At 46.6% G+C, this 60,948-nt stretch overlaps 2 long non-coding RNA genes across 2 annotated transcripts; one reads left to right on the top strand and one right to left on the bottom strand.

Moving 5' to 3' along the window:
• Positions 1-4,120: 4,120 nt before the first annotated feature.
• On the bottom strand, positions 4,121-11,303 carry LOC146194431 (uncharacterized). The gene is made up of 3 exons (XR_014705880.1): positions 11,011-11,303; positions 9,480-9,722; positions 4,121-4,244 (listed from the first exon to the last, which is right to left on the bottom strand). It is a non-coding gene; the product is annotated as an uncharacterized LOC146194431 (long non-coding RNA).
• Positions 11,304-14,740: 3,437 nt separating this feature from the next.
• On the top strand, positions 14,741-26,296 carry LOC146194430 (uncharacterized). Its single transcript, XR_014705879.1, has 3 exons — positions 14,741-14,982; positions 16,114-16,188; positions 25,204-26,296. It is a non-coding gene; the product is annotated as an uncharacterized LOC146194430 (long non-coding RNA).
• The last annotated feature ends 34,652 nt before the right edge of the window (positions 26,297-60,948 follow it).

The following is a 60,948-nucleotide window of genomic DNA, read 5'->3' as shown; positions in this document are numbered from 1 at the left end:
GCAACCAGACTTCAGGCCCAGCAGATACCAAACACTTTGCTCGGCTCATTTCTTAGCAAGCGATTTTAGAGCAGGGCGTCAACAATGTGTGCTTCATGAAGGAGCAGTGCCATCGCAATTTCAACACAACACTGGATGCACACAGGTAGTTATGCACACATGCATGTACTTTTGGGGGGTTTCAACAATTAACAAGCACGTATCTTAAAAAAGAATAGCTTGTAGAGGCCAAATGAAATTTATCTTCTTTGCCAAGATGATGCAGTACAGGCACAGCACTAATCAGGAAGTGATGCAACTTACTGTAGTTGCCATGGAGGATGGTACCATTAATATTACCATTAATATTTAAAAACATTGAGCACATTCAGCAGGTACCTATAAAGTTGTGTGGGATAATGTGACACTACAACTTGAGACAACCTCTTGGCCTGATTTATTACAAGTGGCAATGGTCCTACACCACAGATTTTAAAGACGTATGGCAATTGCAGACAAGTAAGTTTAACATGGACGCCTTTTGCTCCCAGGAAGTACCACAGCACAGTGGATGTGCTGACACGGCTTCACAGGAACAACCAACACCACCACCAGGCTCAGGAGACATACCATGTGCTGCAATCTCCCTGCCAACAGTTCAACAGCCATCAACCAGTCGCCAAAACTCAGCAGTAAAACATGACCACACATACAGCCGCGAAATAACCGAGGACAGGGTGAAGCTGCTGGAATAAGGTCTTACGTCTGCCCGAAAGAAATTGAAAGTGCTGCACGAAAAAACAACAAGATATGAGAAAAAAAGTGGAACATTACTGAATGTCATTGAGGAGATGAAGGTGAAAAATTTGATTTCCCAAGAAGCTGAAAAAAAGCTTGAAGAGTTTCAGAACCTCCCACAAGAAATTCTAAAAGGATGGGGAGAAAATGCAGCTGCTGAGCATTCCTGTCGCAGGAGGTATAATGACGAGATGAAAAAATTTTCTTCCACACTTTACTACTATTCGCCACGGGCTTATGAATACTTGGGCAGGCTGTTTCCTATGCCTAGTGCACAGGCGATCAGGAAATGGCTACAAGTTGTAAGTGGCTGGCCAGGCTTCACTGCTGAAGTACTCAATGATCTAAAGGTCAAACATGGGCAAGATTCACCACGGGAGCGACTGTGCTCTATACTACTTGACGGGATGAGCATAAGGAAGGCATGTGAGCTTGATGCTTCCAGTGGCCGTCTCATCGGTTATGTAGACCTGGGGCACTTGCCAGAAAATGAAGATGTCAATGATGCACCACTAGCAACAGAGGCACTAGTGTTCATGGTCGTTGGCATAGCAGCACCGTGGAAGATGCCATTTGGTTATTTTCTCAATGCTGGCCTCTCCGGGGAAGTGCTCAAGAACTTGCTCCTTGATGCCATCCACTGCATAACTGAGTGTGGACTGACAGTAGTGGCCGTCGTATGTGACTGCCTCAGCGCGAATGTGTCAATGGCAAAGCTGCTTGGATGCCAGGTTCACGAGCATTCATACAAAGACCTGAAGACCTTCTTTCCCCACCCAGAAAATCAGCATCAAAAAATCTTCATGCTATTTGATGCCTGCCATGGCATAAAGCTGCTCAGGAATCTCCTTGGCGACAAAGGTGTCCTAGTCAGCAGCTTCTATGGGGTAAGAAATACTATATTTTAGCAATGAGAACTGATAAGTGTATTCAGCTGTCAACAAAAAGAGAAATTTGAAGGGCACTTAAGCTACGTCTTTAAGAGTATGCTGCGACAGCATTAATGACTCTTGTCTGCAGCTGCTCTTGTGGATGCACACATTTTGTTACTCGCTCAATCACTAATTCTGTAATTTATGCCTCTATAATATCACATACACTCATTAGCATATAGTTGTAAGTTACCATACTGTACGGGTGACCAAGGGACAAAAATATAAAGCACCAATTCAACAAAGCCATATGATGTGCCTGTGTGGCCTAAGGACAGCACATTTGATTGGGAATCCAAGGGCGGTGGGTTAGATTTTCATCTCCTCCCAACATGTGGTCTTGTGATGTCACATAACCCTATCGGTGGCCCATTGTTTCACCTACGAACTCGCATAGTTGTGGCCATGACTTTTCAGCTCGCAATGCTGGCAGCAGCAATGCTAGAAATATTTGCTGCAGAATGGGACCTTTAATGGTGTTGTGTTAAAACAGCTTATGCACTGCCTCTATAAAATATATTAAATAGCCTGCTGTTCATAGTTTCCCACACAAGCTAAAGCCACTAACACAGCTGCACTTACAAATGTGAAGACTAAGGGAAGTGAAAAGAAGTTTAAATGACTGTAAATGACTAAGCTATAAGGAATAACATTCACATCAGGCTTGTATGTCTGAAAGACAATGCCCTTGCCCGTGCCAAAGCTTTGTTCATATAGCATGACTAGGCTACCGAAGCAAATAGCATAAATACAGTGGCTGCGTTTAAAATATGTAAAAGTATGTAGCTGACGAACATTTTGCTTTTATGTCAAGCAAAAATTTCCTTTTGCTTGAATTTAAATCTTGAGTGACATTATGGAAAATAATATAAAACAAACCATTAAAGAGGCTGTGCTCACTGCAATCACTTTTCATAATAATGAACGGCCTAAGGGAAGATAGGTACAACTGTTTTGCCGACAACAAAATTATATTTGGATCCAAAAGTTGTAGTTGATAGTAGTATTGCATCTTGTTTAAAAATGATTTGTTGGTTTATAGGGTTTAACATCCCAAAGCAAATGAAGCTATGAAAGATGAAATAAGGGGGCTCCAGAAATATTGACCATTTGGGTTCTTTAACATGCACAGACTGTAATCGCACACCGGCGCCTTTCTTTTCGCCCCCATCGAAAAGCTGCCACCACCACCAGGAGTCAATCTCACATCATTGGGTAGTCGTGCACCCTAACCACTGAGCTACCACGACAAGACGTTTACAGAAAAAAAGATGGCCTTCAGCAAATGTACTAACATTTGAAAATTTGCTCCCATCTAGCTTATAACCTGGTCTGCAGTGAAAGTAACCTCTTCAACATAACTATGCGGAAAGCAATAGCATAAGGCAAGTGCAATTATACTGCTGTGCTCCTTTAACGAAATCATTCATGCAATGTTTTTCTACTCAACTCTCCCTGTTCAAGGATATCCTTCACTCTGCCGCTTAACTCATGCTTTATGGTGCTTAATGTCCCAAAGTGAAGCCACTGTAGCAGAGTTCCAGATAATTTCGACCAGATAGATTTATTTATTATGCACCAACAATGCACAGCACAAGGCTGTCTTGCATTTCACCTCCACCAAAACATGACCACAATAACTGGGGTCAGTCACTGGCCGCCCAACTCAGTGATTAAGCACTGAAACCCCCGAGCCACTGCAGCATGATATGCTTAACTCAGTAATGAAAAATTATATGGTGGTAGAAGATTAGTCAAGATTTCAACTGTGCTTTGCGGTGAATATTACCTTAGGATACTGCAGAAGTAAAACGACATGGATGTCATTTTAACACTGCAGAAACTAAAGAAAGGCAAACAAGCTGTTTAGTGTTCAAGAAACTGTAAATGCCAAGGCAGTTAAGATGGCTTTGCAATTAACCCAAAATCCTGTGCCCCTTTACTTCACAGACTATCCAGTGGGAACACATTGTGCGCTTCCATGAGCTGCAGGATAAGGAAGGGCTACGTGCAGCCAACAAACTTTCAAGAGCCCACATTGAGTACTATCGACAGGTGAGGTAACCTCTGTAAGGTCGCCAGCAGAAGTTTAATATCCTGCTTTTTTCTTCCTTTAATAGGTGATGAAAGTTAAGCTAGCCGCACAGGTATTCAGCAGCTCTGTCAGCAAGGCCCTAGAGTTTGCCTCACGGCTGCAACTCCCAGACTTTGAAGACTGCAGTGGAACAGCCAAGTTTATTGCCATGGTTGATCGGTAAGACCTACGATAGGTTGCTTTGCATGTATTTTGTAAGGTACTGTAAACAATGGCATATGATTAGGTTAACGCAAAAACAATTTTCAGGACATAAGGTATGCAAAACCTCTAACTGTCCCACTTTAAACAAGGAGACATCAATCAATAAGACAATGTTTTATTTACCTTAAGGCTAATTCTTAATGCTACAAGGGTCACAACTCGGACAGGTCTAGCAATGCTGAACATGTTTAAATTTCTCTGCCTGTATCCACAGATTGTGATGATTAAGGAAGCGGCTGAAATGAAAATAATCAGGATCTAAAAATAGCAATTCAAGGGAAAACAAGCCACAGTAAAATAAGAAAACGACCAACAAAATTTTATGGAGTAATGATTTCACACTAAATGGCAACCTTAAGAAGTAGTAAGCAGCAACTAACTCCAGTTACAGTCAGAGATGAAGCCTGTTCTCTGCACAAGTCCTTCATTTGTATTTGTGTTATATCACACAAAGTGGGCAAGGCACTATTGGCATGACAGTGCGCTATTACAGCTCCGATGTCTCAACATAGTGAACACCTTGCCTTTAGCCCACCTTGTCTATTTATAGTAAGCGCTCGTTTTTTGGCTAACAAATTGTGCAGACGAAACGTTCAGACAAAAATGCTTACACAGCCAGGCAACTGGCAGATACCCTGTAAATAGCTTTCTGTTGTTCAAAACCCCTATGGCTAGCTTTGGGGTATCTCTTAATGACCTATTTACATGTACAAGCAATATCCTATTGAGCTCGGGCCTATAGTATAAGCCTGTAAAGGGTAATATTTGTAATATAACAATGTATAAAATACATGCATGTGCACAGTTTACATTTGCACAGGTATCATTAAAGGATATGTGCCTGAAACTAGACATATCTCAACTATGCTCACTTCAGAAAACCCTCTTTTGGGCCGCCTGCACAAGGACTGAATGCCTATGACATGATGCCGCAGGTGCCGTCATCTACAAAGGCACCAGTTTCTGGGTGATGCACCTCTGGTGACAGCACTCCACAAACCTTGTGTCACTGAGAGATTGAGAATATGCCTGTATTAGGTTAATGGCAGTAATGTGAAAATATTTAAGCAGAACTTAGGTCTTGCTTATACATAAATTCTTAGAAAATGAGATGCCTATCATAGCATATGAAAATAAAAATTCATATATCATATTATGCTTTATGAACATGAATAATTCATTCAGCTTGCACTGGTGTACAAGAATATGCAGAAAGCTAACCATTTAGCATTATCTTTCAGGACATTTGACCACTTAAACTCCTGCAACCCAACAGCCAAAGGGTTCAAGGCACCACTGCGGCCGTCAACACTCCAGTATCAAGGAGAGGTGATGGAGGTTGCAGGGAAGCAACTAATGGACCTTCGGCTACCAGATGGAACACCGGTAGCTCAAGATGGCAGGCGCATGTCTGTGATTGCACTAGCATTCACGCTGAAGAGTGTGTCACAGCTGGCAAAGACACTCTTTGATGCTGAACTATGCAGGTGAGTGCGCATCTATGCTACAGTCACATGCTGCATATCCCTAAACAGTTCACTGACAACATTAACTCAGTTCATGACGCAAAATGTCATGTGCGCACATTGAGTTTTTGTGCATTTTGGCATGCTCATTTTTTGTGTTTCATATAATTGTCAGCAACTAGATTGTTAACACTGGTGTTATGATGTGATACTCGTAATAATTAATAGAAAAGACAAAGAAATAGCCTACACTAGGATACTCAACACTGTGTGTGTGATTCTGGCAGTGAACAAGCAGCGCGTATATATTGCTTGATTATTCCAACTACAGCTATTGAGACGGCAGGGGTAAAAGACAAATTAAGACACAAGCACACCAGCCCTTTTCCCTTTAGCAGAGACGAAAGTCTTTACCATGGAGTGGGAAATAGGGCAACACTCAATGTTAACGCTTCACATGCGCTGACAAATCACAAAAAGAAACATTAAAAAAAAGTGATTACTGTTAAATGCCATAACCTGACCTTTTTCATAGCACTTATAGAATCCTTTATGCAGTATATTGTTCGTCTAGTTGGTTTATGCTTCATTAGTGACCTTCATTCATACAAAATAATAAACAATTTCAACTTAATTTCTTGAACCCATCCCGTATTCAGTTCGAGCTCTATTTAAGCAAATGAGTACAATTGCAAGCAAATGAGTACAAGTACATAAAGAAACAAGGCAGGTTATAGTTACACCGACATGCTTTTTCACACTGCAAATATAGTATGCAGCAAGGTTTGCCTCCAAACACACAGGAGTGCTGTAATAGCCAAAATGAGTGTACTGGTATGCGTTTCACTGCTGTGGTAAGTTAGATAAGAGTAGATAAGAGTTAGCAAAATTTTTCATGCCAAAGCTGCAAATCAAGCTGGAGACGGTGTTGCTTCAAATACGCTTCCTCTATCCAGTAAAAGGGCACAAAACCTGATGCCGTGCTTTGGTTGTAAAAACATTTTTAGGCTTTTGCATAACTTAAGTAATGATATATCTAAATTCATGCCGCCAATTGTATGCAGCCATAGGGGTGCGCAGGGTTCAGCATTAGGGCGAGCCAAGTTTCAACACAGTGCCCCTCGCACTGTGTTGAAACCAAAATGCAGCGCAAAGATGAAGACTGGTTACAAAACATTTATCTTCATCATCATCAGCCTGACTATACCCACTGCAGGGCGAAGGCCTCTCCCATATTCCTCCAATTTACCCAGTCCTGCGCTAGCTGCATCCACTTGACGCCTCCTAACTTCTTAAACTCATCCGTCCACCTACCTTTCTGCCGCCCCCTGCTGCGCTTTCCTTCTCTGGGTACCCTGTTTGTTACCCTAAGCGACCATTGGTTATCCTCTCTTTGCACTACATGTCCTGCCCATGCTCATTTCTTCTTGATTCTTCTTCTTGACATTTATCTTATAGTGATGGAATACAACAAGCACTTAAACATGTATAAAAAACAAAGCACCTTTTGCCATGGATGCAGAAGATAGATGACATTGATGGTAGTACACCGCGGGTAAATTGGAGGAATATGGAAGAGGAGTTCGCCCTGCAGTGCGTATAGCCCGGCTGATGATAATGATGCAGAACTAAAAATGATGCAACGAAACGCTTCCTGAAACAGTTTCTTGAATCCTTGGCTTTCCAGAGGCAAGGGTGGCAAGTAAGCAGTTCTTGAAACACATCACGGGTCCTCTGCTGTAAGTATCGACAAAAAACTTGCACGGCCAATAACTCTCCAAATGATGACAGAGGTCCGAGATAATAAACGTACAGAGCAGATCTGGCAACCACCTTAGAGGATTAGGGGGCAGCCGCTCCTGGTGCACATGTCTATGCTTGCAATCTCTTGCCTCTTGCTTTATCACATGCACCAAGCAGAGATAAACAGTGCTAAATGTGATTCCTAATACTGTTAGTGCTGTACAGACAGAGCAAACTCAATAATAGGAGAATCAGCACAGCACAATAAATGTTTACTTAGCCTCTGCAATGGTGGCAATCTAATGTATGCAGTGCTCACCAGTACTTTTGACATTCTTTTATGCAAGAAATTCAACTTCTCATTTTTCTCGGCGCATACTCAGTGGGCAGAAATTTTCCCATAGTAGATCAAATCTTCCATTCTGCACTTAATGATGTCACACAAAAAAATGAGAACTATTTATTTTACCACAGAATTTTCATACTTTCATTGATAACGGCAATATCTTAAACTTCATTACACATCTGGTTGCTACAGAAAAAGAACTAGAGGGATTCAACACAGCTGTACCGGATGTTGAATTGTTGATATAAGAAACACGGCTGGTTTCAAATTGTTTATTTCAGTGATTTCTTTAATGCTGTAATGAATAATAACATAGCCACTGTAGTAAACTGTTGCAGTTTCTTTTATAAGCAAAAATTAAAAATGGTCTAGAAGAAAGGAAAGGTGCAGTCCATGTCACACTTCTCGGTGGACACGTGAACCATGCCATAAAAGAATGAAGGAGGCATTGAAAGAAGAAAAGAAAGAGCTTCAATATCAAAGGGCTGTAGAAAATAGCGGCAGCCAGCTAAATTTAACAACCACTGCTTATGTAATGTGCCTGGCCCACCAAATCTGGTGCATTTGGTCACAGCGCACACATATAGGACAAAAGACAAAGGTTGCATGTGTGTGGAACCACTGTCTTTTGTCCCATTCACGTGCGCTGGGACCACATCATTCCGTACCAACTCGCCAAGATTTCCACTTCACTCTAACCTGTCATCCACTCATGCCACTCATGTTTGAATTGGCACCACCTTAAGAATAGTGTTCCTATGGAGGCTCCCTAGTTCGAATGCGGTTACTGATGATGTGATGTCACTGCAGGTTGTAAAGATCTGTAGGTGTCTGATGTCATTGCAGAGCCATCTACTATGGCAGCTCTTTTTCTTCCTCCTTTAACTCCCTTCTTCTTTCTGTTACAATGTGGTTCAGGTGTTCACCAGGAAGTGTGACAGATACTGTGTCTTTCCTTTGCAACACCCTAAGAATGGTGTCCATATGGAGGCTCCCTGGACTACCCCTCCTCTCCATGGCAGCAGGCATGTGGCACAGCATACGTGCCCAGCAACACTTGAAATTGCGGCATCAAATGATCATAACGAACGTGGGCAGCGGAGCATAAAAGCTGTAGGCAAAGCTACCCGTTCCTCTGCCACCTTCACTGAGTCACTCTATGAGTGAATGTTTTTTATGCTCCCTTTAATCTGCCTACACCTGAAAATAATCCTTCTACCATGCATCCAGAAAGCAAGCAATGAACCAGTATCTGCAATCCAAATAAAGAGCTTAAGGATACCGTGCCATGCCTTCACTGTTCAGTTACTGTCATGACTATGCACACAATGGATACACTTTACCGAAAGCCACATTTTTTTATCATGATTCGGGGGGGGGGGGGGGGGGGGGGCGGTTCACCTTTACACAATATGCGGTCCCATGCGTAGAAGTCAAATTACTTGCAACTTTCAAACTACTAGGAGAGTGTAGGGACACCACACTGAAAGCTGTTTCAAATGGCACATTGTTGCAGAACAGTGTGTGCTGGAAAACAATGCTCATGGTAACAGGCCGCTGTTATCACCTGGCAACCCCTAGAGGAGAGTGCTGCACAAGACAATGTGTGGATATGAGAACCACACTGATTTTTTGTTAATGTTTCATATTATCTGCTCTCAAGTTAGGGGAGCAGCCCTAAGCAGCCCTGGAGCAGCCCAACATCAGTCACAACTTGTCTCCCACACATACAGAAATACCGAGAAAGCAATAAAGAGGAAGGGGACAGATACCAATTACAGGTACACATTGGTACCCAACAGAGGAAAGCTGGAAGGATAGAAAAAGATTAGCCAACAGAACAATATTGGGAGTTCAAAAAGGGACACATGAGCTCATAAATAAATTCACAAAACCACTGCGCTCCTCACACATACCATCCACCATGTTGCTTGCAGGTACATTTGCACGAGGAGGCTCACACAGGATCCCCTGGAGATGTATTTCAGCTGCATCAGGCAGCGCGGTGGCTGGAACAACAATCCGTCGCCTGCCCAGTTCCGGCATGCCTACCGAAGCACAATTGTGCATGCAGCTGTGGTTGCTTCAAGGAACTGCAACGTCTCCACAGAGCTGGAAGGCATTTCCTTATCCAGGAGCCAGCGACAGCAGATCAGGCCCTGCATGGAAGACAGCTGCTATGGATTTCAACTGCCAACATCTACACTGCCACAGTTGCTGCTTGACCACGACTACTTTGCTCTAAGCGAATTCAAAAGCAAAGTGGTTGAGTATATAGGTGGCTACGTCGTCAAGGCAATTAGCAGCACCCTTCATTGCGCTGAATGTGCTGCTCTCCTTGTGTCCGACAGCATAAGTAGTCTGTTAACATTGATTAAGAACCAGGGCGGCCTCATTGAGCCATCACGCTTTGTCCACGCTGCAATGCATGCTGCTGAAAGAATGCTCCAGCAAACACCAGCTGTTGAAAAGCATAATGTGACTGAACTCACACTAAAAGCGTTTAGAGAATTTGTGCAGCAACACAAAGCCATACTGGAGGAATGTGCACACTACAATGAAGATCCACACCATGTCATCACCCTGACACGAGTGGTGCAAAAAAAGTACATTCGATTACGGCTCCGAGAGATTGCCCGCCGTGTCACCGAGAAAAACCGTGGTGCTTATGTCAGGCATCAGTTCACAAAACGTGTCCTTTTTGCACACCAGTGAACAGTTTGCCCATGTCCTTTCTGCAACAGTGTTTTTTTTTAATTTTCTTCAACGATTTACGTTCAACACGTTAACTATTACAGTGTGCAGCATTCATCCTTAAAGGACCAGCTTTTAGGTTTGGGAATCACTTTTTTAAGCACATTGTTTTTGCTTAGTGAACAACTGCCAGCTAGCATTTCTGCCCAGGCACGCATGTGGATTGAAAGAGTGAATGCTAAAACTGACAAATGGCACTTCTGGCCAGGCATCTGTGTGGACTGGGAGAATGAATGTTAAAACTGACAACTGGCATTTCTGCCAAGGCACTTGTGTGGATTGAGACAGTGAATGTTAAAACTGATAACTGGCATTTCTGCCCAGGCACTTGTGTATACTGAGAGAGTGGATGCAAAACTGACAACTGGCATTTATGCCCACACACTTGTGCATACTGTGTACTAAGAGAATGGATGTAAAAACTGACAACTGGCATTTATGCTTAGCTACTTGTGTGTACGCAATAGTGGATGCTGTGAAGTGGTCCCTGTAAACACTGAAACCACTCATGTGGGCTCCAAGTAGACGCTGTGGAGTGGTCCCTGCTTGTGACATCTGCGGGTTGTGCACCGACAGTGCAAAGTTACAAGAGTGGAATGTGTGTGGTGTTCGTTCAAAGTGAAGTGAGTGTGTGAAGTGTTTCTGCTGCATGACAGCGTGCCCGTGTTTTAACGTTTTTGCCTTGACACTCACCTAGAAGTGGCCACTCAGGTCACAGCAAAAAACTTTTGGGGGGAAGGGCAGGAGAAGTCGAGCCCTGGGGTCGTAGCTGTGCCCCGCCGCTCTCGCCTCCTCGTGGTTCCCCCTGGGAAACGCTGGGGCATTGGCAAAAGCCTTATTGGCATCAGCCTTTGCCTCAGTAGGCCAAAGAGAGCGGAAATCAGTGCCTGATCAAGCATTCTTAGAGGTCGTATAGCCCACAAGCCGTCTAAATTCAAGGATGAAGCAAACGACTGTAGGCAATATTAAAACAGCTATGCATAGGAATAAACGTAACAGTGAGCGAAACATGCAAAATATTGAAAAAGAGATGGTAAAGGCCTAAATGTGCATACGAATACCAAGGTTACCACGATTAAGAAGTTAGGAAAATAGGGGTTTGAATGCACGACGAGCACCACTTTGCGTGCGCTGCCTCAGCTTGTTCATGCGCAACAGGAATTTTATCGGTGTCGCCGAATTCAAGCAAGCGCTCGGATTTTATCGAATCGAGCAATAGTACGCAGCGGTGAATTGGTCATTCGGCAGGTAAGCCCAGCCAGGCTTGATGTCAAATTCGCGTTCGCAAGTTTCAATTATGTATAGAAAAAAAAAAAGGGGGCGGCTAGTTGGATGAAAGTAAAGTTTTGACTATCCAGAAGGGCACCTTTAAGACAGATGGGCCTTTGGCGCATATGTCACACTACAAATTGGAGTGCTTACTCGGCGCCTATATTGAAAAATGAACAAAGTGCTAGCGAAAACAAGCAAAGGTTTGCGTAGGTGCTGCGTCCGCTATCAGCTGCGATGGGGAGTAAAACAGGTCAAATCGCTTTACTTGGACGAACCTGGACGAACTGACGCGTTTTGTCGCTCTTGCAGGCCACAGCGTGCGTAGTACAAACACCCGTTTGCCGAGCAAACCTTCGGCTACTTTAGACCTATGATAAAAAATATACGCCTTTATTCATGCATAAAATACGACCATGATGCATGCAAATCGTTCAGAAACAAATCGAGGACTTGCGCTTAGCGTCCGCTTTCTTTCTTTTAACCACAATGCCACAATTAAGGTGTTTCCAACACGGATCCACCCTCCTCTTTTCTATCAAGCAGCACGTCCCGAAAAACCATGCAAAAAACAGCTCCGTGTGACAGTGTGCGTGAGGGATACCACAGTAACACCACTCCGCGCACCCGAGAAAAACCGACTGTCCCGCAACAAGTAGCTCACCGGCCCATGATTCTTAGCGCGCCCATGGTGGCTGAAGTGTAGCGCCCTCAGCTTTCCCTCTAGTTAGTGTAAGGAACTCTATGTCTCATAGACGCTAGACATGATGAAACTGACGTCAGGCACACAGCGCCATCTGGTAGTTTTTAAACAAGACGCAGACCAGACAAAGATATCTTGAGAGAAAGAAGGAAACACCTGAAAAGAGAGAGGAGGATGCAATACAAGGCGCCACTTAGAGGGTGTTGACTGTTGAGACTCGCTGCCTCTGCCTCCATGAAGCACAGTGTTGCCATGGAGCTTCCTCCATGTCTGCATCAGCGGGAAAAAGAACAAAATGCTCAAAAGTAAAGAGGCGAGGCGATGCGGCTGATGCGCCGGCGCAGCTTCTGACTGTGTCGCCTGTCGCGCAGCGCTCCGATGAGCATCGAAGTCGCATGTGTGTACACATTCCTATTAAAACTCTTAACGTTCCCTGCGCGGCGAACATACGGCGCCTGGAATCGACTCTCTGATTCGACTCTCTTTGCGGATCATGCGCGGTCGGCGCCGAGCGGATGAAAGAGACCAAGAGGCCCACCGGTCCGAATTACGCCGAGTCGCGGACTGAAGATATCGCCTGGACAGTCATTAAACCTTTCATAACGCTCCGTTCATAGGCCTCTGTGTACGCGTAAAAAGTAGATAAAAGTCCAGTCTTTGAGTGTTTACAGAGGAGTGATGCATTCGCAGCTCGTCTTTTCTTAGCGCGCAAGCCTTAACGCTTTGTGAAAGCTAGGTCTGCCTAAATTATCAGAATCGAAACCTGGGCACATTTATCATTCGTTACTCGTTAGTTAGCACTCATGCGTAGCCGCCTGCAGGAGCTGTGTTTAATTTTTACAATAATAGGGATACCAATAAATGTGTTATATATCCAAAATATAAAATAAAAATTCCTGTGAAAAAATCTAGCTACTTTTAGTTCCTTGCTAGATTTTTTAGCTACTTTTAGCTTCTTTCACGTTGCCATCTAGCTACTTTTGCTCACCGACATTTGGCAACACTGTTGGAGAGGCCGTAAGAGAAGAGAAGCGCTCTCCCTCGAGACCGGCCGTACCCTCATGCTGCTACAACTCATGTAGCAGAAAAGAGGGGGCGAACGTTTCTGGCAGAAGGTTTGAGTTGTTTGAGGGTTCCTTTGTCCGTGTATACAACTAAGCAGCGCAGCATTTACGAGAAGATGCTCCAACTAGCCCTGTCCCAAGCACCAATCCCAGGCAAGTACCCCAAACAAATTTGGTATTAAAAAATGCTAGCAATAAAATACCATTTCTGTGCAAAATTTGAACTGCCAGAATTCCGCGGTTTAGCTGGGAGAAGCATTCTACATCGCGCCTCTAATTGTGCAACACGCTATAATATTATAAGTACTGAGCAATTTTCTCCCCGGCCATTTCTGCTGAATCCAAGTTTCTTGAACTACGGCCAGTGCTTACCAATCAGCTGTCGATGGTCTCGTTGCCTGGCTAAGCCGTCACCATTAGTAGTTGTAAGATTTATACAATTATTGTGTATACATTGTTGTGCAAACAATTATGGTCTGATCTAAGTCTAGATAACGAAACATGCTTTCACCAGCGAAGCAATCAGCGTGAGCACGCAAAAATTACGGAGAAATACAAGCATTTTGAAAGCCTGCTTGTGCAGACCTACTATACATGGGGCTGTGGTGTTTATTATTGTCTTGTGTAGAAAGAGAGACAGTGAAAGGCTGTTGCAGGGACACAAATTAACAGCATTTTTCTATACTCTGGGTCAGAGTCATGAAATATTCACTTCAGGACAGCTGTTTTTCATCTTTCATTGTATATATGCATGCCAAGTAGAAAAGCTGGCAGCTGAGATACATGGCGTAAAACCAAATTTTGCTGTTCAGCAAAGCAGTTTTATAATGTCCCAGGTGATGCTAAATGTGTTCATTCAAAAATTAAATGAATGCATCTACATAAGCTACTTGTGATGCAATGCAAGGTGCTGCATACATGAAGTTTGTGTTATTTTCATTCGCTGTGTGGCCTTCAGTTGGAAAACAAGGTGCTGGTGGCCATTGGCTATTTCAAGAAGTGCAGAATTCTGCAACATAGGCAAAGGCTGTCTTAGCTATAACAGCTTTAATGTCTAAGGGTAAGAAGTATGAATCTTGTCGAGGCAATTGATTTCTGTGCTCTGTACTATGCATTTTCTTACAGCTTGCTATTACTCACCCACAGGTCTATTGAAGCTCATTTCTACAGCCTGTACTAGGCATTTTTGTCACAATTTACTATTCCTCACTCCCAGCCATGCTTGGAGGTCATTAATCACATGCTGTAAAAAATTGCTACAAATGTTCGGCTGATGAAAGTAATATGAGGTGTAATTACAGTATGAGAACGGTTTCCCATTTCCAAGAATCTTTGCTCTTTCATGGCTGTATAATAAAGACGTCAATTTTACCTTTGCAGGAGGAGGAGGAGGAGGAAAAACTTTATTCTGCGAAGCATTCGAGGCACGCAGGCCTCCTGGGTCTCCGCACGACCCCACTCCCGATCTAAACGTTCATGTAATGCTGATCTGTGACGTATGCGGCCCGGCTGATGACAATCTTCTGCCTAACCGGGTCCGCTGACCGAAGTGAGGTCTCCCAGTTCTCCCAGGTTCGGAGAGGCACCGGCCCGGGGGGGGGGAGGAGACACCGGGCAGGATAAAAAAATGTGAGTAAGGTTGGCCTTGGGGTGGGAACACAAAGTGCATGTGGGGGATACCGGTTTTAATTTGGAAAGTAGAGCTGGTGTCGGCAGCGTTCATGTCTGCAGGCGACGCCAGATTGACTCTTCTCTGGTATTGAGGGATGGGTGGGGTAATGGATAGATGAGGCGCTCAGCAGGAGAGTTTGCAGTGAACTCAGCAAACGAGTGCATACGCTCCTTTGAGAAATCCCCCACGAGGTCCACCTGTGCCCGGTTTCTAGACCCTCGGGCTAAGGAGTCGGCGGCCTCGTTGCCGGGATTTCCCGAGTGCGCAGGCACCCAGATGAGCTCAACACGTCGGGAGAGGTAGGGGGGTGTTCATGTGCAGCAGGCGGTGCGCCGGAGGATGAACCCGGTCCCTGGCATAATTTAGAATGGCAGTTCTTGAATCACTAAGTACATAACTGGCATCTGTGTATGCCAGAGCAATAGCTATAGCGGTATCCTCGGCTTCCTCAGGGGTGGTGCTTGAAGGAAGCTCGAAAGTTAGGGGGGAAATGTGGGGGTTATGTACAACCGCAGTGGCTCCGTTCTCATTGCAGGCGGCATCCACCCAAACTGCATCGGGCTCATTCCCGTACCATTTGTGGAGCGCTGCCGCGCGCGCCTTCCTGCGACCTTGGTCATGGCGGGGGTGCATGTTCCGTGGTAATGGCTTGGCATAGATTGAGGTGTAAATATGCATTGTTTGCGGGAATAGTGATGCCTAGCTTACAGAGTATGCGTCGTCCGGTAGTTGTAGCGGCCAATCTGAGGTATTGTGCTTGTAAGTGGGCCTCTCGAACTCATGTATTGTGTTATGGACTCCGAGTTCGAGTAGTCTCTCGTTGCTAGCGCTTTTCGGTAATTTAAGTGCTGCCTTTGTCGCTTGCCGAATTAAGGAGTCTATTTGCTGGACCTCATTGCATGCATGATAGTTTGAGGTATGACGTAGCATAAAGAATTCGGCTAAGGGTATAGGCGTGCACTACGCGCAGCGTGTCCGCCTCTCGGAGCCCATGTGCGCGCCCTGTCACCCTTTTTATGAGTTGCGTGGTGTTTGCAATAGCTTTTTTGAGCCGCCTAATTGTGTCTGTTTTTTCCATCCTGTTGCAGGTATAATCCTAGAATGCGGATGGTACGGACCTGTGGTACCTGTCTTCCCTGAATTCGGATTTCTATGGTGCTTTGGTAGGTCTGTCCTTTAGGAGGTATAATTAGTAATTCCGATTTTTCTGGCGAGCACTCTAGTCCGATTGTTGCAGTCAGCTTAATTATCGTACCTGCTGCCGTTTGTAACGTGTCTTCGATTTGACCGTCTGATCCGTATGTTGTCCAGAGTGTGATGCCATCGGCGTATAGAGTGTGACCGAGGGGAGGGATTTTCTGTAGTTCTGTGGTTAAGGGGATAAGGGTGGATGGATGGGAAAACATTTATTATGCCATCGGCGTATAGAGTGTGACCGAGGGGAGGGATTTTCTGTAGTTCTGTGGTTAAGGGGATAAGGGTGGATGGATGGGAAAACATTTATTTCGTCGGCTTTAAGAGGTTCAGTTTGATTGCTGGCCGCGCCAGATGGCCGCCAGTTGCGTCCTGTCGGCGATCTCTTCGGCCCACTCAGTGACCCGAGCCTGGATGGCCGGGTCCGAGCAGCGCAGCACGGCCTCCCACTCCTCCAGAGATGGAGCTGGCAGCAAATCGGCGGGTGGCGGATAGGCCGCGCACCCCCCATGTAATGTGGTCTAAAGTAGCGTCGATGCCACACTCTTTGCATTCAGGGTCAACCTGCTCTTTGAATATATATGAATAAACTTTGGGGCAGGGGAAGGAGCGGATTTGTAGCTGGCGCCAGAGTATCTCCTGGGCCTTGCTTAATGAATTGTGTGGTGGAGGGAAGATGCGCCTTCCCAGGCTAAAATGGCGAGTTATATCATGGAACGAGAGCAAGCCCTCCCTCGCGCCCGCGTGAAACGAGGTGCTCACTGCCCGGCCGACGAAACCTCGGGCATATTCGTGAGCCTTCTCGTTCCCGGGATTGCCCGAGTGAGCCGAAACCCATACCAGTTCTATCGTCCTACCAGGGACTGGACAGTAGCTTTTAAGGATACTCCTGGCGGCAGCCGACAGATGGCCCCTCCCGAAATTCCGTACGGCTGTTTTGGAATCACTGACTATAACATCTACTTCGGTAGAAGCGATAGCCAGCGCGATGGCTGCTTCCTCTGCAGCCTCGGAGGTTCTGGTGCGTACAGTAGCTGAAGCTAAGATTTTGGTAGGCGTGGACTCCCAGGCCCCAGTCACCGCACAAATCGCGAAACCGCGGTCCGTCTCTTCATATTCGGCCGCATCTACGTAAGCAACCGAATGGTTTCCTTTGTATTTGGTGTGTAGTGCACGTGCGCGTGCTAGTCACCTGCCTTCGTGGTGAATGGGGTGCATATTCTTAGGGAGGGGCTTGATAACAAGCTCCTTCCTGATTGCTGTGAGTATTTGCCTGGGATCGTCCGCCATGGGTTCGGCATTGATGCCTAGCCTCAGCAAAACAAGCCTCCCGGCTTTGGTGCGCGCCAGTCTGGAGTACTGCGCTATTAAATGCGCTTCCTTGAGTTCATCAAGTGTGTTGTGCATTCCAAGAGCTAAGAGCCTATCGGTCGAGGTGTTTCTCGATAGTCCTAGTGCTGTCTTGTAAGATTGCCGGATAAGACATTCAACCTTTTGCTTTTCGTCTTGGTAAAGGTGCAGATAGGGCAGGGTGTAGACTAGCCTGGTGATGACGAAAGCCTGAATGAGTCGACAGGTGTCGCGTTCTTTCATGCCCCTCCTCTTGTTGGCTATTCGCTTGATTAGTCTGGCTGTTTGGGTTTGGGTGACTGTTATGGTCAGTTTATCTAATGTTCCTAAATTTCTGTGGTTACTCTGAATGCACATGCCTAAGATTCTGATGGTGTCTACTTGTTTGATTGGCAGTCCTTTGAGCTCTACCCTGATTGCAGGAGGCGGAGATCTGTTCTTTCGATTGGGGCCTTCTCGAACTACAAGGAGTTCGGAGTTCGGAGTGTGAACATTCAAGACCCGCCCTTAGAGCGTAAGTCTCAATGGTGTCTACTGCTTCCTGAAGCACACTTTCTATTTGGGCATCACTTCCCCTGTTCACCCACGGGTAATGTCGTCCGCGTAAAACGTATGCTGTAGCCCCTCGATGGCGGCGAGTCTGGGGGGCAGTGTTATCAGTGCAATGTTGAAAAGGAACGGCGACATCACAGAGCCTGGTGGTGATCCCTTTCCGCCCAGAGATATGGGGTCTGATTTGATCGCGCCGAGAGTGAGCTCGGCCGTCCTGTTCGTAAGGAAGGACCGGACGTACCCGAAGACTCTCTCTTCAGGATTCAAAAGCAAGAGGTCTTCTAATATCGCCTCGTGCGAGACGTTATCGAAGGCTTTACAGAGATCAAGCCCAAGTATTGCCCTCGTTCCATGACAGTACCTGCGATCCATAACATCCCTCGACAGCTGGATCATGACATCCTGCGTGGAGAGGTTGGGTCTGAATCCTATCATGGTTGAGGGGATGAGGTCGTTGTCCTCTGCATAACCCTGCAGCCTGTTGAGAACAATGTGTTCCATTAATTTGCCAAGGCACGACGTTAACGAAATGGGTCTTAGGTTTTCTATGTTAAGCTTCTTCCCTGTTTTCGGTATGAATGTCACTTTGGCATGTTTCCATCCTTGCGGTACCTCTCCTTTCCTCCAGTAGGTGTTCATGAGGTCAGTTAAGGCCGAAACTGAGCCGATATCTATGTTCCTGAGGATTTTGTTTGAGACGCCGTCTGGTCCCGCCGCCGAGGTCGTCCTGAGTTGTCCTATCGCGTACAACATCTCCGCTTCCGTAAAGTCCTCGTCCAACTGTTCATTGGGGAGTCCTCCATACATAGGGAGTGGGCTAGTGCTAGGTGTCGTGTTCAGGTACATTTGACATAGTGCATTTAGTAGCTCCGCGTCCGTACCTTCATACTTTTGTATAATTTGTGTGAGGTGATCCCGCGCAGCAGATTTTGTTTGCGTTGGGTCGAGCAAGTGTCGGAGCAAGAGCCAGGTTTTCTTACTGCCGAGCTGTCCGTTCATTCCATCGCAGATTTGCCCCCACTGTTGTTTCTCCAGGTCGCTGGCATGTGCCTCGATCTGCCTCTCTAGTTGTGCAATGCGCCGTCGCAGCGTTCTGTTGAAACGCTGCTTTTTCCAACGGCAAAGTAAACTAGCGTGAGCCTCCCACATGTGCAGTAGCCGTGCGTCCGTGGTTGGGTTATCCTGACCTGCGGATTGTATTTCGGCTGTGGTGCTGTGAACGTCATTAATAAGTGCGCTGGTCCAGTCTTTAAGGTCGGTTATGTTGGAGGGGGCGGTTTGTTCCCTCAGTTTTCTAAATTTGTCCCAGTCCGTAATTGTGGCTTTTGCGGTTAGGCGTTTATGTGGCGTTGTGTTGAACTTGACGGAGATAATGTAGTGGTCACTGCCTAGCGAGTGTTGCGTGTTGTTCCAGCGAGCGTCCTGAATGTTTTTGCTTAGTGTTAGATCAGGAGAGGTGTCTGCACTTACGCTGTTGCCTATTCTAGTGACTTCCTGTGGATCGTTAAGAATGGAGAAACCAAAATCTTGGGCTTCTTCCCAGATTCTGATGCCTTTGGGCGGGGTTTTATTGTAACCCCATGCCGTGTGACGTGCGTTAAAATCGCCTACCACCAGTAACTGCGCCCTGGCTGCGAGCTTTAGTACCTTCTCTAGTAGACGCGGTATTCCTGAGCCCGCGTCTTTGGGTGAGCTGTACAAGTTTAGGATGAAGAGCGTTGTATCTCCTTTTTTCCTAGGGACAATTTCTATCAAAGTGTAATTGACGTCGGTGTCATCGAATGTGTGCTGTATGGCGGTGATGTTTCGCTGAATGAAAGTCGCGGTGAGCTGGTCCCACTTGTTCGACACGCCTGTTTGTACAAAAGCTTTGTAGCCTGGTAAATTGATTGGTCCCCTATTTTCTTGGAGCGCTATTACATTTGGTTTGCGAGCTGAGCTTTGAATGTGGAGCAGCAGGTTGCCCCGCTTGCCGCGGAACGTCCTGCAGTTCCACTGCCATACCTCAATTTCTTGGCGAGGGGCCATCTTTGTGCTGAAGATTTGGCAAGGTTGTCGGAGTTTCCGACAACCTGTCGATAATTATATCTAGTCTGGCGGATTGACTGGCAATTGCTGTTTCTATGGCTGCTACTTTGGTTTCCATGGCTGCCACTCTAGTTTGTAGGTCGCCTAAAATTTTATCCTGTGTGTCCATACGGGCGTTGCTAATTGCATCCCTATCAGTGAAACTTTTGTTTAAGGCATTGAGTCTGGCGTGATGGTCAGTTGTGTTGGCATTAATTTTGGCTTCAAGTTTCCTGATGTCCTCGTCCCTGGTTGGTTCTAAAGGGGTTCCCAGATTTCTGCAGGTTTTTTTAGGTATGACTTCCAGCTCACTGTCTGAGGGTACCGACGTTTTAAGCTATTGGATGATTCAACCTCCATATCTTGTGGCACAGTCGCATTTACGACACACGTGCTAAGAACGTCACTAGGTAGGGGAGGTTTAGGACTTGCCGTTTGTTTTGATGTAGGAACTGACGCTTTCGTGATTCTTTCGAGGGTTTCTATTCTTTTCACCATGTAAGCCAACTGCTCTCTTAGAAGTTTGTTTTCTGCTGAGAGCTGCTTTTCTAGAGGAGTGGTAGGCACCATAATGACTGCACTGCTCACCTGTGCGTACGTGCCTTGGCTTAGAAGCGGGGGGAATGCTTGGTCCATTCCTTCCTTTGTCCACGCTGCGAGCTTTAGGCTGGTCGGTCCGGCCGAGATCGTGGTGTCTGGTTTCAAGGTTTGGTGTCCAGGTTTCACAGTCATGCCACTGCTCGGCTGTCGCTCGAAGCAGAGTTCACACTTCCTAGAGCCCGTGAGGTGTTGGCCTCTGCATACGATGCACCTTGGCGTGCAGTCAGGTTGCTCTTTCGTTGGATACTGCATTCCGCACCTCCTGCAGAGGCTTTCCCTCTCCTTTATGCAGACGTCTGCACGGTGTCCAGGCTTCCAGCAATTGAAGCACGTTTCCACCTTGTTCCTAAATGGTTCGCACCGGTAAAGTCCCGAAGCGAACCGCATTCCTGTGGGTACCTGCGTGATGCCTGTGAAGGTCACCACGACAGACCTTGACTTTCCTATACGTCTGGCGTCGGCGATCTCGTATTGGGGGTTCAATTTCTGGATGTTCTCAACAATCTGCTGGTGCGTCTGTCCATCGAGCGCTCCACGTAGGACGCCTTTAATGGAGTTGTCTGGTGCCGCGATGTACGCATTAACGCGTAGCGTCTGGTCTTCGATTTGCACGTATTGCAGGGCTACGTACGCTTCGGTCCTTTTAGTGCAAGGCGAGCTTACGGTGAAGGAGTTATTGGGGGGATTGATCCTCACCTGATCGAGGTACTGGGCTTCCTCGAAGTTTTGCTCGGCTGCTTTACACACGGCGCGCAGGAGCGTCTCTGCAGTGGTTGCACGGAGGTTAAAACCACCTTGAGGCCTAAATACCACTTTATAGTGTTCTATCGATAGTCTAGGTAGCGGCTTCCTTCTCGGTAGCTGCCTCTTGGCCGGGAGCTTAGGAGCTGCATTGGCGTCCGTGACCGGAATCGGCGGTGTGTTGCCAGGCTTCGGATGGGCCCTGTCGTGGGCTTTGACGGCCAATGTCCACAATGCAGGATTGTTATATTCCTCCTCGGTGATCTCGTCCCCCTCCACCGTGTACACCATGGTGTCGGATCGCGGTGGAACTTGATGTGAAACTCAGTCGGAACGCGGTGGCCTAGCTCGCCCGCGTAGCCGATGATCACAAAAATGCCCGAAAATGGGCCACAGGGCGGTACTTGTCAACTGACAGTCACTCTACGTGGTCACTACCAGCGTTCTTGAGTCTTGTAGAACCAAACTCGCGAACAGAAAAGTTCTCGTCGCAGGAGCCCATGTGAGGCACGTCCTCACAGTCCAAGCAAACGGGCAAAAATCTCCCGGGATAAGGGTGATGTTGAACAGAAAGGGGGAAATAACGGAGCCTTGTGGAGTGCCCATATTGGCAAGTGTGTACGGTGAGGTGTGGAGATTGTCGATGTGAAGCGTGGCTGTCCTATGCTGGAGGAAGGCTGTTATGTAGTTGTAGACCCTAGGGCCGCTTTGAATGTTCGTGAGTGCCTGTAGAATTGCTGTGTGTTGTACATTATCGAAAGCCTTTCTGAGATCTATAGCTATGATCGCCTTAGTATGCGTTGGTATATGTGGGTCAAGCACCGCTGTTGTTAGCTGCAGCATAGCGTCCTGCGTAGATAAACGGGGCCTGAAACCGACCGTGAAGTGCGGGTATTGGTCTGTGTCATCCATGTACGCAGTTAGCTGAGCTTGTATAACCTGTTCAAAGAGTTTTCCTAAATTGGAGGTGAGCGATATTGGGCGCATATTTGCCGGGAAAATTGGCTTGTTGGGTTTTGGTATTAGAATTACTTTCCTATGTGTTCATTCTGCTGGGAGTGTCCCTTCTTCCCAGTGATTGTTATAGAGGTCCGTTAGTTGCTCCAATGATTTATCATCTAGATTTCTTAGCGCCGCATTTGAAACCTGGTCTTCGCCTGGCATTGTGTTCTTGAGCTTGCAAAGTGCTGCCCATATTTCTGATGTCGTTCTTGCAGCATCTAATTCATCATTTGGCTCTCCTGCATAGGGGGGAAGGGATTGAGGGTTTCCCAAAGTGGTGTGCATGTGCTTCAGAGTAGCTAGAAGGGCATCTGTGTCATGTTTGTGTTGATGGGTTAGCCTTGCTATTATGTTTCATGTGTATGTCTTGCTCTGGGTTGGGTCCAGAAGGTGCTGAAGTAGGTGCCATGCACGCTTTGGGGTAAGATTTCCTTTTAGCCCTTCACATATTTGTGTCCAATTCTGCTGGAACAGTTGCGCACCATGGTCTTCAATTTGGGTGGCCAGATCACTAATCTTCTGCTTAAGCTTGCAGTTGTGTTTCTGTGTGGCATATCGGTTAGTTAAACTGCGGTGGGCTTCAAGTAAATGGGCCAGTTCTGGCACCTAACATTGGCACCTTTTCGTTTGTATCAAAGATCCACGTATTATTCTCCTGGTCCTGAAGTTTTTCTCACCCATAGCCCTAATTCTATGTGGTCTTCAGCAGGGGTGTTTTGACATCGGAATTTTTCCCAGTTGACCAAATGATGCTTATATGACTTTGGCGTGCAGTGTGGTCCCTCAAAGGTTACGGCGATGATAAAATGATCGCTGCCTAATGTGTGTCCGGTTCGTTCCCATCTCAGGTGCGGGATGTTTCTGCCGAGTGTGAGATCCGGTCTAGTATCCATCATTCCAACCGTGCCCTGTCTGGTGGGCATGCCGAAATCATTATATATGGATAGCTGGGATTGCTGTATCTGATTGGACAGAACCTTTCCTCTGCTGTTTGTACGGCTGTATCCCCAATCAGCGTGTGCGCAGTTTAGGTCTCCCACTATTAATAAAGGTGTTTTCTTGGCCTCCTGTGCTATTGTCCTAATTAGATTCGCGCAATGGGATGCGGGACTACTAGGGGGATTGTATATATTAGAGACTATTAATGACTCTTTAGTAACATCATTCGGTATGATTTCTACGGTAACGTGTGCTACATTGTGTGTGTAGTCGTGTATTGTGTGTCGGAGTGTGCGCCTGATGTAGGTTGTAACCACGGGCTTGTCCCACGCTCGGTGCATGGTATGCTGTATATCCTGGTATGTTGAGGGCTGTACGAGTTCCTTGTAGTAGTATAAGGTCTGGGGGTGATGAATTGCTAGTTATGAGTTGTACCAGAGGATCCCGCTTTCGCTTAATGCTCCGACAGTTCCAGTGCCAGATTATTAGTGGATTGTTGCTGTTATGAATGGGAGGATGAGCTGCCATCATGCTGCACTTGGGGTGCTACGGAGGGGGGTATTGGTGGTTGGATAGGGGGATGGCTTGGGAAGAGAGAAGTGGGGGATGGTTGGGGGGGGGGGGGGGGGGGGGAGTGTAGCCAATTTGGCGTCAACCACGTGCATTATACGTGTAATTGCCGCCTCTACCATCATTTATACTTTATTAGATAGATGGTCACAGAATGTGCTTAGCTGCGCCTCTAGCTGGGCCGTTAGGGTTTGGAATTGTTCTTCCATTCTTTGCTAGAAGAGTTCAAATTTTGCCTGAAATTTCGCCTCTATTCGGGCTTCCAATTCAGCTAGGGGGTCGGTGTCGCTGTTTGACTCTATGCGTTTCTTTTTTTGCCGGCGGGGTAGGAGGAGGGGATGGAGTTTGGGTGGTTGGAGGGATGGTGGGAAAAGGAGCATTTGAATTGGTATCTGGTTGAAATGATGGAGATAAGGTCGAGGATGATTGGGAGAGGTGTTGCTGTAGGCGTCTTACCTCCTCCCTGAGCCGGGCCATCTCCTCTGCCTGACGGTCTGGAGTGCGGGCGGCCCTCTCTGCCCACGTGAGTCCTGTGCGCTTGTCGTCAATCACGTTGTCTTTACGCGTCTGTCGTGAAGAGGGTTCTATCAAGGCGCTTCCGCTGCGGCGAGGCTGTCCATCGGAATCTCTGTGTTGGGGTCATGTCACTCCTTGTTTCGCCTCCTTGCCCTGTTCCAGTTAAGTGTTCACCACCGCACATTGTACACTGGGGTATACACAGTCCCTCGTGGTCCGCTCCATGGTCGACGCCACACCTTGGGCATTTCGATTGTTTCGGATGCGGGCAAACATTGTAACAATGACCCGGTTGGCGGCAGTTGGTGCAGCCCTCTGGTCTTGAATGGAATGCGGTACACAGGTGTACACCTCCGCAGTAAATTAGTTTGCGGGGAACTGGGCCTTGTGCGAAAATCACTAGGATAGATTTAGTGCGTCCCATACAGCGAGCAGCCACAATGTCCGCGTCTGGATTTCGTCTTTGAAGGTCCTGAACAATTTCTTGGTCTGTTTCATTCCAAAAGGTGTTCGTAATGACGCCTCGAATAGCGTCTGATGCTGGCGCTATGTATGCGGTGACTGTGTATTCCTTGCTAGCGAGCGTGATGCTCTTCACCTGGGCCAGTTCGAGTTCCGTCTCTTTGCTTGTTGTTGCCATCATGCAGGTGTTATTGCTTGGATGGATGCATAGCTGGACGTGATCTCCCAGTGGTGTGTTGGCTGCTGCGCAAATGCTTCGGATCAGTTGGTGTGGCTGCACTTGCGGGAAATACAGCCCTCCTTGTGAGCAAAAAATCACCTTATATGCTTCATGAGGAAGTGGTGCTGTTTGTCTGTTGCGGCGTTTAACATATCTTGTGGCGCGCAGCTGCATTCCGTTAGGCTTGTACGTCGGTCTCCAGGCGGACGCCGACTGCGATGCGGGTACTGCGTTGTACGCTTGGCTTCCTGATGTTTCCTTTGTCCGGTAGGTATTGAGCACATTAGTCCATTCTCAAGGATTGAAGTCTCGTGCTTTTAAGGGTCTCACCCTCAACCTGCACCTGCATTGCGCATGGCGATACGGTTGCTATGCCGAGCGCTAGACTTAGCGCGGCGGCAGTGCCTCTTGATCATTTTCGGGTGATCCTTAGTATTCTGACTGCAGCTAGGAGAACCAAAATTGGTGGGGGTAACCCACTCACCTTCTGCTCGCAGTGGTGCTGATTCAGGTGCATACTTGGTCTTTCAATTCCGTAGCAGGCAAGGTTTTGCCTTTTCAGTTCAGTTCAGTTCAGTCGTTCAGTCGTGTCCGACTCTTCGTGACCCTATGGACCATGTCACGCCACGCTTTCCGGTCTCTCACTATCTTCCTAACATCACATAACTTCATCTGCAGTGCCTCGAGGATGCCATCTAACCATCGCGTTCGCTGCCTGCCCCTTCTTCGGCGACCCTCAACCTTTCCCAACATCAAATCTTTCTCCAGCGACTCCTCTCTTCCCATCAGATGACCAAAGTAGCTGAGCTTTAACTTTAGAATTTGACCCTCCAATGAGCAGTCAGGGTTTATGGTCGACAATATCGACAGATTTGATCTTCTGGCAGTCCAAGGAACTCTCAAGAGTCTTCGCCAGCACCACAATTCAAGCACGTCAATTCTTCGGCGGTCAGCCTTTTTCAAAGTCCAACTCTCGCATCCATACATCACAACTGGAAAGACCGTAGCACGAGTTATACGGATCTTTGTTGGCAGACTAATGTATCTGCTCTTTACTAGGCGGTCAAGGCTAACCATTGCTCTCTTTCCCAGAAGCAGGCTTCTCCTAATTTCATGACTGCAGTCTCCTTCCAAGGTAATCTTGGAGCCCAAGAAGAGAAAATCTGTCAGAGCTTCCACTTCTTGTCCATTGATGCTCCAGGACTTGATAGGGCAAGACACCATGATCTTTGTCTTTTTTAATGTTCAGTTTAAGCCCAAACTTCTCTCTCTCTTCTTGTACGCACATCAGAAGTCTCGAGTTTCATTTCACTTTCTGCCATTAAAGTGGTATCATCCGCATATCTAAGGTTGTTATGTTTTCCAGCAACCTTCACTGCAGCTGAAGACTCGTCCAGACCGGCCTTCCTCATGATGCACTCCGCATATAGGTTAAATAGGCAGGGCGACAGTATGCAGCCTTGCCTCACTCCTTTCTCAATCGGAAACCTTGCCTTTTACCTTTCGCTATTTTCTTGTGCCTGACTGTTTCTCTTGGTGCCCATAACAAAGCTGTGCTAAGTGCTGATACCTTGCTTTTAACTGATGCTTTCATTGTGAAGAACCACAAGACAAGTTTGCTTTATGCCTGGCTTTTCGTGCTTGGCTCCTTTACCTTGAACACATTGCATATAGTGCAGAAGTTATACATTCCCACATTTCAGTATGCATGCATTATCAGCCTATATGTGCCTACTGGAAACATTGAAAGTATCCAAAATCTGGTTTTTCTGTCCGACCAGACCCCAAGCACAAAGTACACAACGGCAAAATAGTTACAGGCTCTTCCCATCTTTGATTGGAAGAAATAATGCATGCAGTGCAGCCTCGGCAAGTGGATATGTCTCTCTGACTGCTGGAATATAGCTATGTTACTAACCGACCCAGGCCATCAGCAAGCATTAGTAAAAGTTCTTGGCCATGTAGTCTTGGCTACATACACGTTGGGGTATTATGCATGCAGAATGAATACAGCAGTAGTAAAAATGTATCTCATATCATGCAGTTGCATTTTCGTAGTACAAATCAATAAAAATCAAATGCGTGAGAGAGATTTTCTTTATTTCATGATCCTCCTAATGTTTTCATTGATTGACAGTATGATATTAGCCGTGATATAGTTCTTTGGCATTCTACCTCCTACAGTTTCCAGAAAAAAAACAAAAACGCACACACAAAAAAAAATGGCACATGTGTAAACAAAATCAGTTGAGCTGTCAAGAGCATATGTAGCTTAAAATAGCGAAGATTGTGCACACTTCTAAGGTTTCAAAGCACTGGTAATTAAATCTAGATCTTCTGAAGGAATAGCACAACACACTGTTAGATTCGCACGTCACAATTTTAGCTGAGCAACTATATAACGTGTTGTACCGGCCGTTCTTGCAGGCAGCTGCAATACACAGAAATGCAGAAATACCCGGAAGTCGGAATTACCCAGTTTTTTTTTGGTGTCCAAACTGAAAGAGCCGCAAAGCACGCTGGGTAATTCTGACTTCCGGGTCGATCGGCGAGACGCGCGTATGCTGCACTGTGCTTGAAACTCTGCATCAACAAGCTTAAATTTGACTTTTCACGTGTTCTATAAGCGCGAATGAAGTCGCAGAAAAGGTCATAATGATCTGCACACATGTGATAACCCTATTTAACGTTTCGTATTTGAAGAAAACTGGTGAAAAATCATTGCAAGTGCAACCATTACAATGTGTGTCGTCTGTTCGTGCTGAAGTTTAGCATGCATCATTCATTTGGCAAACGTTCGTTTTTCGTTGATGTTATCATGTAGTCACTATATATATCTCTAAAATATACTAGAGTGAGCATTCTTTAGAGGTATTTCGCTAGCAGAAGCCGGGTAATTAGACTGCCGGCAGCCGCAATTTAGCGATACGGAGGAGCAGACTGTCGCGCAAGTTGTAGCTGCGACGGCAGAGAGCTGAAAGCATGCAAATACCAGGAGGACATTGTGCACTTTTTTTGCAGCTTTACAAAGCTTTATCAGTTCATGCTGCACTGCCCGAGAGAGTCAGACCAGCTAGGGTTCCTTGTCTTGCGGTGTACTGCAGCGCTGTGTGCAAGCATGGCCGGTACACAGTATTTTAGTTTCTCAGCTAAAATTGTGACATGCGATTCTAACAGCTATTGTGCTATTCTTTCAGAAGATCTAGATTTACTTACCAGTGCTTCGAAACCTTAGAAGTATGCACAATTTTCGCTATTTTAAGGTAAATGCTCTTGACAGCCTGATTTTGTTTACATGTGTGCCAGTTTTTTTTTTTTCTTTTTTTCTGAAAACTGTAGGAGGTATACAATGCCAAAGAACTGTATCATGATTAACATCATACTGTCAATCAATGAAATCATTAGGAGGATCACAAAAAAAAAAAAACATTCTCTCTCAAGCATATTTGATTTTTACTTCAGTTGTATTACAAAAATGCAACTGCTGTATTCATTTTGCATGCGTCATACCCCAACATGTATGTAGCCAAGACTATATGGTCAAAAACCTCTACTAATGCTTGTTGAGGGCCTGGGTCGGCTAGAGACATCCAATTGCCGAGGCTGCAGTGCATGCGAGAAAACCCCACTCATAAACAAAATTAACTAGCATAGTGTGTGGGGCATTTTACGCTATTCACATACAACTGTGGAAGCTCTCCATGTTTGAAATTTCCATGCTTGATTCCCCAATACTGATTGCTGCATTATGTCGGTCAAAAAAAGGGAAGTACTAAAACAAAAGCTTTGTTTTAATGGCGTCTTGAAACCTCTAGAAACTTCAGAATGTGAAACCGTTATTTCTTCTAATCAAAGCTGGGAAGAGCCTGTAACTATTTTGCTGTTCTGTAGTTCATGCTTGGGGTCTGGTTGGACAGAAAAAATTAGATTGTGTACATTAAGATGTTTGCAGTAGGCACATAGGCTGTTAATGCATAAAGGTTGAACTAAAATGCTTGAATAACTATTATAACACTGTTTTCTTTAATGCTTTACGACAATACAGGTGAAAATCACGTTTTTAACGGTTCGCCGATTTTTTGCAGCAACCATATTGCACGTGTAATCACCACAACGTGGATAGATATTAATAGGTTAACTTGTAGCAGACCGACTTCTCACGTAATGGGCCTGCTCACGAATTGACGGAAGAGAATGTTATTCCGTTTTTACTTTTTTATTACTGATGCTGAAGTTTACATGCTTCTCAGATGTCTCATTCACACAGCTGTAAGAATGATAACATGCAAAATATTGTAAACTTGAGAGGATTATGGACGAAAGGTGATAACCGGCTACAGGAAACGAAAAACTTTGTGCCGTTACTCCTGTTGTCTGTAGTCACTAGACGAGGAAACCAAGGACGGCAACTCGTTTTAATAATATACAGGCACAAAAAATCAATGCGCAACAAGCCGGCATCGTCAGGCGAGTCCGTTCTTCCGAGATTAACTGAAAATCCATGGAAGAGTTTGCCACGGTTACTACAGCAAGATAGAAACACATGCGTGCGCCGTACAGCAGCTGTCCTGACTCCCGGCGAGGTGCCCTGAAAGCGACGAGTTCATCGATAACATCAAGACTGAAGAAACTCGTTGTCAAGTTAAAAAAGAAAAAGACCAACAGCATCCAACACATGCTTTCCTCTTAAAGCGCAATACAAGAATCTGCAGTGCTATGAATCTCACGACCATAAAAACAGATAAATTAGCCTCTAGCTAGCGCACACATTGACGTAACAACTCACGTTTTAAAGATCGTTCATATGCATACTCCGGTGTTCGCAAAGAACACGGCCACCATACAGCTACTGCAACCACCGCACGCACGACTCGCTCAGCGCGAACCGCGCACTGTCTGCCATGTTCAGACAGCAAAGTAGTCTGCATCGATGTTGATTTCGGCGAAGCCGTCTTCGCGAGACTGTTTCACGAGAATTGGAACCCTTCCTAAGATGGCGGCTGCCCGGTAGACGTCTACGGATGGATGGATGTTGTGGCCTTCCCTTTGTAACGGGTGGATATTACATTGGAACAGTATCCTGACCTGGCTCACTTTCACCTACTGCACACGAACACTTACAAGTACATAGGTACAAGTTAACAATTTCTGCTACTATTTTGGTCGCATTAGCTTCCACCACTCTCTCAAGCGACACTCGGTCTTGGCCACCTCTTTGAATTGTTCACTGTCGGAAGCGTCACGTATACTGAAGCCAAGCGCTTGTGGGAGTGTAGTGCCCTCTGTTGGCGCTGGTGTGAGGCCAGCACAGTTGAGAACCAAGTGGTCGATAGTCTCCTCGCACACTCTGCACACCGTACTTCCATGGAGGAAGATGCGTACTTTGCACACCAGCATCGTAGCGCTGGCAATAGGTCAGAGTTCGGAGGGCTCCGGCTCGTGCCTTGAAGAGGAGGCTGCTAGAGATATCATTGTCATAGAGGGGTTCCGCACAAACCTCTTGTTTGTGTTCTCTATGGGGCTTAAGTGTGGACTTTCCTACCATGGCTTCATTCCAGCGCTCGGTTTCCACCTTTCGCACCTGAGCCTCAACAGCTTTCGCTTCGTCTCCTTTTGTACGAGCTGAGAAAAAAAGCCGTACTTCCTGCGGAGTTGCTGCACTCGCTTCGTCTATCTGGTGCGGACCCCATTACAGTGCACATAATCGAACACTTGTCGCGCTAATCGGTGTGGCTGCATGAGTCTCAGCCACGGGATGGCGGACTCGAGAACTGCTGCAAGGCTTCTAAGTGTATTATAAAAATAGCGGCTCATAGTAGATTTACTTTTCCCAATCAATGGGACAAAACACGTCAGTGGGACGTCAGTCTTCAAGCGCATCAATACTAATGCAACACGTTCTAAGATTGATGCTTCTGCCACAGTCTCATCAACTACTGCCACCTCCTCAGAAATAGCAGTCAAGGCATTCATTGATTTCACTCCTGTAAATGTCTGTACCGTAGCATCTGTGGACAGGAGTCCAAGAATCCTGCTACTCGGCTTGAACATCTCGGTGTTCACTTGGACACTTTTGTCCTGGACGTTGCCAGATTCACCAAGGCAAAGGAGGGCTTCTGCTGCGCTGATCTCTGCATTGACATACGTTGCAGTTGCATCAGTAAGCCGCTCTGAGGCTGGGCTGCATGTTGTGTTGTCGCTGTCACCTGCAACCTGCATTTAGAGAAATAGCAAATGCACAGGATGCATAGAGAGCCACGGAGCACTAGAGTAATAAAAACAAACTTCCCATAACGGCTAGGACATTTCCTGGACATAATATTAAAGCTGCTCAGATGATGCAAACATTTGACAGCATCTACAGGCTCTGATACATATAAAAAAAATATAAACAGTCCTAGTTGTGGGTTCAGTTCCGTTCAGTCGTGTCTGACTCTTTTTGACCCTATGGACCATATCACGCCACACTTTCCGGTCTCTCACTATCTTCCTAACATCACATAACTTCATCTGCAGCGCCTCGAGGATGCCATCTAATCATCGTGTTCACTGCCTACCCCTTCTCCGGCGACCCTCAACCTTTCCCAACATCAAATTTTTCTCCAGCGACTCCTCTCTTCTCATCAGATGACCAAAGTAGCTGAGCTTTAACTTTAGAATTTGACCCTCCAATGAGCAGTCAGGGTTTATGGTCGACTGATTTGATCTTCTGGCAGTCCAAGGAACTCTCAAGAGTCTTCGCCACAATTCAAGCGCGTCAATTCTTCGGCGGTCAGCCTTTTTCACAGTCCAACTCTCGCATCTATACATCACAACTGGAAAGACCATAGCACGAGTTATATGGAGCTTGGTTGACATTGTAATGACTCGGCTCTTTACTAGGTGGTCAAGGCTAGCCATGGCTCTTTTTCCCAGAAGCAGGCGTCTCCTAATTTCATGGCTGTAGTCTGCTTCTGGGGTAATCTTGAAGCCCAAGAAGAGAAAATCTGTCACAGCTTCCACTTCTTGTCCCTTGATGCACCAGGACTTGATAGGGCAAGACGCCATGATCTTTGTCTTTTTAATGTTCAGTTTAAGCCCAAACTTCTCACTCTCTTCTTGTACGCTTATCAGAAGTCTTTTGAGTTTCACTTCACTTTCTGCCATGAAAGTGGTATCATCTGCATATGTAAGGTTGTTGATACGTTTCCCAGCAATCTTCACTCCAGCTGAAGACTCGTCCAGACCTGCCTTCCTCATGATGCACTCAGCATATAGGTTAAATAGGCAGGGCGACAGTATGCAGCCTTGTCTCACTCCTTTCTCAATCGGAAACCAATCAGTAAGACCATGCCCAGTTCTGACTGTGGCCTCTTGCCCTTCATACAGGTTCCTGAGGAGACAGATGAGGTGAATTGGAACTCCCATCTCTTGGAGAGCTTGCCACAATCTGCTGTGATCTACGCAGTCAAATGCTTTTACATAATCAATAAAGCAGAAGTAAATGGGTTTCTGGAACTCTCTTGCTTTTTCCATGGTCCAGTGAAAGTTGGCAATCTGGTCTCTAGTTCCTCTGCCCTTGCGAAACCCAGCATGCACGTCCGGAAGCTCCCGATCCACATACTGCTGCAGCCTACTATGGAGGATTTTCAACATCACCTTGCTAGCATGGGAAATAAGCGCGATCGTACGGTAGTCGGAACAATCTTTGGCACTGCCTTTCTTTGGAATGGGGGTGTAAACTGACCTCCTCCAATCCTGTGGCCGCTGCAGGGTTGTCCAAATTTGCTGACATAATGTATACAGAACGTTAACAGTGTCGTCATGGTTGAGGTTTTGAAGCAACTCAGCTGGAATGCCATCAATTCCGCTAGCTTTGTTCTTAGCAAGGCTGGCCAAGGCCCATTCAACTTCACTCCTCAGGATGCCCAGCTCGAGATCAGTAATCACAATCGTCTTATGTTTGGTTTGCACATCCGGGTCCTTGTACAGTTCTTCTGTGTATTCCTGCCACCTCTTCTTTATCTCTGGGGCTTCAGTGAGGTCCCTGCCTCGTTTGTCCTTCATCATGCCCAGCTTAGCACGGAAGCTGCCTTTGATATCTTTGATTGTCTTATACAGAGCACTTGTGTTCCTCAATTGGCTATTGTCCTCAACTGCTTGACACTGTATGTTCAGGAAGGCATTCTTATCTCTTCTTGCTATTTTCTGAAAATCTGCATTGAGAACCTTGTATTTTTCTCTTTCTCCCATAACTTTTGCCATCCTCCTTTCCTCAGTTATTTGCAAAGCCTCTTCAGATAACCAGTTTGCTTTCTTGCATTTCTTTTGCTTTGGAACTACCTTAGTAGCAACTTCTTGTATTATATCACGAACATCAGTCCACATCTCTCAGGCTCTCTGTCTTCTAGATCTAATTCTTGAAATCGGTTCCTCACTTCCACAGCATATTCTGATGGAATATAATCCAGATCATACCTGAAAGGCCTTCTAGTTATCTGCATTTTCCTCAATTGAAGCTTAAATTTGGCAACAAGAAGCTGATGATCGGTGCCGCAATCGGCCTTGTTTTTACTGCTTGTATAGCGCTTCTTCATCTCTGTCTGCAAAGAATATAATCAATCTGATTCCTGTACAGACCGTCCAGTGAAGTCCATGTGTACAGGTGCCTCCTGTGCTGTTGAAAATGTGTATTCGCTATGGTCAGGTTGTTTTCTTGACAAAACTTTACTAGCCTCTTCCCAGCTTCATTTGGCTCACCAAGACCGAACTTGCCTGTAATTCCGAATATTTCTTCACTTCCCACCTTAGCATTCCAGTCTTCTATGAGAAAAAGGGCGTCTGATGCTGGAGTGCAGTCTAAAAGGCATTGCAGGTCAGCATAAAATCTCTCAACGTCAGCTTCTTCAGCAGTAGTGGTTGGTGCATAGACTTGGATAACTGTTATGTTGAAAGGGTGACCTTGGATCTGAAGTGAAATCATTTGGTCGTTTTTGGGGTTGTACCCTAGCACTGCTTTGCCCATTTTTCTGTTTACTATGAGAGCGACCCCATTCCTTCTCCCGGATTCGTGCCCACAATAATAGACATAATGGTCGCCGGAATTAAATTCTCTCATTCCGGTCCACTTGAGCTCGCTGATACCCAAGATACCAATGTTCAATTTGTCAATTTCTCGCTTGACGATATTCAGTTTACCTTGCGTCATAGATCTTACATTCCATGTTGCTATGTGATATATCTCCTTGCAACATCGGACTTTCCGGTCGCTGCCCGACACATCCTCACCTAAGCGTCCTTTTAGCTTTAGCCCAGCCGCTTCATTCGTCTTGGAGCTACTAGGAATCGCCCTTTTTTCATCCCCAGTAACATGTGGGACGCCTTCCAACCTGGGGGGCTCATCTTCCGGCGCCATATCATTAATACTATTGTGACTGGCCATAGGGTTTTCTTGGCAGGAAATACTGGAGCGGGTTGCCATTACCTTTTCCAGTGAATCGCATTTTGTCAGAACTCTCTGCCGTGACCTGTCTCAGCAGTCACTAAAAGCAACAAAAGGTAGCTAGTATGGCTGCTGTTATGAGGCTGTTACGCAGCTTAACATTTTCATGCTGCCAAGACTGGTAAGTAGAGAATGAAATGGTATTTGAATAGCTGCAGTAGACGCTTACCTGAGAAGGATCTCTTTGTCCTTTATCTGCATTACTGCAGGAGGTGGGGGCTGTAGAAGATCCAGGGACTTCAAGGCCTTTAGGCACCATCACTGGAAAGTGCCCCTCCCCCCCATCAAAAGAGACTAATATATATATATATTTGAATAATGTTTTGTGCTAGAAATAAAGATTTATAAGGTAAAAAAACCAGGTTGAATTCAGGAATAGTGTTTCAGCTTCTAACCGCACTTGGCTCCAGCTAACATTATACATGAGCATTACAGCTGACGACAAAATGCATGCAAACATATTGTATAAAGATTGATGTATAATGCAGCTGTACATGATGCAACCAGCCTAATGCTACATACCGGAACCATCCCTAGCAGATGCTCGGGCAGCCGATGCTTGATCTTTCATTAAGTTCGCCTTCTCATGACTCCTTACAGGAAGGTGTTGTGATGGCACAGCTGTTTTCTTCAGTCTTCTTCGGAGAGGCGTCCACACCTGTGGATCTGCATAGCAAAAGTCAATACATTTCCCATTCGAATTGCTTCAAAGCAAATCAGAAATGCACCTTCCACACTCCTATGCCAAATGTGTCTATCTGTAAAACAACACACGTGATTAACCTCTCAGGAACACGGCAAAACTTCATGACATTTAGGTGGAAAGGTATCACAGGCTAACATGCAAATATATTATTGCATATTCTACCGGCGGCTGGGAGATCACCCAGCTAAAATTCTAAAACTCGAATCTCTATTCACCCCCCCCCCCCCTCCCCCCCAGCACTGTTCAGCAGCAGCAAAAAACTGTTATTTGAAAGTGATAAGCAGATAAGCCAGCCGGATTGAGCCTCTAGTCTTCATAACGCTGGCCTGGCACCTGCCAGCAATCAGCAGCGTAGAGTGATGTGAGAGTAATGGTGTTTCTCGGCTACAGAGAACTTCGAGCATACTCAATACAGGCAGCTCTTGCGTGTGGTCTCACGCTACCCAACCGGAGGCTCGAGCTACTCATCCCCTCCTAATAACAAGGTTTCCGGGGAAACAAAAGCAGCGAGTGCTTAATAACATTGATGTCATGGTGTTGTGCATTCTAGTGACGCTGCTAGCATTTGAGGGCGATCTCGCGAAGCTCGGGCAATTGCATCAATGGGCACCTACCGTAATAAGTAGAGAGCAGTGAGATCTCAACATTCAACCTGTGCGCTTACACCACGCCTAAACTGTATGTGCACATCGCTGTCCAATGTACTACAGGCAAAAGCGAACGCGCGTTCGGCGATAGTGGTAGAGAAAGTAGTACATTTTGCTTAACTGTGTGGCTCGAGAAGAAGTCGTCGTCCATGAAATGGGCACTGCACACTCTCATTGGCAGCATTACAGGCTTGCCGATCCGCAGTCTCACGACCCATTCCTTTTTCTTGCGTTGGTCTTTCAGAAACGCATGAAGGCTGATGGATTGCTTCACGGCTCGGTTTGTGCACTGTGGCACGCAGCACATGCGATTACTTTTGTATTTTTTATTCATCGCAAAGGACGATAAGGCTAGAATGCGCAAAAATGCCTCACGTGCTCAACTCGCACTGCCGTCCTAAGCCTGACCTCATACGAGAAACACAGGGCAAACGCTTGTTCGGCGGCGAGCCTGAATCCGATTATCCAAGTAGCGTTTCTCCCCGCTGTCACTGAGCGGCGCCACCATCTATGAAACTTGCGAATAGGTCCTGAGTGAGCCCACCTAACGGCTCTCCCTTCTTTGCTCTCGTTACCAGTGTGCGGAGTGCAGTGCCCATTCTCTTCTGTACGGTTTGGTTTGGTTTGTGAGTTTTAATGTCCCAAAGTGACTCCGGTGTCTCAGGCTATGAGAGACGCCATAGTGTGGGTGGACTCCAAAAATTACGACCACCTGGGGTTCTTTAACATGCACTGACATCATACAGCACACGGGCACCTTGTTTTTTGCCTCCACCGAAAAGCGTCCGCCGAGGCCAGGATTCAATAAATGCAGTCCTTCTTAGGAGTGTGGAGCCATACACCTCATCTTTGGGGAGAGCGAGATAACTTAAACTATCGCTATCACATGCAGTGTAGACCAAAGGCCATAGTTGGTGGCACAAGCCTGAAGAGCCCCAGTGCAGCTTCCATTCCATTTGACCCGAGCCCACTTCGGCATTCTTCTGGCACTGATGCAGCTGGATCCATACATTGAAGCCGGCGTCAATCTCTGCTGGTCGCTGACAGCATCCAAGACAAAAGTTGGACAGCATAATCCCAGTGCTATAAAATTCAGTGACACAGCCTACACCAATATGGGAGCTGTGGCCATGTGTGAGCCCTGTGCAGTCATTAATTACAGTAATGTCATTTGGACAGGATGGCTGCATCTTGCTGTACACTTCTTTTATTGCACGCACAGTATCTGCAAAAATGTTTTGTGCAGCTTCCTTTGCTCCAGGATTGAATGTTGTTTTCAGATGACCCTGGTAGGTTTTTTGGTGCAGCCCACGGGGAGGTACGTTCATTGTAGCCCAGAAGTCATTCAAGGCCGTGGGCCCTTTTTTTATGGTCTTCACAGCTTGTGTGGAATGTAAATTGGCCTCAAAAGCCCTCCTTTGCTCTCTCTTCTTAATGACTTTTGTGTATCAATGGGGGCCACAAGTAGCACAGGAGAGCATCAATTTCCCTGCTAAGCCTAATTGGGTCTCATGTTGCACTGATAAATCTCTTCATCACAATTTGGGCAAAGCACATGCCCTATTAGTGAATTCAGTGCACTAGTCTACAGTATTATAAAGCGATCATCTTTTGGAGCCGATTCCTCTTCCGTCTGTTGCACGAACCCGAACTTGCACTCCGTTGCCGACACCGTGCGGACTGTATTGTGGGCATTGCCACCTTCCACCTGGCCTGTTTGCAGGGGCACAAAAAATGATTCGAGACGCACCTGAGAGATGCGATTCTAGTTTGACATACGCTCGGCGTTGGGCTGAAAATCGGACAGCGCATCACCCGCAGCTGCGAGAATGGAACGTTCACTGCGTTGGAACAGCACCACAAGGCTGAAGCTGGCTGGTGGCGCCGGGTCTTCGGGCTCACTTCCTAATACTGATTCTAAGTGCTGGCAGGCCTTCTTCGTGATCTTCACCGCATGCGCTTGCATGTCCCTGCGGCTGCATGATTGCTTCAGTCGGCAGCTTGTCCGTGCAGTTGGAGGCTTCCGATTGCTGGAGCGGTACTGCTTTGGAGCAACCCTTGTCGCTTTGTCTACTACTTCCATTTCTTCGTTTTTTGGACGGACCACATGGTGGGCTGGTACTTTTCAGTGTTGATGGCGGCGACCTGGTCTTCGGTTCATCCGCTTCCAACCTCTTTTTCATGATGGGAGGCTTGCGTTTGTGCTTCCCATACGCATACTTCATCCTGTGCTTCTGCGCTGTAGGACGCTTCATCGCTGGCACACAAACAAAGCCTCAGTAACAGAGAGGTCGACAAAAATGGTGAGCAGTATCCATGGAACTACTGAGCAGTCGACAAAAGTGAGGCCTTTGCATCGTAGACATGTGGTTCCGATGGGAGTACTAACGTGAAACCAGCTTTCCAGTGATGTCACACATTTCGCAATCAGCAGCGCAGGCACTGAGTTATCGTGCTTGGAATTCAATCAACCAATTTTTTCGTGGTGTGATGAAAAAAACCTCGTGAATTCCAAATATGAGCTTTTGTAAAACATTCATTTTTTTTTTTTTTCGAAATTTTCACAATTTCACCCTGTCCCCCGTCCCCCTTTAAAGCCACCTTTCAGCATTGAGTTGCGGAGGCATTTTAGGAGATGAGGAAAATCTGAAACAAAAATACAGGATTCTTTTTGCATCAACGGGATGCTTCAAGCTATATGTAATCTTGCTGCTGGCAGATGCCTCAATTCCCATCAACGGTCACATTTTTATGTTCCATGTGGCACTGTCTCAAGTTGCAAAAATCTGCGAAGAGCCCTCCTAGCTGAGCCAAAATCACAGCTTCAAGAAGTATTTTGCACAGCAGCTTTCCTTTAACGTTTTCATTGCCTGCAAATACTCTTATTATTTGAGAAAGCTTCTCGGGAGTTGGACGAACATGGTGACCATTCCATAGCTGCATCGAAGGCCAGCGTCTAGAGAAGGTGTGAACGGGTCTCGTTCAACCAATCCATGCAAGTTTGCAGACTGTCCTTTCGAAAGGTGTTCTGACAACTTCATTTCGTCAATCACAAGTTCCCCGGGATTGCTGAAGCTGTTCATTGTGCTTGGCTTCCAGCACAGTCTTGTTAAATCCGAAGACAGCAATGTTCAAAATGGTGTTGCTTGGGGGTATGAGGGTGTTTTGCTTTCTGATGTGCCTGCAGAGTTTTGGGCTTCTCATTCTCATTAAAATGCATTCAAGCACCCATTCCTTAGAAAACTTCATGTTCCTTGCACTTCTTCACACTATCAGTCAACTTCTGGGCCATTGTCGTGGCTTGCTTGTTACGACGGTTTCTAAGCCGAGACATCTATGTCAGCAGGAAATTGCAGGATAACGGCATGAAAGGCACGGGACTCCAAAGAAGAAAGGCGACGTTTCATTAAGTGAGGACACTTGTCTTAAAACTGTTTTTTTTTTATTTTAATACAATCCTTATGAGACTACACAAAACTTTAGCTTTTTTTTTTGTCAGATTCCAAATATGCAAATTGCTTTTTTTTCTATGTCAGTTAATACCAAAGATGGCTGATATTAGTTAGTGATATATTAGTGCCTCCATGCAATAAAGCTGGCACATAGAAAAAGAATCCTTAAAGTACAAAGAGCAAAGAGTGCAATGATCAGAGCAGTTTTTCAATTATGCCCTTGTTACAATATTACTGCACTTTGAACATTGATGTTCAGTTTGTGCCTATCATACTTCAATAAGCATAGTGAAATAAATATTTTTGAACCCAAACTGCGGAATTCTGTTTTGGTCATTGCACTGACTACACCTCAAGCTTCGTTTCGCAAAGAAAAGAAAAAAAAAAGAAGAAAGAATAGTTCTCTAGCTTTCCTAGAAGCAGAGATATTGGGGAGCTAAAACCGCCAAGATCCCAAAGTTTGCGTTTTTGCAAAATGTGTAAACACAGATTAGGCAACACTTTATTCAGAATTGCCACAAAATGTAGGCATATTTACACTTCTGAGAACTATAGGCACCAGGCATGTAGTCCGACTGCTAGGCCTGACTAGAGTGCCGCTCCTTCAGGGTCCGATGCATGCTTTGAGCAGTGGAGTGCTTCCGTATACTCGAGTGTTCGGCGCCTGTCCTCTGCCATCTTTTTTGGTACTATGCAGGCCAGGGTTCATACTATTATTCATACTCTCAGTATTAGTGATGGTGCCTTCTGATGGCTGTCTGAACAGAAAACAGTGGAGCATGGCCCTCCTTCAGTGCAAGTGACGATATCAGAGAGTGTAAGCTCTTGTCACTATTCTATGCTTTTCCATGGAGGCATTACTCCAGCAGCTTTGGGTCTGCCAAGCGTTCATAGAGATGCAGAACTGATTGGCACACACTGGTAGGCAAGTTGTGTTTTCGGAGCTGGTTCTCCCTTGGCTGCAGCAGCGTTCTACAGTACCACGTGTTTGGGCCTGTTTGGCACAGTGTGTGGTTTGTAGCATTGTCATTTGAAGCAATATGATGGAAAGTAGCCGTCACGGCCTTATGCAATGCCCAAAGGTCTGCAGCATGGGACTTAAAGCCCAGCTGTAATAAGATGTCAACTTAATGATCAGGTCACCCATTAGCTTGCCCTTTCCACCAAGGCTGTCCTTTGCATTGCCTTTGTGCTTGGAAATTGCATTGCACAGAGCCATGTCCATTCGCTTCTGCAGCTTATGCAGTTTTCTTTCTTAGTCTTTACATAGCCGTACACATCTCTTTCTTGTAATGCCAGGAATGTGTGGTTATTGCCATCTGAAAGTACAGTAGTATGCCTGACGCAGTGTTTTTTCCATGATCTTTCAAACAGAACAAGCCCAGACTGCACATCCTTTTTAGCAGACTTGTCTGTACTCTTTTGGCATAGATGGCTCTCTTGCCATGCCTCATAGGAAGGGGCATCTTCTTTAGGCCCATGCTCGTATCCGGTACAGAAGTTGGTGAACACAGCATAGTCCAGCATGAGTCCAGTAAAGAGCTCAGTTACGGCACCGACAACTGATGTGCGATGAAAGAACGTGGGTCATCGAAGAGCCATTGAATGATACACAAATGTTTCCAGGGTTGTCCCAGTTTAGTAGAGCTGCTGAACCGAATTAGTGCTCGCCTTGCAAAGGTCCTTGGCTGCGCGTGTTGCTGCTGGCGTAAGCCTATGCTTCACATAGTCTTTCCACGGTGTGATACGTTCATTGTCGCAAATACAATTTAGTGCAGGTTGCTGATTACCGGTACTGCATTGGGCGTGCAGCAGGAACGCTCATGGCAAACTGGTTTACCGTTTGGCTGTCTTGCACGCTTAGCGAGCTCCACGTTGACGAAATCTTTGTAATTCTCGCACATTAGAGTTTTACTGCTAGACCGCACTCACGATCCCCTCTAAACATCTACACTTCCTCACCACACACTTTACACCGCCCTGCAGGAATCAGTTCGAAAAAGGTCTTCAAACTCACAATAATGAATGTATCATTGGTGCAGCTATCGTGTGTACTGTCAAGGGGACGAACGTCAAAGTTGCCGACTATGTTCACTTTTCTCCAGATCCAACTCCTGTAGCATTTTTTATGCTTTTCTTTTGTTTTCGAATATGTCCGAAGGCTGCATAGTCATCGTGTCATGGCGGATCCGACTGCTGTGCACGACGCCAATGAAGTTGTTGTTAGGCCTACCTCGTGGAATGCTTCTGTGGCTCTGGCTCCTGCATATCCTCTAGAGTTTTCGGGTGATGCTGGACGTTTTCAAAGATTGGCACCATGTGCACTCTTTCTCTTTTTGCCAAATTTGTGGCTCGAGCAAAATTTCATGAGAGGCATTGTTGCGCATTCCAGTCTCTTTGACGAAATGGCATCCCAGTTCCTCTCAGTGGTCACCAGTGGGCCTAGCAGCGATGCATGATGGAGTCTGCGAATCATATAGTTCGACTGCAGTGACATGGTAGGAGCAGCGAATTATACCCCATATTTTTATTATAATTTTTTTGTGGTTCTTTTTCTTGTTGGCCAGTGAAAGCAGGCAAGCAGCAGCAATGGGAAATTGAAGCCCAAAGATCGCGTTTTCAAACCAGCCCAACATGGCCGAGGGCGTTGCGTTGGAACAGCGGTACCGCAAAATGGAAAATATGCTGTTTTGTCATCTGCTGTTGCAAACATTTACCCCGCGCGATGATCTGAACTCAATATTGTTACGGGATGTTACGGTATGGAAGACGAAGTGCGGTGCTAGAGCGTGGAAGAGAGAGCGTGAGGAAGAGGATGATGGAGTTGGTGTTCAACGAGCGACTCTGTGTGACGGTGTCTGTGTGCTCCTGCCCCGTATTCGTGTCTCCCGAGTGTCATCCCTAGCCCGTAACATTTTGGTGGCAGCGGTGGTGGGATGGTGCTCACTCCCGCCCAGCGCCGTACGAGACTGTTGGTAGATCTCCGGTACCGAGGCAACAATACCAGCTCTTTTGTGCGTGCCGGCAGGGTCCCCGGGAAAGCCTGCAGTACGTCGTCGCTGATATCGAGCTGTTGGCCTTGCAGTCCTTGCCGGGGGCGCCTCAAACACTGAATTTGATCGGCACCGGCGCCTTTCTTGATGCCATCGGAGATCCCGAGGTCCATCTCCAGGTACATCTCGGGCACCCTGATTCAATCCCCGCCACTTGGAGTCTTGCCATCGAGGCGACCAGCAAGTGGCGAAAGCGGGGCTCTGATTACGACGGCCACTTACGGAGGAAGCTGGCCGACCTGGAGCGGGCGTGCAGCAATGCTTCCGTGTGCTGCCAGAGGCTGCAAAGTGATCTGGACCAGGCCAACGAGGCTCTTGAGAAGCTCGAGTTGCGTGCCTCTCAGGCTGTCAAGAGTGCACAGGCCTTTAAGACACAGAACGCTGAGGTCCAGAGGGTGCTGCATGAAGAAACCAAGCAGGAGCTGGCACTGAGCTCGCGTCTTCACCAGCTGGAGAGCAAGCGCAAAGCGCTCCAAGAGCAGGTAGAGGAGGAGAGGGAGGCCAAGCGCAACCTGGAGAAGCAGGTCGCCACCCTCATGCAGCAGGGGGCCGAGTTCAAGATGGCAGACAAGGAGGGCGAGGTGGCCGCGCAGGCGGAGGATGCCCGCAAGCTGCTCCAGAAAGACAAGCGGCAGATTCAGGAACTGTGTGCCCTCAAGACAAGCTGAACAAGTCCGAGCGCAAGCTTCAGGCCGAGGTCGAGGACGCCACCATCGAGCTTGAGAAGCAGAGGGCCAAGGTTTTGGAGAAGCAGCAGCGCCATGTTGGCGCAGCTAGCCTCCGAGTGGCACACGGCCGAGCAGGAGTGGCGCAAGAAGGAAACCCACATCCTGGCCCTGGTGCGGGAGCTCGAGGTGCGCGACACCCTCGAGAAATGAGCGGTCCCGCATGCAGTTGCAGCTGGAGCTGGAAGACTTGGTCAACTCGCAAGGCACCGCAAACCGAAATGCGCATGAGTTGGAGAAAGCCGAGCGCTCCCCTGGAGAACCAGCTGGCTGTGCAGAAGACGCGTCTGCAGGAGGTGGAGGAGGAGCTGCAACTGACCGAAGACATCAGACGTCATCCTGCAGGCGCTCAAGGCCCAGCGCAAGAGCGACCTGCAGGCGCGCGATGAGCTGGCCGAAGAAAAGCGGTGGGCCCTCACCAAGCAGGTGTAGGATCTGGAGGCGGAGCTGGATGAGGAACGGAAGCAGCGATTGGCAGCCCTGACGCTTCGCAAGAAGCTCGAGGCAGCTATCCAGGAGGCCGAGTGGCACATGCAGTTGGCGAAAAGGCTGAGGAAGAGGCCATACGGGCACGCAAACAAAAAGCCGAAGCCCGAGCCAAGGATTTAAGCACAGAACTGAAGACGCTGAAGACAAGGCACGCGAAGGAAATCAAGAGCTTGAAAGAGAGATTGTTGGCCGAGTGTAAGCTGAAGAAGCGGTTGTTACCTGCAGTCAAGGTGGATGGTGGTCTGGCCCACTTGGAATGGCTGGTGTGCTTTGAGAAGGAGCTGCGAGAATGGCTCAAGAAGCAACAGCTACGGCATGGTATGGGTGACCACCTCGCACAGGAGGACGGTTCCTCCACTGCAGATGTTGAGCGCCTGCAGCAGCTCAACGAGATCAACACTCGGCTGGACAGATATGTGCCTGGAGATCAAAGCTCGGAACGAATTGATATGCACGCTTGGCTGGACATATGTGTGCGTGGAGAGTGAAGCTTGGAACGAATTGATGTGCTCATGTTGAAGGCTGTGTTCGCAGATTTGGTTTTCGCTTTCATGGTTGCAGGGAATGTTTCATGCGGCAACATAGACCAGGAATTTGATGGAGATACCTGGCGGAAAGGACCAACATTGAACGTACGCAAGTCTAAACTGGCGCCTGAGGTACGAAACCTGAAGGCGCCGAGAGAGAGAGGCCAAGGACAAGATAGAGGCCACAGTGGGCAGCAGTGGTGAGGGTAACCAGGGAGATCAGACAGTGAAAGGGGAGAACGAGGGTGAGGACTCCTCATCGAGCAAGGAGGGTGAAGAGGACAAGACCAAGAAGCCGAAGGTTGAGCCGGACACAGCGCCCTCACTAACAGAGGTGGACATTGGGGCCATGGGTGTCATTGTCCAGCTGAACGTCTTCCATCAGTCCAACTTTGACCAGGTGGTCAACAGCATGCACTACATGCTCCTCAGCTTCTATGTGCCATGGCGTGAGCACTGCGTGAACCTGGAGCCTGAGTACGCTCGCGCGGCCACCACGTTGAGGCGGCGGAGCCTGCAGGTGCTGTTGGCCAAAGTGGACACGACGGACAAACAGAATCTGACCAACCGCTTTGGCGTGAACAAGTGCCCTACGCTTTTCTCGCATCCGACCAAGCTGACCAAATATGAGAGCACCTTCTCAGCCGGAGGGATAATCGATGCGATGGCAGAGAAGACAGGCTCGCTGTTTGCGCCACCAGTGGAAGCATCACTCGGGCTGACCGCTGTGAACTTAAGCTCACCGTCACCAACGCCAAGATTATGCTGGTCCACTTCTACGCCCCATGGTGCGGCCACTGCCGCGGCGTCCCCAGAGTCCAAGTGGGCAGCGTGGCGCCTCAAGGAGTACGGCATCTCACTGGGCAAGGTGGGCGTCAGCGTGAAAGGGCGCCCCTGCGCGCAGTGACTGTACCCCGCTGCACTTCAGTGAGTGACTGTTGCCGTGGACAGCATTACTTGATACTGCTGTGCCCACCGGCCGGTCTCCACGGACTTCGACTAGACACTGTACTTTCTCAGACTTCGGCTGTGATCTTTTTGGACATTTCCAATTGGTATGTTGGTGTGCCTCGTGTGTTATTGTCCATTCCCTGTGTAGTCTGCGTTTTCATGTGTCTGTGTGTGTGTTTGGACACATTCAGCGCATTTCCTGTTCCTCTGCCTCCCCTCCAGCCCCGGTGGAAAGATGTTACAGTATGGAAGATGATGAAGTGCGCCACTAGCATGTGGAAGAGAGAGCGGGAGGAAGAGGACGATGGAGTCGGTGTTTGGCAAGCGACTGTCTCTGTGTGCTCCTAATGCGTGTCTCCTGAGTGTCATCCCTAGCCCACAACATATTATGCTTAAAATACTGAGTTCTCCAAGAAGAAAATTGGTGAACTTGGAGAATAATAGCTTCAAATTCCGAAAATGCTCGTTTTAGAAGCTCAATTTTTTTGTCATCTTTTTGTGTTCCTAAAGATCCGTTTCTCCCGTTAAGAGTGATATCACTTGTAGTAAGCGCAAATTTTAAATATCATTCTACTGGAGAAGTAGTTTGCATTATGAACTCAACATCCTTCCCCATATTTGAGCAAATGTACAATCGAACCCGGATAATTCGAATTTTGGTTAAATCGAACTCACGGAATGTAAGTATAGGAAAGCTGCATCATATATTGAACTCAATTTCACCAGTCGTTCGATATATCGAACTCCACACCACGCATTAAACGATGCGCCTTCCCCAAAGATGATCGCATCACCCTTAGGCGTTTGCCGCGTGATGTTTTTAAGCCACACGCGGAAGGAATGGGAGGGCGCAGTTCGGCGACGGCTGGCCTGGGGCAGCGCCGCTCCGTTTCCCCAAAGGCGCACGTATCTGCGGTGATCGCTGCTGCACGCCAGCACGTGATGTTCACAAGCCATGTGAGTGAAGGAACGAGAGGAAACCATGCGGCGGTGTTGGGCAAGGGGAAAAATGCGATAGAGCGAAACGCAAGGGCGTGCCGTGCCCTCTTCTGCCGAGCTTTATCTCCCCCCTTCCTCTCTCTTTCCTGGTCTTTGTTCGGAGCAGCACGTGCTATGCATGTGCGGACAAGCCTGCTCAGCCCATGGCAGACGCTTTCTCCAGTGTGTGTGGTGAACGCTGTGCGTGCGGTGGCTGATGTGCGATGCGCATCTCGTGTTGTGCTGAATGTGCGTAAGCTGCGGCAACTGCGAACGCTAACCGGTAGTTGTTCTTTTTTGCGAGAGTCATTTATGTTTGCCGTCGTGCTGAACGTGGGGCTTGGCGTATGCTATGGCGGCTGCGGATGTTAAGAAGTCGAAATTTTTTTTTTTTTTTTGCGAGAGTCGCCCTTCCTTGTGCTAAACCTGCGGTGCAGCATAAGCTACGGCGGCAGCGGACATTAAGAAGGAGCAATTTTTTTTTTTTTGCGAGAGTCGTCCATGCTTACATCTATGAATCAAGGAAAGCCCGCAGTCAGCTGTGGTCACGACACCGACTTTTAGCATTGTTCGCTTCAAACGGCGTTTGCGACTATCACGCTTTCCAATGATGTTTTGGCAGTGGACTACGCCTGCCCCATGCGCGGCATGATAAATCGACCCAGGCTTCTGCAATCTGCCATCATAGGCACTTTGCCAAGTTTGCTCCCTGCCACTGCAGGGTCTATCAAAAGTATAGTCAAAAGATAAACACGCCGTGACGTTATCGCTGTGAGCATCATTCCGTGCCTGCTTCTGCTTGTTCTTGATGGCAGGTTGTGTCTCGACTATGCAAAGTTTGGTCCAAAGTTTGGTTGACAATTGCATTGTCATTCACTTCCTCTCACAGAGTAGTGTCATGAATAGTCAGATCATGTGTCCTCCTGAGTGACACGCCACTGATTGAAGCAATCTTCTGCAGAGTGGCAGCCTGAGAGAGCAGGAATATCGTGCTTGAGACGCTTTCAGGTACCATAGGGCTGAAAAAAAAAACATCTGAGCGAATGTATAAAATAGAGACCTTGTTTTCAAGTTGTCGAATTATTTCTAATTGCCGCTTCTGCATGCCAAGAGCAGGTGTTTCATTACAAGACACTGCACATGCAACTGGCTGCATCCAAATTCTCGATATGGCATACACGGCCATAACAAGTGTAGTGTTCGCTCCCTGAGAAGTCTTTGAATTTTCGTCATTTCTAAGGCCAATCACAAGTTCTTTTGACTAATCGTGTATTAAATTTCTTTTCAGGGCTCTTTTGTTAAACATTCGACAACATGCTTTGTCTTGTAATGGCCAATCTTTTAATAATTTGTAATTATTGTATCGCTAAGTAGGTGGATTTCATGTGGGCGCGACTTTGTTTGCGCTGTAAAAGAGGAATTGGTATATCAGAAAAAGAATGGTATCATGGGATAGAGCATCCAGGAAAGGCATGCAAGTGACAAAATGCTTGTTTGTTTCAGTTAGGTAATTAATTAGAGCCAGTAACAATAATAAAGGGTTCACAGAAAAGGAAAAGTGTAGTGCCTCACACTTGTTCTGTGGACACCTTAAAGGTATACTGAACAAATATCAAAGAATATTGAGAAAGCACTACAACTGCATTTTTAAGACACGATTACACTAGTACAGACGCATAATTCGGGTTAGTTTTGAGCGGATGGCTGTATTTTTGCCGTTTTCTGAGCAGCCGCAGGGTCTGAGGTAGCGCACTCCCGACTGTGAGCCGGCGGGTGTGACGTCACAACTACCCTCAGTAACGTCATGGCCCCGCGATCCCGCCGCCGCTGCCCCCGCACCTGAAGTTGGTTGACTAGCTACACGCAGTGCCAGTGTCGGTTCCTCCGTGTCGCGCTGTGAACAATGCTGCGAAGTGTGGAATGCTGCATACGAGGGAGGTCGAGAAGGACGCGTGCGGAGGGCGTGTATTGCGAACAATTGTGTGCGTGCTGGGTGGGAGCAAAAAAAATTAAAAAGAAAACACGTCCCTCCGTGTGCTTTGTGAGTGCCACAGGGGAAAGGAAAAATGAACAGGTGCGATCGGCCGCGATGGGGGTAGTTGTGACGTGATATCTGGTTTTGTTAGAGCTTTCACAGGAGCCCGCTAGGTGCGGCGATTTGAGAAATATTCATTAAAATACTTACTTTCCTTTCATTTCTGTTCATAAAGTGTATTGTTTTGGTCACTCCCAATGCGATAGCTACCATCTGCGCTGGAAATCTCGGTGGCAATTTTTTTATTCAGTATACCTTTAACTGCACCGTAAAGGAAAGGAAGATGGGAGGGAAAGCGGAAAGAGTTCAAGGGGTGCTGTTGTGAAGAGCTCTGGACTAATTTTGACCACTTGGGGATCTTTAACATACACTGGCATCACACAGCACATGGACGGCTCTTCGTTTCGCCTCCATCGAAACTTAATTAGATCCAGTTAAGTGGTATATATACAGGAAAGGAAAGGCCCAGTATCTGTCACTCGCGATAGAGGAACTAGTTGGTATATTGAAAAAGGAATGCCACCATTTGATAGAGCATGAAGGATAGATGTGCAGGTGATGAAATGGCTAGTGTGGTTGATTAGGTAATTAATTAGAGACAGTTAAATAGTTTACAGGAAAGGAGAGGCCCAGAATTTATCACTTACGCTTACGCATTTCTCAAGTGCAGATTCTGCAGTGACCTCTGAAATATTTTGCTTTTATCATATCCATTTATGCAGAATGATACCAGGTGCCACTGGGATGTCTGCCAGCCTGCACCTCAGTGTTCTAACCTATGGCAAATACAGCACTTTGTGAGGAACTGATGCTTTTGGGAAATTAATCAATTTTAGAGCAAACTGCTTCAGTTTCTTGGACCGATGCGAGAATATCTCCTGGTAAAACCGGTGCGATCTGCTTAAGTGGCTCCTGCTGAGCTATATGCTCTGCAACGTGCTTTGCTTTGAACCTCCCCAAGGGTTTCCGGTATTTCTACGTGCTGTCAGTTTGTCAACTTTTTGTTTGGTGCGAGAGGTGTACTCAATTCGACACCTATCCGGCTCCTTTGGGGTTTTGCTCACTCTGCTGTTGGAGAGGTCACTGGTACCAGATACAGCTGAAAAAAAAAAAGTGTTGGCGGGTCTGCTGGAAGGCACATTTATTTACGTCCCGTGCTGCCCAAACATGCCTATCAAAATTGAGGTGATCCATGTAGGGTACCTGCTGCATGCGCACTGAATGATGTTACACTTGATGCGGAAGATGCAGCCAGTATTTTGGTGCTTGCACAACTGCTAACGTATCTGTATGTACCTGACGGTTAGGTTTATCCCAAAGCAGTTGTTTTTGTCGGATGAGTAGCGACATCTATGAGCCGCTTGGTCTCCGAGTTCATGAGTGGCAGACAGAAATCTAGAGCATGAGCTTGCAAACAATGCCTCATATATCCAATATAGGATGGGACCAACCCAAGGCCTTGTTTGAATGTCATGGAGCTAGGCTCTGATCATCAAGTTAATTCCGTGTAATCCTATTGCTTTTTTTCTTCATTCTGAAGAGAACTGGATTTGAACTGCTATATTTTTTTTATTAGGTCAGTATAGGTAATGAGGCTTTTTGTACAAGCACCCTGATTTTCTATCCTCCACCACTAGGCTCTCGCTTTCAGCATCAAGCTCCCAAGAGTGAAGGTAGCATCATTCTGCCTTTGCAGATGTGAATTCTTATCTTAGCTTTCACCATCTTATTCAGGATGGTGAAAGCTGTATGCTTGAGTTTAAAGACAATGTACTAAGCTACATAAACAAACATTTTGTCTCTCTGATTATGTAAATGCATGAAACATATCCATGTGACCATTACACTCACAGAAGACAGTTTTTTATGTTACTGGAACTATCGTAACCTACAAGCTATAGGCTCCTGAGCACAAGTTTTCGCCAATTACAGGACTTCATTTCATTTAATGCAACAATTTTTAAGGCGCTAATCAGTATGCTGATGTTCTTTCATTTACTTCCTTCTGGAACATCCCAAGTGCTGGGTGTGCTCATCGACTGCAGTCTTTAGGCAGGCGACGTTTGCCCGGGAACACAGTTACTTGCAGCTCTTGAAACATAAGCACAAATTTGCATTACTGTGAATAAATTGTTCATTATTTGTTCAGTAGATTTTAAGCATAAAATTTGAGCAGTTGTCCAACATCACCTGCAGAAATATTTCAAAAATGCAGTTATCCAGGCAGTTTGTGAGCTGAAGATGTGCTTCTTTTGGATAGCATCACCTCTTTAGCAAGGACTGCGAGGGGTTCGTTGTCAAAGTCCTGCACACAACCTTAGCCTTTGAAGCTGTGATACGCCCAACCCTGCAGGTAAACCACTTGGTACTACTTGCCTACTCTCTTGTCTCATTTTATTTCAGCAAGGTGACCTGAAGTAAGACAGTGAAGAAAGCTGTGATGTTATTCAATGGCAAGCCTAAAGCTGATGAAGCAGAGACAATGTCATCACTTAAGCATAGCAAAGTATGTCAACAGTTTTAACTGGTAGACAGCTCATGAGGGCTGGTTGGTACATGGCAGAAAGCATTGAACAGGGCCGATGGGAGACACAAAGAAATGAGACACACACTAGCGCAAGTGAGTATCCATTCCCTTGCGTCTCACCTTGGCCCTGTTCAATCCTTTCTGTTTTTATTGATACTTGCATACCTGAACCGACCACAGTAAGAACGGAAAACATGCTGACTGCACCTCATGATCAATTGACAAGCCTTCAGTAAGACCAAGCATTTCACTCTCTTGTTCCATGTGCCTGGAACATGCTTATCCTGCAAATTGGTGAGAATGGCACGTGGGAACTTCATTGCCACAGAAATAAAATGATCTGCACAATCTGGTTCCAAAGACAGAAGTGCTGTCCTGATTTAACTGTTCTGACAAGCTGCGAGAAATCTTGACTCAGGAAGCATATTGCGGGAAGAACGGAGAACAAGGACAACACAGGACAGCACTAACTTTCAACACAGCATTTATTGTGGATACGAGCATATGTATACATATCGATTCAGTTGAAGGAAAGAAAGAGAGACATACAAAAATTTGACAAGCGTCCCACATGCTGTCATCCTGGGAATTCAAGCTCTTTTCTTGAAAGCGCTACAGGCGGCCTGCTGACACATTGTTCTCTTGCCCATGCTATCTCAGCCATCCCCTTGATTTCTCTTGCCAGGTCGTTTCGGTGCCGATACAAAACAACAGTTTTATCTAGCAAGGAATGGCAGGGTGGTTTTGCTTCGCATTTTTTGCAGTAGGCTGAAAGATGGCCATCTTTGGTTATGTTCAACTTTATTGTTTGGCTCTTGTAGGCCCACATTCAAACATTTGCCCGTTTGGCCTATGTAGCGCCTAACACATGAAAGTGGACTTCTCCAGACAACCCTCCTCCTACAGGGCATGTAGGGATTTTCATATTGCCAGAAATGTTGCCCACATCTGTCGCCTCCTATATTCTTGTGAAGAGGCTGTTTTCTGTTCATCAGCCTTTTCTTCATCATTTATCGGGAGAAATTCACACCTAAAGCTCTTTTTGGATCCACATATTACACCTTCACGGTGTATTCCATCCTGTGAAGCCCAGCCACATACATTTTGCTCTGGACTTTCGTCATACAACAGGATTGAGGCTGATGTGTCACTCATTGAGTGGATCTGCACCGGTGGTGTATCCTGCCATATGTTTTTTTTTCACTGCATCGAATGAAATATTTATGAGAAAGGTAGATGAGTTACCTTTCTCACAAATCGAACTAAACACTACTCATTTTGCTCAGCCCATTACATGCAGAAGTTGTGTTCAGTTGCCCAATTTGGCACACAAATATTTATTGCAGAGATAGGTCCACATAGCTGGCAGGAAGTAAGAAAAAACGGGAGACACTCTCGAAGTGACGGCTGCTGTGTACGCTGATTATTTTCAAGCAGGTTACGCAGTGCTGCTTGTAAACTATGGAGTAATGGCGGCATTTCTATTGCCACGGCCGAAGCAACTGAAAGTTTTGCATGCGTAAAATGTTTTCAGAGAGCACAGCACATACAGCAGTTTTCACTCACAGTACAGACAGGAACCACGATTAACACTGGCTATGGATATGTAATGTCATGCGCTCGTTACTATTGGGATGACTGTAACCAGCGGAAAAGTGAAACACAGTGTGTGTGACAAACTTTTAAAACGTGAACATGCAGTTCTCTTTTCTGCTGGAAGGCACTCGCTCGAATCGCAAACAACACATGGATGGGCGCATTTAATGTGCTGTGGCACAAATGCGTACACACAAAAATTATTGTGAACAGTTGTTACTTACCAGCGTCCCTAAAAATCTTCACAGGTATTAGAAGCACTTTCGACAATCACAAACGGCTCCAATTAAACACTTTATGACACCAGTGTCTCATACACTTATTGAGGTGGAAGATCACTCTTTTCAACTTTGTCTATATGACGGTGGTGCAGATGATCACAGACTCGGAGGAATATGTTCAGTAGATTGGAACACTAGTATTAGCCACTCATGGTAAATCTTGTGTCTGTTTCGCAGCACAGGAGCAGCCACCATCTATGCTTCGCAGTCTGGTTTGGTTTGGTTTGTGAGGTTTAATGTCCCAAAGCGACCCAGGCTATGAGAGACGCCGTAGTGGAGGACTCCAGAAATTTCGACCACCTGGGGTTCTTTTAACGTGCACTGACATCGCACAGCACACGGACGCCTTGCTTTTCGCCTCCATCGGAAAGCGGCCGCCGAGGCCGGGATTTGATCCCGCGTCCTTGGGAACAGTAGTCGAGCGCCGTAACCACTGCGCCACCCCGGCGGGGTAACATGGCACTGTATTATGCCTTTTTGCCCTGACAAGATGGTGGAGGAAGAGTCTGAAATGTCACCTAAGGGGCAGCAAATAACTGCAATCCAGTTAGTGTGCGGATCCGGCAGGGCGGGCGAGGAGTTGAGGTTGAGCCAGCTTTTGAGCAGACGTCGGATGTGGGAGCCCTTGCAGACCAGTCTTCAATGCAGGCCCTCATGCGTGCGGAACTGGTCGAAAAGTTTGTGTGCAATGGCCATAAACCTTGACAGTTAACCAAAAGAAGTATCCTGATCAAACAAAACATCTACAGAAGTCCAGGCTTATACGTGAAAAAGACCACAGGCAGCAATTATGCGAGCATGCAGTATATTGAGCTCATGAAAACAGAAGTTGGGCTAATTTCTGCACTAATTCAAATAACTCTCAGGTTACACGTGGAAGTACTATGTGAATTGGACACACATGAAATTATGTAACATAAGGGTAAAAATTAGAGGGTCTCTTAGATGTCTCTTAAGAGGCAAAAGTCTACCCTTCCTCTTCTATCATTTGCCTCTTATCGGCATTGGTAGCAGTGCTGCATATAAATGGTTTACAGGAAAGGAAAGACGCAGTATCTGTCGCACTTTCTCTGGCGAGTGTGTTTGGACGGTACACAATCGCTCCTGTTGCGTGGCGTTCCTTGGCGCGCGTTCAAGTGTGGGATTGCAGACGTAGGACCGCTAGATAAGAACTAATCTCGTGGAATCTTATGGTATATGACATGTCACGCACAATTCTTCTGCACAACTCTCGCGCACGGTATTTTGTTCCATGAGCCATGAACTCGCGCCTTAAAAAGCAAGCAAATAGATGTACAATGATTAGTGAGAATTAACACTTTCCTTTCCGCGCCTATTTCCATTGATAGCCCACTATCGATGGTTTAACGATTCGAATTTTCCCGCTTTCAAAGTGCTCCTTGACAAGTGGCATCCTCCAGGGAAATAGAGGAACCCTCTTTCAGTTTTGCTTTTGTTTTTTATTTTTTTCGCCGTGCTGCACCCGTCCAAATGGTTTCCGGAGTCAGGTGATCGGCACTGCTTGTTTACATCACGGCATCAACGTGCGCTACTGTGCGGAAACTGCGCAGTTCCGCAGAAGTTGACGCATCGGAGAGTTTTTTTTTTTTTTTTTTTTTTTTTTTTTTTTTCAAAAGTGTTTTCGGGGATGAAAGCGAAGCTTATCAGGGCATGGCTGTTGACGTTCCGGGTTGATTCGACATAGTTTCGCTGTCAGTGCTAAAGTCTGAAGAGCTGAATTCGTCTTCCGAGTCATCACTGGATGTGAACAGCAGCAGTGATGACTCAGAAGACTAATTCAGCTCTTCAGACTTTAGCACTGACAGCGAAACTACGTTAAACCGACCCGAAACGTCAACAGCCATGCCTCGATAAGCTTTGCTTTCATCCCCGAATTCAGTGTATTTAGTATTCAGTGTTCCTGTGATTTGTGTCCTAAACGTGCGATGATCTGGGGGTCCCTGGCGGAAGCACGTCAAGCGACCTCCTAGGCGCTCTGTGCCGTATGCACTCCGACATGAAACACCACCTCCAGCCGTACTCCATGCTGCACTAATAGCAGCAGAGCCATCGGCTAGTCAAGCGGTCCCTGTAGTGGCGGCAACAGATCAGGGCCCTGCGAACAAGAGACCACGCAAAGAAAAAGCCAGCGATGCGGCTTTGGGTGACCACGCAGAGGACATGGACCACGCATCCTTCGCAGTTGTCTCTTACAAGAAAAAGAGAGCTGCTGGTGTTCCGGTTGTCTTCAGGCCCACCGAGGTAGGAGGCAATCTATGGAAAGCCAACCCTAACATCGTGGCTTCGGCAGTTGTAGCTTCGGCACAAGAAAACGTTCTCAGCCATCGTCTTAATAAGGATGGGAGCTTAATGATTACAGTATCAACATTGCCTGCTGCAAACCATTTGCTCACAGTAACTAAGCTGGCTGGAGTGGCTGTAGAGGCCCGGGTACCGTATTCTTACACAGCCAGCTACGGAAAAATTCAAGACGTACCTGTCACTTACTCAAATGAAGATCTGCAGGAGTATCTACGTGACCAAGGTGTCCTCTCCGCTAGGAGGCAAACAACATACATTCCTGAGGACGGTGGCAAGTTCAAAGAGGTACGCCGTCGTTATGTTATATTAGAATTCTCAAAAGATGCTCCACTGCCTAAAAGAGTCATGCTTGGGTTCTGTAGTTACCCTGTAACTGAGTATGTCGGAGCAGCGACACAATGCTACAAATGCCAAAGGCATGGCCACATATCGAGACATTGTACCAGCCCCGTGCGATGCAAAGTGCGTGCTGGCCCCCATTCGCACAAAGAGTGCACCTAGAGAGCGCAACCTAAATGCGCAAACTGCGATGGCCCACACCCTGATTCATATGGAGGTTGTGTTAAAAAGAAAGCTGCTACACTCGCATGCTCAGGGGAGCAAGCACAAGGGAAACCGCCCAAGCGTCATGATCCACCACCTAACCCTGACGTGGTTTTTACAAAAACGTTAGATATATCCCAAAATCAGTCACCACAACATGGAAAATCACATAATGGAAAAATGTGTGATGACACGTGGCTGCAGCCAAAAAGAAGCGTGGAAAGTCCGCTGGCTTTTCTCCTCCAACAAAGCAGCAGTGACACTCCGCACAAGGCCCGACAAACAACCTTTCTAACTCTCAGCCTAAGGCAACGCAATGTGGTTTAGTTTGGTTTTTGGGGTTTAACGTCCCAAAGCGGCTCAGGCTATGAGAGACGCCGTAGTAGAGGACTCCGGAAATTTCGACCAGCTGGGGTTCTTTAACGTGCACTGACATTGCACAGCAACGCATTGTAACAAGAAGATCAGCAAAAGGCAGCAAAGCGGAAGCACCGAACAAGAAATCACGAGCCTACTGACTCCGATGCTGTTTGCTGCCGTCAAGGCACTTGTCCACGCTAACCCTTCGTCACAAGGACTCCCAGAAGTAGAAGCTGTTCTAGCAATGGAGCTGTTGCTGTCGGTCTCTTATGATCCGCAGGGGCGTAGTATCACACATCTGTAATCATGGCTTTGACAGGAAGAGCTTCACCACAGCTGACCATCCACAATATCTATCGCACATGCACCATTTCCCAGTGGAACGCTCGTGGTTTACGCTCGAAACACTCTGATTTACGGCAACTTGTACGAGCGTACTACTTCCCTTTCATAGTCATCTCTGAATTGTGCGTGGAGGAAACTTTCAGACTACGCGGATGCTATTTTCATCATTCACAACGACTAGATGACGTTAGCAGATTGCTGATAGACTTTCGCAAGGATATCCCGGCCTCCTTGATTGAAGTTCTGCCTCACAATGATAACGAATATGTGTGCGCCATAACAGTAATTGGGAGACAAGAGTACACTCTTATTGGAGTATATCTTGAGCCAGGCAGGCCATTCGATGCTTCGTGGCTTGAAAATTTGATAACATGGATGCCCATTCCACATATTTGCGGAGACTTCAATGCCCACAATGAAATTTGGGGAAGCTCACACACACATGTGCCCGAGGTGTCAAGCTTGCAGACCTTCTGGCAAAACATTTAATTGAACCGCTAAATGACTGCAGCATAACTTATCTCCGAGGCCTGACGACTTCCAGAAGCATTGACGTGACCTTTGTGACAAGTTCAGCTGCCCACAAACTTTGGCTGGCGCACCGATCTGGAAACATGTGGAAGTGACCATTACCTAATTCTCATATCAGCTGTCAGTGCGCAGATGGCGTCAAAAAAATTTCTTATAAAATCTACAGACTGGGATATGTACAAAGATGCTGCAAGCAGAGGAATTACTGCCGCAACCCGCCATGAGGAACTAATATCGACAATTGCTTCTTGCCTGAGAGAAAGCACGCGAACCACAGCTAAAAGCGATAGCTTACCCAAATGATGAGACATTTCAAAGGCTGTGCGCTATTTGCAGACGAGTAAAAGGAAAGCTATGTGCACAAAAAACATTGAAGACCTTCGTGTCTGCCGACGCACACAACGTCATATTCGACGCTACCTGGATAAGATTAGTCTGCAAAGATGGCGTGACTTTTGTTCTACACTGGACGTGCGCCAATCAGTAGCCAAAATTTGGCGAATAGTTTGTGGTATGCGCACGCCCCCCCAACAGCTTTACCCTTTAACAGCACTATCTCTGCATGAACGAAAATCCATGAAAGATGTCTCAGAAGAATACTGCAGACGACTATCCGCAGGGTCAGTGACTTCCACACACTCCACAGATGGTCTGTCAAACATCCCCCCGGCGGCAGTGTCAGCGAAGGACCTACCTTTCACTACTGAGGAGTTCACCACAGCTATCGCAGACTTAAACAGACGGACGTCTCCGGGCCATGATGAGGTGACCTATGACGCAATCGCAAAGCTACCTCACAATTCCCGCCTTCGACTCCTGGAATACTACAATTCTTTCTGGATGTCTGGTGAAGTCCATACGGAATGGAAGTTGGCAAAAATTGTGCCCGTTTCAAAACCTTCTAAACAGCCAACAAGTTATGCACCCTTCCGACCCATCGCCCTACTGAGCTGCGTCGGTAAACTTATGGAGCGAATGATCTCCAAACGCGTCACCTGGTTCCTCGAGAGCAGAAGTGAATATCCTCAAGAAATGAACGGGTTTCGCCAGAATAGGTCTGCGACTGATAATGTTATTACCCTTGTCTCATCACTTTGGGTACCTTCACGCTGGGTACATCCCGACAGCAGTTTTCCTTGACATCAAGGCTGCTTTTGACTGTATTTCATCATGCAATTCTCGCAGCCTTGGCCTCGGAGGAAAGCTTTACAACTGGATTGGACACTATTTACAAGAGCGGCAAATTTTTATGATCACTCCACATGGTCAAACTTCCTTTCATGCAGTGAAGAGGGGCGTACCTGAGTGAGCTGTGCTCAGCCCTCTCCTGTTCAATATTGCCCTTATACATATAACAAGAAACCTTCCCCGTGGAGTACGCATTACAATTTTTGCAGACGATATTTGCGTCTGGAGGGCATCACGTTCGCGGTATGCAACGCAGCAACAAATTCAGAGAGTGTTAATGCACATCTCAATGTACCTGGCTCCCCAAGGTCGTCGCCTCTCACCAGAAAAGAGTGTTGCTATGGCATTTACAAGGAAAAGAATGGCTCGATACCCGCTCCTTCTGGGTGGACGGTCACTGTCCTATGTACGATCACACCGGTTCCTAGGGGTTATAATTGACAGTAACCTCTGTTGGGCCCCTCAGACTAAAAAACTCCATGAGATAATCACTGCAGCATCACCGGTTTTCAGATTCATGGCGGGAACACGATGGGGCACCAACTGCCGATCGATGGTTCTGCTTGAAAAGGCCTACGTTGAAGGAGCGCTACGCTACTATTTACTGGTACTTTAGGAGCGCTACGCTACTATTTACCGGTACTTTAAAGATTATCTCCAACAAGCAAGAAGATTCTTGAAGCTGCACGGAACAACTGCTTGCGGATATGCCTTGGACTCCCAAAGGGATCCTCTGCATCAGGAACACTTGCAGAAGCAGGATGCCCCCCTCAAGATGTGATTGCCGCCCAAGAAACTATGCGCACCCATCTCCGACATGTCTTCCAAGGGAAGAAGCATTTCTTGCATGGTGTCCACCAAACTCACAGCAACTCTGGCTTTGGTCAAGAAGTACAGTTTCTGCCCCTCCCTACTACTATTCAACCACATGGTTTACTACCAGTCACCTGTCCTCCATGGACACTATTGTCTTTAAAGGTGAATATGTCTGTTCCTGGCATGGATGCGAAAAGCCGCATGCCACAGGCAGCACTTCTGCAAGCCCTTCTCGCCTACATAGTCAAGGAATATACGCAGCACACCCACATATTCACTGACAGTTCAACTGCTCAAGACACTTCATCCTGTGGCCTTTATGTACCCTCAACAAACCATGTTCTGTCTTACTGGCTGCAGCGGAAGACATCATCTACAACAGCTGAGCTCTATGGCATTAAAGAAGCTCTCTTCTATACCCTGCGCCAAACTCCCGGAAGATGGGTTATCTTCACTGATTCCAAAGCATCTCTGCAAATCCTGAATAACCTGCGGAAGAAAAACCATCATCCTGTTTGCCTAAAGGCCACCAACATAAAAGATACATTAGGACCTTCTTTATGAAATCTGATGCATCCCAACTGGCTAAAAAGTTTGCTTCCAAAACAAAGTATCGACTTTGGAGCTTGCCGATGCATTACTACCAATTTCTTTATTCAATTGACCCACATCTAAAATGAAGACTTCCTCCGAAATATCCTCGTCAACTAGAAACTGTTTACCACTGACTTCATCTAAGCTGTGTATACACATATGGATTGCGCTACAGTTTCGGTGAAATAAACAGCCCGTATTGTAACCACTGTGGCTCGATTGAAACTGGAACATATCCTACTTGAGTGCACTGCGTGCGCTGACGACTGTGCAAACTGTGAACGCAGCATGGAGAAACTCTTCCCAGTGCCTTTAACAATGAACAGTGTTTTAGGTCCCTTAGCCTGCCCTAGGCAACAGAGACTTGTGATGAACTTTTTATTTACATATTTGAAAGACATTAAACTCCTTGACAAACTCTAAATTCACCTCACGTTTCCCTCACGCATTTTGCAAGCTGTGAACTCTATAAGCACATTTGTCGGATGATGCATTTCATTATTTGATTTTATATCATTACTCCACAAAGCACCTTAGCACATATTTATGGCCGTGTTTTATCTCCCCCTTCAATTCTGTTATTTCCCTCACCATTCTTTTTCAATCTTTCCCTCCCGAATTCCCCTACCCACACAGAGTTGCATGCCAGCGAAATCTAAACGCCGACGAAATTCTCTTTTTCCATCAAAGAGTCTCTCTCTCTCATCCCCCAAAACGCTTTTGCTGCGCGCTGATAGGAAATCACTGTTCTGAAGGTCACAACTATTATCTGCAGGGAACCATCTTTCGGGCGGGATTACTTGCCGCCAGCAGCGCAGGGAGTCGAGTTTTCCACTAGAGGACAGCCAGGGGTCGACCTCGACTAGTTTTGTTTCCAAGCTCAGCGAATACTGTACACAGAAAGCTAGAATTTGCTGCAATGTTGCATTGGTCCCTGCTGTAAAAAACGTATATTTTGAATTTTTTTCATTTTTTTATTTGTGTCAAGAAACTGATGCTTTTGTGTCTTTATTTTTCAACTACAATTTCTTGCTGATAGATTTTTATCACTTAATAAATATGTTGATTGTCACTAATGTCATTGTGAAAAGAAATTCTTCCTCTACAATTTGATACTAGACACTCCTGTACCAAGAAAGTGTTGTTAAAGAAAAAAATATTAATGACAACAGCCAAAACCTGCCCCTTTTCTCGCGGACAGGAAAGTGTTAATTAGCAACTTCAATTCATAAAAGCCATTATACAGTGCTGAAAATGTGACTGGAAATAGGTCGGGAGTTCTTATATAATAAGAACACAGTCTCTTATGTTTGATATGCATTCAACATCACGATGAGTGCCTAGAAAGGAGGAAAAGGAATTCAGTAATATGCAAGAAGCGAGGATTATTCAATCGTTTTGTTTCTGGCATGTTGGTGTTCACAAAAGTTTGAGAAACGCTATCACCAACCAAAAATATTGAATAAAACCTGACGTTTCAGGACCAGCTCTGTCCCTTCCTCAGGGGCGACTGAATTGCGAAGCCCGCAGTAGCAAGCAGTGGTCTCTGTTTCCCCTTTTCCG

This window comes from Amblyomma maculatum, chromosome 3 (genome assembly GCF_055883805.1).
Source record: "Amblyomma maculatum isolate TAMU_Amacu chromosome 3, ASM5588380v1, whole genome shotgun sequence".
Classification (NCBI taxonomy): domain Eukaryota; kingdom Metazoa; phylum Arthropoda; class Arachnida; order Ixodida; family Ixodidae; genus Amblyomma; species Amblyomma maculatum.
The sequence above is the reverse complement of the archived record's forward strand: the minus strand, read 5'-3'. Positions and strand labels throughout refer to the sequence as shown.